Genomic DNA, 72,089 nt, shown 5'->3' on the forward strand with positions numbered 1-72,089 from the left:
CACAATACTAACTATTTGGTATATTTGAGCTTCTGAGAAAAACTTTATGACTCAATGCATGTAATTCGAGACATTTTGGGAATTTTATTTTATCCGTATTTTATTGCTGGTCGCTTAAAAAGTAAAGTATAAATATAATTTGTGCGCTGTATGTTTTGTAATCCTTTGTAAATCTTACAATGGTGAATACATAAATATTACGATAATTTTTTCGAATATTTGTGATTTAGGCAGCGCATAAGGCATCTTAGTTTTGCGTATTTTTAATTAAATCTTTTGTTTTTCGCCAACATCTCGTCTAAACATTGTTGGAATAGGACTCTAACCTTCAGCCCAAACACTGAATAAGTGTACATCAGTGCCTGTAGCTGACCTTTTACTGAAAATATCTGAGTTCTTCATGTTCGATATCCGGAGCATCGAAAAGTTATAGTCCGATTTAGACAAGTTGTCCACAAGATGCCACACTTTTACACAAATGGTTTTTGACCCTTATTTGGCGACGCCTCGCTCATTTGCCATTTTTTAAAGGGTGAATGCAGCTTGCTTCTGTCATTTCTTTTATAAAATTAAGTGTTTCTGCTGTTTCCATTAGTGAGCTAACACAACGTTAGTTAGTAATTTTCAACATAGCCTACTTACTTATGCGTTCCTTTATATCAAATATTACCTTTATAACTTGGCAATGGTTCGATTTCGCCCATTTTTTTATATTTTTAAACTCTCGCAATTTATTTATTTAAGATAACATACAATTCGTCGCGTATATTCGGTATAAAGTCCACTAGAAAACCGCAATTCATTATATATTGTATATGGATTATTTCTGGACCGTTTTCATCCATTTCCGCTACCAAGCTACATTAAATTAAAAATTTTACGTTTACTTAATTTTGCTAATATATCTAACATCTTCTTCTTGACTGGCGTAGATACCGCTTACGCGATTATTGTCGAGTCAGCGCGCCACCCATTTCTCCTTTTAGCAGTTTGGCGCCAATTGGTAATACCAAGCGAAGCCAGGTCTTCTCCACCTGGTCCTTCCTTCGGCTTCCACCAGCGGGTACTGCATCCAACTCGTTCAGAGCTGGACCACTTTCGTCCATTCGAACAACATGACTTAGCCAGCGTAGCCGCTGTATTTTTTTCGCTGGACTACGTCTATGTCGTCGAATAACATATACAGCTTATCGTTCCATCGTCTGCGGTATTTGCCGTTGCCAATGTTTAAGGGACCGTAAATCTTTCGCAAAACCTCTCTCTGGAAAACTCCTAGTGCTAGCCTCATCGGATGTTGACATCGTCCATGCTTCTGCACCATAAAGAAGGACACGAATGATGAGGGACTTGTAGAGTTTAGTTTTTATTCGTCGAGAGAGGACTTTACTTTTCAATTGCCTACTCAGCCCTCAGTCCACCTGTTGGCAAGAGTGATTCTGCGTAGGATTTCAATGCTGACATTATTATCGGTGTTGATGCGGGTGCCTAGGTATACAAAATTATCTACAACTTCAAAGTTATGACTGTCAACAGTGACGTGGGAGCCAAGACGCGAGTGCGCTGCGGCACACTGATAAGGTCCAATCAGTTTGTTGACGGTGGGCTTTAGTTTTCGTCGGGCATGCTTTCTTCTTACCATATTCTACAAAGAAGTTAAAGCATGCGCCTTATCAGTTCTTCGACGCCGTATTTGAATAGCTCGGCCGGTAATCCATCGGTCCCACCGCTTTGTTGTTCTTCAAACGGGTAATTGCTATTCGAATTTCTTCTTCATGGTCGGGTAATGGAATATCTATTCCATCGTCATCGATTGGGGAATCCGGTTCGCCATCTCCTACTTTCACTGCCATTCAGCAGGTCGGAGAAGTGTTTCCTCCATAATCCCAGTATGCTCCGTTACCAGATTACCTCCTCGGTCCCTAAATCGTAAATCGCCTAATATTTTCTTAAAATTTTTTAGCATTACCCATGTCGAGCAGATTGTCAAGGAAATATTGGCCTGATTTTGCCCATTTTTGGCACAGAGGCACACTATTAGTAGCAACACATGTCCTATGAATTTATTTATGTATTTACCGATATTTTCAACAAGAAATTAAACAAAATCTTGAAGTCCTCATGTTCGATACCAGGGACCCCCGAAAGTGCCGCAATGAAAATGTAGTATGTTATGATATCTTATACATACATATTTGAAAGGTCTTGACATTACCTACAAAACGACGCTATACATGATTAGTTTGGATATTGCGTTCAACAGGTATAGACGTGTTAACATGGAGTTTACTAACGCCGAAATAATTCGCACCATTTTAACGTTTTCCTTCGTTAAAGGCAAATCCGCTAGAGAAACGTTCTGTGAGATTAATGGTGTTTTGGGGTATAGTACTCTATCACTTTGAACTGTGGAGGAATGGTTTCGACGATTCAGAGCGGGTGAAAACGACACAACGGTGTAATCGAACATTTTATACTCTCGCAATTTATTGAAGAAATTTTATTAAGATAACGCACAAATTTACCCATAAATTCGTGCATAAAGTTTAATAGAATAACAAAAATCGTCCTATATAGTGTATGAGGGCTGAGGTAATTCCTGAACCGATTTCATTCAATTTCACCAGCAAGGTACACTATATCCAATATTATACGCACACTTAATTTTGCTAAGATATATCACATATTAACCAATAAATATATGCGTAATAAAGCCCAACGAATTTTTGAAAAACCTTTAATTAGGTATATGGGAGCTAGGGGATGATATTTTTGCAAAACCTATAATTATGTATATGGGAGCTAAGAGATGTTGTGACCCGATTTTAATAATTTTTGGAACAGAGACACACTATTGGAAGAAAACAATTTCCAATCAACAATTGAGAGATTTACCCATATTTTCGGTTAAAATTTAACCTTAGGCGCTGAGTTCAACATGTTCGATATCTGGGGCCTTGAAAAGTTATAGTCCGTTTTCGACAATTTTTTCACAAGTGATGCCACAGATCATATACTGTATTTGTGTAAAGTTTTATTTCGGTATCATCATTGGTTCCTAATGTATATGTTATAAAGTGAAGGATTCAGATGGAATTCAAAAGTGAGTTATAAAGAAAGTAGTCGTGGTTGTGAACCGATTTCATCCATTTTCCACACATGTCATCAGGGTGTCAATAAAATATTATATACCGAATTTCATTGAAATCTGTCGAGTAGTTCCTGAGATATGGTTTTTGACCCATAAGTGGGCGATGCCACGCCCATTTCCCATTTTGTAAAAAGATCTGAGTGCAGCTTCCTTCTGCTATCATTTGTGTTTCTGACGTTTCCCGTTAGTGAGTTAACGCACTTTTAGTCATTTTCAACCTAACCTTTGTATGGGAGGTGGGCGTGGTTATTATCCGATTTCTTTCATTTTTGGACTGTATAAGGAAACGGCGAAAAGCAATTACTGCAGAAAGTTTGGTTTATATAGCTTTATTGGTTTGCAAGATATATATAAAAAACCTATTTGGGGGCGGGGTCACGCTTTTTTCCAAAAAAATTACATTCAATATCCTAATGCGATCCTATGTTCCAAATTTTATTTTCATAACTTTATTTATGGCTTAGTTATAGCTCTTTATGTGTTTTTGGTTATCGTCATTTTGTGGGCGTGGCAGTGGTCCGATTCCGCCCATTTTCGAACTTAACCTTCTTATGGTGCCAAGGAACACGTGTTCCAAGTTTCATTAAGATATCTCAATTTTTACTCAAGTTACAGCTTGCACGGACGGACAGACGGACAGACGGACGGACAGACAGACATCCGGATTTGAACTTTACTCGTCACCCTGATCACTTTGGTATATATAACCCTATATCTAACTCGTTTAGTTTTAGGACTTACAAACAACCGTTAGGTGAACAAAACTATAATACTCTCTTAAGCAACTTTTGTTGCGAGAGTATAACAACTGTATCGCTTGAAGCAGCGATCGACCAGAAGCGTCCAACTTGGCCAACTTGAAGAAGGGTGTAGTGTTCCACCAAGAGAACGCTAGACCACTCACATCGTTAATGACTCGTCAGAAGCTACGGGAACTCGGACGGCAGGTTTTATCGCATCCACCACATAGCCTGCACATAGCGCCAAGTGACATACCACCTGTTCCTGTCCATGGCGAACGCCCTTTTTGGTGTAAAGTTGAACTCAAAAGAGGCTTACGAAAAGAGGCTGTCCGAGCTCTTCGCAAATAAGGAAGTTATTACGAAGTTGCCGTCTAGATGGAAACAGATTATCGAACGAAACGAAGGTAAACTAAGCCAGAAATTGCCACTGAAATGTTAATATTGTGAATAATCCTGTGAACAGGCTGAAAATTAGAACTTCGTATTTACATATGTACAATACTCCACCTTTCGATCTCATGTCTTTCAAGATGTTCTAATTACAATAAACAAAGCAATAACAGTAATTTTGTGCCATCAAGAATATAACGTTCGCACACACGCTTTGCAACTAATACTGTTGTCAGCCTTACCTGTCATACCCCCGAACCACCGCTGAGTGCATATTCCTCTAAGAAGACTCACATTAAATGCTTTTCCACTCACAACTGTCCGAAATAATTTGTATGCAACAGCAAAAGCACAATACATTTGACAAAGAGTAGAAATCTGGCTGTTGTTGCGCTGCCAGGTATGCACAATGCTTTAAGAGGTGGGGGGCGTGGCTGTGTGAGCACATAATTATAATTCGAATTGCAAACTCCAGTGTGTGCGTGTGTGTTTTGATATGCAAATATGTGGATTTCAATTGTGTGTGTGTGTGTGTGTGTGTTTAGTATGTCATGGGCATTGCTAAATGAGAAAATGCAGAATTTGCAATGCGAAATTCAAGCCAAAGCAAAAACGCTTCGATAAATATATGCGTGTGTGTGTGCTAGTATGCTGCTATGTGCGGCTTGCTTTGTATGCGTTGCATGCAACATATGCAATATCACACTGACATGCAGCATATGCGGCCTGTTTAAAGCATATGCTATTGCTATTTCTGCTTTTGCTCTGCAGTTATTTGCTTATTTGTTGCACCTGCGGAGGTGCAGCGAGCGGCAACTTGCAACTCGACAGCTCCAGACCGCAAGCGTAGCGCAGCCAACATTTTCAAGTTGTCAAGTTGTTATTGTTCTTTTTGTTGTTATATCTCTGCTGCTGCTGCGCTGGTAATCAACAAGAGCGCACACATCTAGCAACAACAACTCGGGCCTATCTGCTGAGCTATCTACGCACATCCTGTTGGCTGACGCTGGTGAAGGTGAAGTGCTCAGTTAGTATGCGTTGGCAGTGGCACAAAGCTTATGTTGGCATCTTAATCTCGCTGGCATGTAGAACAAGAGCAAGCAACAACAACACACACATGTTGTATGTTTTATATATGCAACGGCAAAAAGGCATACGCATGCCATTGTAGATCCCTGCAAAACGCACGTGCACAGCCGCTCACCTTACATTAGACATGCGTTAGCCAGTATAACAACAACAAACACAACCAACAACGAAGCCAAAAGTCCAGGCGGCTGGGTCACCAGCAACATGCGAGTGAGGGCTGCCGTGGGGGCTACTACGGAAATTTGCAAATTTGTAAAGCATTTTGAAATTTAAATCACAAATGTCCAGACAAATCCCTCCACGCGCTTGTTTGCACTACTCTCGGCGCTTGCTCGGAACTGTTGTTATGCTTACCGTGAGGTGGCAGTGCGTTTGCTGGCACACAAATTGGCTGTCTGGTCGTCGCACTGCCTGCCGCTCGGCCGGACGGCTGGCTGGCTGGCTGGCAGAGAGAGAGATGGACAAGCGGATAAGCAGTTAAGTTACTTGTGCAAACATATCACAAACATTGTAATTACCCACACTTAGTGGCACAGCCAGATATCGGAGTAAATTTATGTCACGTCATATACATTTATATTATATTCGGTATACAAATGTGCAAGTGTGTGCATTGCCGCTGGCGCACACATAAACAAATTGAATTCGTACATGTTGATTAATGCCGAAGACCAGTGAGCAAATTGCTTAGCGCATACAGTATGGAAATTTTCGGAGGTATCAATTACCTTTAAGTTTACCTTTCATAATATAGCGGAGTGGTTAGAGCTTCGTATTTCCACTAAACAGGAAACTATTCGAAAAACCATCACCCATCTTGAGAACCCCGCATTCACGGAGACACGAAGACCGTGCGGAGTCGATTCGTCGACGTTCGCAGCAACTCGGGCTGACGTATGGAACGACTTGGCTCATTTTACGTCGTGATCTAAAATTGAAAGCGTAGAAAATACAGCTTGTACAAGAACAGAAATTTGTTAGAAGCACCGAGGTCCTCATTTTCGATATATAGGGTCTTGAAAACTTATGGACCGATTTCGACGATTTTAGAAGGGCGATGCCACTCTTTAAATGCAGTATGTTTGCAAAGTTCTGTTCCGATATCTTCACTAGTGCTTACTTTATATATTGTAAACGATATACTATAAAGTAAACTATACAGATTGACTTCAAAGTTCTGGTAAGTAGGCGTGGTTGTGATCCGATTTGGACTATTTTCATTGGGAAGCTAGGATAATATTATAAACTGAATTTCATTGAAATTGGTCGAGTAGTTTCGTAGTAGTAAATTTAAGCATTTTTAGTAGTTTTCAACATAACCTTTGTACAGGAGGAGGGCGTGGTTATAATCCGATTTCCTCCATGTTTGAACTGTATAAGGTAGTACCTAAAAGAAACGACTTTAGAAATTTTCCTTGATATAGCTTGAGTAGTTTACAAGATATGTACAAAAACTTAGTAGGGGACGGGACCACGCCCACTTCCCCCCTAGTGCGATCCTTCATACCAAATTTTACTTCAATAGCTTGATTTATGGCTTAGTTATAGCTATTAATATGTTTTCGGTTTTTTTCATTTTGTGGGCGTGGCAATGGTCTTCGATTTCGCCTATTTTCATTACCAACCTCCTCAGAGTGCTAAGGAATATGTGTTCCAAGTTTCATTGAGATATTTAAATTTTTACTCAAGTTATGTATATATATATATAGAATAAGAGATTTGCCTCATATTTAAATTGAAATTGAAACAAGAAAATTTTACCGATGAATATGCGGAAATTTGGATAATTTTTCTATATAATTTCGACAACCATACTACTTCGCAATAGGAAATATTTTGCTGACTGGGCATTCTTATCAGTTTAATTGTGCTCATGAAGGTTTACGTTTATACCAGCGTTCGGCTTTTACACATATAGTTGCGCAAATATGTACGAGTATGTGAGTTTAGACGTTGAAATATGAAAATTTAATCTACACTGCTGTTCCCCCGCCCATTTGCCACGTTGGCCAGAGAGCGTGATGTTGATGCTAATTTTGTTTGCTGAATTTTGAAATTACCTCAGTGATATAGGTATTTAATAGTCGGCCCTATTTTAACAGGTCAAATTTCAATTAATTCACAAGTCGATTATTGTAATTAACTAGATGCGACTCGAGCTTGTTGTAAATAACAGCAAACAACAGCAGCAACAACACTTAAATTTGCTGTGTATATTTATGGTAAAGATTTTTGTGTGTGATTTACGGCATAGAATGTGATTGTTTTGTGAAATAACAACGGTTAGTCCGAAGTTTAGAGGCCATTTCATAGAGCGGGATATTTTATTTCAGTAACACGAAGCTTTGATATATAATTTAGTGAAAGCACATGTTTCTTAGAAGTTTTTAGATTCGTATTTTTAAAGAAAACTCAAGACTCTTACTACTTCTTGCAGTAGAAACTCGGCCTAATATCTGTTAGCGTTGTAGCTTGCTTTTGAACTCTTCCGGCTCATAATCTGCCAGTGTTACACCGGTCACATTATTATTATTATTTTTGTACCCAGGAGATTTGAAAATTTAAATACCTGTATGTCAGTCAATTTGCGTCTGCTCGTTGATGACGTCTGCAGGGTCATTGGTACGCAATCAATTATCGTATGCATGTTAAGGCAATGGAATTCAGGCATTAATTTGTAATTTGTTTCAGCATACGATAAATAATTGCTGGCAAACATGAGCGATTGCTAAATTGTTAGCATCGGCAATACATCAGCGGCATCATCATCATCAGCATCATTTCCGGTGAAATTGGATGTTTGAGCATTTGCAGCGCTTTCGGCTAATTGTTGTGCTAATATGGCTGGGCAAGGGTACACTTTGGGGCATTCAATTGCCGCGGCCATAGCATCGCTTAAAAGCATTTCAATGGCTATTTATGGTCACACACTAAAGCGAAGGTCTCCCATTGCACTGCTACAACTGCATCCGGTCGTCAGCTGGGCATTTGGCTGCGCTTTATACCGTTGGCTATTCACCTGTTCGCCAAATGCCGACTCACTGTACACTTGTTCGTATTAGCCACATCAAATTCCGGAAAATCGCTGCTCAAAGCTCAATTGTGGTCTGTTTCCACTGCGGCCATGGGTTTTGAGTTGTTGAGCGCAAGCTGACGATTTCGAATTAGGCTGAGGTACTAAGGGCTTATGGGAAATATATTTTATACGAACGTAACATGTTACGCAGGGTACAATAGTTTTGTGCAACTTACGGTTGTTTATAAAAACTGAAAAAAAATGTTTTTTTTGGGAACCACATAATGGTTTATTTGTCCGATATTATAAGCAATCTTGAGTTCTCGTTGATTTTCACCTTCCTTAAATTGCTTCTATCACTTCTATCTACTTAATGCCATCGTTTTGAAATATAATTTTCCGGGTCCAAAACCTTCCCCAGCTTTAATATAACACATTGTCTGAACTTCTGTGTTCTGTTCACTTGAAGGTAGGTATCCCAGATATTCTTTTCTCAGCGAATAGTGTTGTTGATAATTAATAATTTGAGGGAATGCTGTTGATTTTACAGTACTTGGGCGGATATACATCCGGTACCGTTCCAATAACGTGACACCGACTTTCGTAGAAACGGTAAAAGTAATAATTCCATTTCGATTACAGCCGAACTTACTTCCTCCTTACTTGCTATTTAGCAGAAAGCAGCCCATAGCGATTTCTGATCTCTTGCCACCGGTGTAGTACATCCTATTAAAGGACCTGATGGCTTTCATTTAGACTGTGTGTAAAACTGAGCAATCAAACGAGCAAAATCTTTTATTAGATTACGTAAACATCCCTGAAATAGGAGTGTGTCTACGATGTTTATGTTCTTGCTACAATGCTCACCTTCTTTAACCCTTCGCCTATTAATCTCTACTTCACCGCCCTTCTCTCTCTACACACACCCACACTAAACGTTCAGCACACTTCGTGATTTAAAGGAAATTGGGCAATTTGCGATGAAACGCCTCCGGGCGTTTTGTAACTGCTAATCAAGTCAGACGAATCCAGAAGCGAAAAATTATAGCTTCTTGCCTGCATACAACAGCAATTTCATACATACAAATGTATTGACTCTCATTTCCACTTCATCATCAAATTTAAACTGTTTTGTCGGCAATTAGCTTGATTGGGCTGACTATTCAACAACTCATAGGTGGGTTTGTATATGTAATTATGTGAATATTTCACGTAAATCAAAATCGATTAGGCATATGCATTTCATATTTATCAAAAAAGTAAGTATGTAAGTATGTAAGAGGGAGGGGATATGTAAGAACAGCAGTAAATATTTAAAGAACCTAAAGAGCATCTCGATGCCTGCTTAATGATAAATTAATCTAGTCCATGATATGGATCTTATTTCGAGCAATACTATCAGAATAAATCAAGTACTTAATTCATAGTTTGAAAACTTCTAAGGATTTTACAACTTTCTTAACTTAAGGATTTTACAACAACAGGACTTTCATAATAAGTCCCCACAATCTGCGCCAACTATTCCACGGTAGTTATCGCATATAAGATTCTATCGAGCGGCTAAAGTCCACCGTCAACATACTCATTGGACCTTATCAGTGTGGTTTTACAACTGGAAAATCTACAACTGATTCGCCATACGTCAAATCTGGGAAAAGACCCGTGAAAAGGGGATCGACACACACCATCTCTTTGTCGTTTGTAAAGCTGCTTTCGATAGCACGAAAAGGAGTTGCCTCTATGCCACTACGGCTGTGTCCGTATCAGGAACCACCTCTCCGAGCCATTCTATACAAAACGAGGTTTTAGTCACTATCGTGTGACTTATTTAACCTGATGCTTGCGAAAATAGTATGAGCTGCAGAGCTAAATAGAGAAGATAATATCTTCTTCTACTGGCGTACGCCGATTATATCGATATCATTTGACACAACAACCGCGCGCCGTTAGTTCTGCGAAACCATGGATGGGCTTGGTAGTGTAAGAGGACAAAACGAAATATTTCATGTCATCAGACAAACAGTCGGCCTTGAAATCCAACGTAGAATCATTAAACAAACAAAAAGTAAAATCCTCTCTCAACGAACAAAAACCGAAACTCTAGAAGCCCCTCATTATTCCCGTCCTGATGTATGGTGCAGAAGCGTGGACGATGTCAACATCCGATGAGATGGCACTAGGAGTTTTCGAGAGTAAAATTTGTTATGGTCGTTTGAAAATTGGCAAGTCCCAATACCGCAGACGAAAGAACGATGGGTTGTATGAGACATTGACATAGTCCGACATCCCGCAAGGAATTATTTAGGGCCCAGTTCTGAAATTCTGAATATAGCTATTAAACCTCTTGATTTGGTTATAAAGCTTGAATAATGTGGCATATAATAGTCTTGTGAACAGAACAATTAAATTCGTTTGAGATTGAGTTTGGGTTTTGATTAAAGTAGACCATATAAACAAATAATTTTATACGAGAAAAATATAAGAAAGTTTTCAAAAATGAAACCATTAAGAAACGTCACGACATATCAAATAAAGAAAAATACTATAGCCAACCTGCAATTATATGAACCACACATGGCAACAGCTAATCTGCTATGATATCCTTTGCAGATCCTTCATAAAATTGTATTTCGCAAAGCTTAAATTTATTCTCACATTTATCATGAGCTTTCACTTTCAACACACTCTTACTTTTCCGGCTTTAAAGCATTTCGTAAAAAAATTCGCCAACTCACCTCATTTAGGGGAATATTTGCGCAGCTAACCAACCATGATACCCACAAGATTACAAAAGCAACAAAGCAGTAAGAACACCATCGTACATCCTAACATCGAGGAGTATCTTGCCAACCTAGAAAGAGCAGAGAGCACGAGGGGCGAAAACAAACGAAAAGGCGCAGCAACAATGAGCGCGACCAACTGCGCCGCACAGTAAGTGGTTGTGCGAGAAGGAAAAATAAATAAATAACTGTTAACATGGGCCATCTTGAAATTATGTCAGTAATGGCGGCAACAGCCTCTGCCTTACAGACGCTGTGCATTAAGAGGTCATAAGTCAAGCGTGTTAAATACCCAATGGGATCTGCGGTGGTCCATAGTTATGCTCGGCTCAATAAGAAGCAACGCGCGCAAAAATAACTAGCGAATTCACGCAAGGAGCGCCGAAAGTGGGGGAGTTGGCGGCGTAGTAAGTTGGGAGAAAGTGGATATCCAGCACCTGATGGCTGGTTGGGCGATTGCACTTGCTAGCTCTCGGCAGTTATAGTATGTGCCGACTTTCGTCGTTTATAATTGCCGTTGAATCTTTTGCAATACGACAACGGTAATGGTCGTATGCCGACAGGCGCTGCCAATTTATATTCATGAGGTACGAGTTGTTGTTGCACAGTCGCAGGGGGGCTTTATACTTTTGCAGCCAATTGCCGGCAAATAGCCGTAACGGTACTTTTATTCGATTTGTAAATCATTTGTGTGTTTATATATGTATTTACTTAGTGGTGAGTGTGTAAAATGAAAGTTCAAACAATTTCAGCTTTTTGTGAAATGTATTACCGATTAACGAATAAAAATATATATTTCCGTTTCATTGTAGAAATTTTTAATTTTTTAACTACATAGTACACGTAGTGCATACATATATTTAATAAGCATAACTACAATATACTTATTTTAGGGTGTCTCGAAAGATACAGATATCTGTTTTAAAATGATTAAAATACCGTTATTATTAAACACAATTCGGTGTCGCCTTAAATTACGTATTTAGTTAATTTAATTTATAATTTGCACTGGATGTAGCTAAGTGCCAAAAAAAATTGTTGAAATCGATCCAGGAATTACCCCAGCTTCCATATACTATGTATAAAGATTTTCGTTATGCTAGTAGACTGTGTGTCTAATACATGGGACAAATTGTGTATTATCTTATTATATATACAGCTACGGCCAACTAATTAGCAACGCTGCTGTTTGAGTCATGTAATCATTCATAAATCGAAAAGTTGACTAGAAAAATTTGAACTTTTTGAGTTTAATTAAGCGATATTTCGTTGCTTTTTAAATAATATGTTGTTTTTTAATTTTATTTTATTCTGCACTACGTTTTTCACTATTTGAAAAAAGATCTACTAAAACCTCTCGGTCACGCAATTAGCAACGTTTGATATTTTGTTATTGAAAAGTTAATATTTTATGGAAAAATCGTTATTTGAATAAAAGGCTTGACATCTGCGAGGCATTGATTCAATTAACTTTTCACATATGCTTCTGGAAATTGCTCTCCATTCTATCTTTACCCTTCCTAATTGTTCGATGAAATTCCCGATTTTGTTTAATCGAAGCTTCGTTTTTAATTGCCCTCTGAGATTCTGAGACAGCCAAGTAAGATGAATATTGTCGTCGAAATATTGAAGCATTACACCGCTCAGTATAGAAATATACTAGTACTGTTCCATATGACCCTCAATTTTTGTTCTAGGCCCAACACCCCTTCATGACACAACATCACATATCATTATAGTACCACTGCCGTACTGCAGCGTGGGGCGGCTGTACTTGGGGTCAAACCCTTTACTTCGTGGACGCCGAACGAAAGTTTTTCCATCTGGTGAAAGTGTATTTATTTTAGTTCCATCCGAAAATATGACTCTTTTCCACTCCTTTAGAGTCCAATGACGGTATTTCCTCGTGAATTGAAGTCGTTGTTTACGATTTCGCTCAGACCGCAGTGGCTTCTTCCGAGAAATCCTCCAAAACAGTAATTTTTCTCTTAAATGATTTTTGACGATTTCTACCGTTGGTGCTCTTTCATTTTCACCAAAAATATCCACGCGAATTTCATTTGCGGTTTTTTTTTTGGGGGGCACTCTACAAAAGTACACCGATAGAGAAAGCAAACGACACCATATTTTGACTTTTCTTTTTAGTAAAGTTTGCCATTTCATCATGGAAGGATATACGATTCAACAACGAGATAAAATTATGAAAATTTAGCTTCAACTTTAATTTAATTATCCTATTTATGGTCGTCATAATCGTAATGTCAGATCAACAATTCAGCGTCTAGTGGAAAAAATTGAATCCATGGACAGAATACAAAATGTTCACCTGTCAGAGAGATAAAGAAGCGCCCGTAGTTTTGAAAATATTGCTGCCGCTAGCGCACAATTGAGGAAGATCCAAATCAGTTTCTCATACGTCGTACTCAAGCTTTGGTTATCTCTGTGACGTCGTTGTGGCTAATTTGGCGAAAAGATGTTCACCCATATCCTTTCAATGTCAAATTGACGCAAGAACTGATCCAGATCCATACGTAATGGCATCGAATGTAATTTGACAGGAATAAAGAATTGTCCACCTGAATCGTCGTATATTCGTGAATTGGGCTGAGCAACAACTTAAAAATTATCCGGATTTTCATCGAAAATTCATCTTCAGCGATGAGACTCAATTCTAGCTGAATAACTCGTCAATAAGGAAAATATGCGTTATTGGTGAGGCAGTAATCCACACGTATTCCATGAGTTACCATTGCATTCCGAAAAATTACGGTTTGGTGCGATTTATGGGCCAGTGGCGTCATCCGTGATGAACAAGACCGGCACGTTATTGTGATTGATTCCCAAATGCATACGGCTCTATAATTGGCCCTTATTGGATGATATGGACTTGGACAATATGTGGTTCCAACAGGACGGCTCCACAAGCCACAAAACAAATCAAAAATCGATTTATTGAAAACTAAGTTTGGTGAACTTGTTATCTCACGAAATGGTCCAGTCAATTGGCCGCCTTATTCGTCGGCTATGACGACGTTAGACTATTGGCAGTGACGATTGATGAACTTCATACGAATATCAAACGTGAATTGTAGCAGTATCGGCCGATTTATGTTTGAAAACCGTCGAAAATTGGGTTCAGCGTCTGGACTTCTGCAAGTGCGCTCGTGGTGGCCATGCAAACGAAATACAGATCCATACATAATGGCATCGAATGTAATTTCACAGGAATAAAGAATTTCATTGATATCCGGTTTTTGTTTTATTTGAAAAAAAAAAACTTTGGTAGCGCTCTTATTAAAAAACACTTTTTCAGTAGTATGATGTAAAATTAGTTAGCTTTTTGGAACACCCTAATGTATATAGATTATATACATAAATCTCACATATAAACCGCTATCTATGCAAACACATACGTACATACATATGTGGGCGTCACATAGCGCAATTTACTGTTATTGTGGCTATTATTATTGCATTAAGCAAGTAACCTAAACATTATTTGCTGACGTAGATGGGTGCTTTAGTGCATATGCTTATCGTGTGTTTACAACTATTTGCATAAATCTGTTTACGCAGACAACTATGCATATGTAATCGCTTGAGTTAAGTAGCTTTTCAAAGCAAGCATTACCTAATTTCTCGGTATGCTGCTACAGGCGACCGAATTAATTCCCACATTCATTGAATTATTAAACCTCTTTGACAGCCTCACGGTAATCCTTTCAAAAGGACAACCTCGTAGCGCATGAGATTCATGTTTCTGCCTTTTAATGATATTTTACTAAAATCATTGTTTAGTTTATTAGGCAGCCCTAATTGTTATATTAAGCATGCGAGCAATCTTATTAAAGGTGAGCTGATTAAGATATTGAAAGTCAATCCAACTCTTTCGTTACTGTCATTACTTTTTGTTATAAGGCCTACATATATTTTTATATATTTTTTTTTAAACAAAAACAATTATAAATGTCTCTAAGTGGAAATTATAGAACACTCTGGAACATCCTCTTAAACGTTGTTCTTGCTTCTGCTAAGAAAAGCCGAAAATTATTGTTTTGATATTCGAAAGAAAAATTAAGGATAAAATAGCGCAAAAACGTAAATAATTAACTGGATAACATTTCTAACCAATTCAAAAAAGTTTAAATAATTAAAATTAAATTAAATTAAATTATTAAATCATTAAATTATCAGCATCAGAAGATGAAGAATTTGTCACAATAAAAATGCGAATTAGTGAAGTCGAAAACCCTTTGCGTAACCTAAAGCCTAATATGAATCTGAATATAGATGATAAGATTTCGTCATCCTCCCTAAAACGATGTTATGATAAAAAATTTAAAAAATTAAAGCAAAAGTATATTTAAACAAGTAAGGAAGGGCTAAGTTCGGGTGTAAGCGAACATTTTATACTCTCGCAATTTATTTATTTAACTTTATTAATATTATATAATAAACAATTTTACCCACATATTCGTCATATATATCTTTATACAATTAAAAGTTGGAAACCATAATATTAGGTCAGAAGCACCGAGGTCCTCGTGTTCGATATATGGGGCCTTAAAAACCTATAGTCCGATTTCGGCGATTTTTTGAATGGGGCTGCCATACTAAAAACATAGTATTTGTGCAAAGTTCTGCACCGATATCTTCACTAGTGCTTACTTTATATATTGTAAAGTAAACGATTCAGATCTTCTTCAAAGTTCTGGTATATAGGAAGTAGGTGCGGTTGTGAAGCGATTTTGCCTTTTTTCACAACATATCATTGGGATGTAAGGAAACTATTACAAACCAAGTTTCATTGAAATCGGTCGAGTAGTTCCTGAGATATGGTTTTTGACCCATAAGTGGGCGACACCACGCCTATTTTCCAATTTGTAAAAAAATCTGAATGCAGCTTCCATCTGCCATTTCTTATGTGAAATTAAGTATTTGTGACGTTTTGCGTTAGTGAGTTAACCCACTTTTAGTAATTTTCAACCTAACCTTTGTATGGGAGGTGGGCGTGGTTATTATCCGATTTCTATCATTTAATTTTTACTCAAGTTACAGCTTGCACAGACGGACGGACGGACAGACATCCGGATTTCAAATCTACTCGTCACCCTGATCACTTTGGTATATATCATCGGACCATGACTACATCTAACTCTTTTAGTTTTAGGTGTTACAAACAACCGTTATGTGAACAAAACTATAATACTCTCTTTAGCAACTTTTGTTGCGAGAGTATAAAAATATACGAAAATATATCAGTGCAACGGATAACTTGAGTAAAAATTGAGATATCGTGACGAAACTTGGTACAAATGTTCCTTGGGACCGTGAGAGGATTACTTTCGAAAATGGGCAAAATCGGACCGCGGCCATGCCCACAAACTGGTGAAAAAAATATGCCATAAATAAAGTTATATAAGTAAAATTTGGAACAAAGGATCGCACTTGTAAGGGGCATATTTGGATGTAATTTTTTTGGGGAAGTGGGCGTGGCGCTGCCCCCAAATAGGTTTTTTGTATATATTTCGCAAACAAATAAAGCTATATTATTTCTTTTAGCCACTAAAATCAAAGAAATCGGATAACAACCATGCCCACCTCCAATACAAATGTTACGTTGACAATGACTAAAAGTGCGTTAACTCACTAACGAAAAACGTCAGAAACACTAAATTACCGTAGAAATAGCAGATCGGAGCTGCACTCAGATTTTTTACAAAATGAAAAATGGGCGTGGCATCGCCCACTTATGGGTCAAAAGCCATATCTTAGGAACTACCCGACCGATTTTACTGAAATTCGGTACATAGCACTTTCCCTGATCACACGGACGATTAGGAACCAATGAAGTTAGCGGAATAAAACTTTACACAAATACTATATTTCAGCCGTGACATTACTTGTGGAAAAATTGTCAAAATCGGACCATGACTTTCAAACCCCTGATATCGAAAGAGAAGAACTCAGTGCCTAAAGGTAATGTTTCACCGAAAATAAATCTCTCAGAAATTTTAATGTAATTCAGAGGAAATTTTTTTCTTATAACTGTTTGTCTCTGTTAAAATTGGGTTATAACTTCCAATAGATCCCAAATACCTAATTATAGGTAATATAAAATTAAGTGAGCGCATAGTCTTCGATTCGATATTGTATCTTGGTGGTCAAAACGAATGAAACCGTTTCAGGAATTACCTCAGTCCCCATATACTATTTATGATGATTTTCGTAATTCTATTGGTCTTCATGCCGAATATATGGGTCGAATTGTGTTATCTTTATAAAATTACATCAATAAATTGCGAGAGTATAAAATGTTCGGTTGCAAACGAATTTAGCCTTCCCTTACTTGTTTTGTAATGTTTTTTTTTCATATTTATTGTTATTAATAAGTATTTTTGTTATTAATATGAAATAAATGTGATATCACTCTAAAATAAAAAATAGTAGTTCGAAAAGTATAAAATGTTCGGTTGCAAACGAAATTAGCCTTTCCTTACTTCTTATTAGTTTATTTTGTTCTGTTTTGCAATTATTAATTACTTAATTAAAACATTTGGTTAGTTAGAGAAATATGTTTTAATACTTTCTAATGACAAATTTAATTTGAAACCAAGTTAATTAAACATGCGATAGAGTCCAATTTGTATAAAATGCAATATAAATGTTGACGTTCACATAGGTACTAGTTCATGTCCAGAGGGCTTTATTAGTTGTATTGGAGTGCGGAAAATAATTATTCGAAAATTTGAAATTTTGCTCAGCAGAAATGAGAACCTTTCTGAGTTTGGCGCTGCTTTCGGTTATTGGTGCAAGTCGAACTCTACCTCCACTAGATCCACCAATGGAAGATCCTGAACTGAATCCCGACTTAACAGTGTCACAACGCAGTGGTATGAGAGATTCAAATCGACCTTGGCTTCTCTACTATGAATTTATAAGTGAATTTGGTAAATGAACTTATGTATGTTTGTGTCTTCAGTTTAACTAATGAAGAGTTTGCATTTAGGGAATGATCGAAAAGCTTTTATAAAAGGTGCAATGAAGATCGTGGAAGACGTTTCATGCCTACGTTTTGTAGAGGTATGCGATCGCCAGCGATCTTTACTCGATATAACGAAAAACAGATGTGAATTAACAGCAGTAACTACGGGTACCAGGACAACATTAATAGTACCGGATAATTTTGGTTGTCATAATACCAGATCTCTAATGAGAACTTTATTTACTGCACTCGACATTGTTCATGAGTCCCTAAGTTTTCGCCCTTTTATTACTAAATATGTCATTGGAAATATTTTGCCGGGTTTTGCATATCCTTTTACAAATTACAGTAAGGATATAGTTGAAGATTTTGGTGTAGAATACGATAACGGTAGTATTATGCATTCTCCGGCTACTTATAACGCGGACAGCGGTGAAGAGACTATAGTGTCGTTGAAAAAAATACCGATCGTTTTAATGGACCAGGTTGGAACTTTAAGCAAGTCCAATATAATCAGTTTGAATAAAAAGTATAATTGCAGTATGGATTAGAAAGCTAAGGTCGGCGGGGAAATGTATATAACGATGTATATACATATGTACTAATATATCTAGTGTAACCCTTTATAAATCATATTATTTTTTCCGATGTTACTAAATTCAATTTCGCAATTAGTAACCATGGGAACTATGAATATATGTACTATTTTTATCAATATTTATAATAAAGTTTAAACTCATAATTTCAACATTTGCAAAAGTCACTTAACTTAATAATTACAATAGTGTATGTAGGTAAGTATAGCCAATGATTAATTAATTAATCAAAATCGGTTTTTATATATCGATCTCAAAGAACTTTTAGAAATGTTGCTATCGCGATTTGCTGTGGTATCCTTTCTCCCTCTCTCTCTCTGAGATTCATTGCGATCTTGGTAACGGATAAGTATTATAGCATTTAACAAGTAAGGAAAGGCTAAGTTCGGGTGCAACGGAACACTTTATACTCTCGCAATTTATTGAAGAAATTTAACCAATACATATATGCGGAATAATGCTCACCGTATTTTTGAAAACCCTATAATTAGGTATATGGGAGCTATACTCTTTGAAAAACCTACAATGAGGTATATGGAAATGTTATGACCCGATTTTAATAATTTTCGGAACAGAGACACACTATTAGAAGAAAACAATTTTCTCTGAATTAAATTGAGATATCTGAGAGATTTACCCATATTTTCGGTTAAAATTTATCCTTAGGCGCTGAGTTCAACATGTTCGATATCTGGGGCCTTGAATAGTTATGGTCCGTTTTCGACAATTTTTTCACAAGTGAAGCCAGAGATGATATGCACTAATTGTGTAAAGTTTTATTCCGTTATCTTCATTGGTTCCTTATGTTTACATTATAAAGTGAAGGAATAAGATGGATTTCAAAATTGAGTTATAAGGAAAGTAGTAGTAGTTGTGAACCGATTTCGATTCGATTTTTCGATTTTTTTCCGTGGTATCAAGGTGCCAAGAAAATATTATATACCGAATTTCATTCGAATCGGTCGAGTAGTTCCTCATATATGGTTTTTGACACATAAGCGATGCAACACCCATTTTCCATTTTGTAAAAAAATCTGAGTACAGATACCTTCTGCTATTTCTTCTGCAAAATTTAGTGTTTCTGACGTTTTTCGTTAGTGAGTTAACTCACCTTTAGTAATTTTCAACCCAACCTTTGTATTGGAGGTGGGCGTGGTTATTATCCGATTTCAACTATTTTCATGGTGTGTGGTGGGGTATGTAAGAGAACTGACTGCAGAAAGTTTGGTTTATATAGCTTTATTAGTTTGCGAGTTAAATACAAATAACCGATTTGTGGGCGGGGCCACGCCCACTTCCCCAAAAAAATTACATGCAAATATGCCCCATCCTAGTGCGATCCTGTATTCCAAATTTTACTTTTATATCTTCATTTATGGCTTAGTTATGACACTTTATGTGTTTTTGGTTTTCACCATTTTGTGGGCGTGGCAATGGTCCGATTCTGCCCATTTTCGAACTTGATCTTCTTATGGTGCCAAGGAATATTTGTGCAAGTTTCGTCAAGATATCTTAATTTTTACTCAAGTTACAGCTTGCACAGACGGACAGACGGACAGACGGACAGACGGACGGACGGACAGACATCCGGATTTCAAATCTACTCGTCACCCTGATCACTTTGGTATATATGACTCTACATCTAACTCTTTTAGTTTTGGGTGTTACAAACAACCGTTATATGAACAAAACTATAATACTCTCTAGCAATTTTGTTGCTATCAAATTTGTTGAGAGAGTATAAATATATACTTTGAATAAGTAAATACTACAAATGCATATAAAAAAGTAAAAAAATAATCAGTTTCCATCCTTATGAAGCGATTTGAAAGATTAAGTTAAGTATCAAGCTCCACTTAGGAAAAATGTGATATCTTCATAATAAATAAAGAGACTCTCGAAATTTATTTACTTAATTTTATTAATATAACACATAATTTGACCCACATATCGGGATAAAGTCCAATGAAAGAGGTAGAAGTTATGACCCGATTTCACTAATTTTTGGCACGGAGACATATTATTAGAACCAAAATATTTCCTCTGAATTTCTTCAAAATATCTCAGAGACTTACTTATATTTTTCGTTAAAAAATTATTAGAAGCACTGTGGTCATCTTGTTCGATATATGAGGCCTTGAAAACTTATGAAGGAGAAGGGCGATGCCACACTACAAAATGCAGTATTTGTGCAAAGTTCTGTTCTGATATCTTCACTTGTGCTTCCTTTATATATTATAAATTAAATGATTCCGACCGAATTCAAAGTTCTGGTAAAAGGGAAGTAGGCGTGGTTGTGACCGATTTTCATAACATATCATTGGGATGCCAAGAAAATTTCGTGAACCGAATTTCACCGCGATTGGTTGAGTAGTTTCGAAGATACGGTTTTTGACCCATGCACAGACGGACGGACAGACAGACATCCAGAGTTAAACTCCATTCGTCACCCTGATCCCTTTGATATATAGAACTCTATATCTAACTCTATTATATTCTCTTTGAAGCTTGTTGCGAGATTATAAAAAGGAGACAGATACCGCTGTGCAAGAAATCGTGTGGTGACCACGCCGTCTAGCCATGTACCAGTATTGCCCAAAACACAGTAATTTCCTAACGAAAAAGCTACTTAAATACTACTACTGTTTTGTAAGAATGTTTGTTGTTTATTATTGTCAAGAGTATTTCATTTCCAATGAACAGATTTTACTACAAAATTAATGGTCAATTAATATCTAAATCGAACTACAGATATGCAAAAAAGGGCTATTGAGGCGCATATATATCTATTATATTATTTTCACGACCAAATAAAGAAAGACAAAAAATCAATTTTTTTTTCTAAAATTAGTTGCCTTTTGAAAAATTAAATTCTACAGTGTCTGAATAAATTTGCTTTTATTAGAAATAAAGCTAGAACATCATAAATTGATATAAATAATAGAAACTATTTGTGGATTTATTTTTTCTTTCAATAAAAAGAGCTTTAAATAAAATATTTGTTATGGCATAAGTCAAAGTGGTTCACGCACAAGGGAAGAAGACACAACTGTTACCGCAATATAGCTGAGAAAAATTGTTTGCTTTATAGTCAACCTTGCTGGCAGCAGCGACAGCAGAAACAACAAGAAAAAAAATCTCTCCATATAAAATGAGACACTTAATGTTATCACGATAGCAAGTGGCATACAGCAAGATTTCCACGGACGCCATATATATATTTTATATGTGTATGTGTGGCTGTGAAAAAAACGTCAGCATCACGCATATATGTATATAAATATATGTGTGTGTGTGTGTATGCAGCAAAGATTAATGCTTATTTGAGTGTTTGTGTTGGGACATTAAGTCAAGGTGCTACAATGAAGTAGTTCAACATTGACTGAATAATGCATCAATTGTTGTTGTAAGCTAATGCTTATGAGCTGCCATCAAGGTCTTCTAGCGGTGACACACACACACATTCTACATGCATACGAGTATGTGTACACACACCGGCGCACAAACAATCAACAGCATGTCACCAACTACTGCCACAACTAATATGTTGCAATAACAACAACAAATGACAGTGAAGCACGCATATAATGTGACAGTCATTATTACGCACATTAGCGGGGACAACGGAAATGTGCTCGGTTGTTGCTAAAGCGAGAAGTTGCCAGCCGGTTAAAGCGTAAAACATCAAGCGCTGCTTACCAACAATGGCAACAACAACAATATTCGCACTTGCGTCACCCCTGCCCTTGTCACGCTTGACATTTCTATTATAGTAATTTTGCTGTCGCCTTTTCCGCACTGCATTACAAATATTATGAACACATTTTGTTGCTTAACACTGAAAACGTGTCCTTAATACAAATTATTATGCGACATGTTGTCGGTTTTCGCCTCACACTCTCACGCTCCCTAACTATTTTTAGTGGGATAAATGAAGCGAGCGAGTTATTGTCGATGCGCGCGGCGAATTGTTGGCATTATACACAGAAAGGGTGCTAGAATTAGTTGTAAACAACGGTATATTAGCTGTGCGGGATTAGCGTATCTATAAACGCACGCATATATTCATATTTGTATGTAAATAAGCATCAGACGCTCATAAAAAAGTTTTTTATTGCAAAATAGTTTCTAAAGTTCGGTTGATTTAATGAGCTGGAAAGGCATTCGCTATAAAGTAGATAAGCCTAAACAAAACAAAGTTCTAAAGTAAAGTAATTTTTATCTTATACGAGGGCTGCTATATATATTTCTGACCTAATAATGAAAATAGGAATATTTATCAACGACAATGGTTTTATTGTTTTTCAAAATATTCTCCATCAAGATTTATACACTTTTGCATGCGCTCAAACTAATTTTCGAATCACTTTTTTTGAGCCTTTTTTTTGAGCAATTGTCAAATTGTGCGGGATCCAACGAGAACAAACCTTTTTTACGGCCAGGTGTTCATGCAATATGGAATGTATGCTGGTGGGAGAAATGCATAGGCATGCCTCTATCTGAAGGTATGTTACATGACGGTCTTGCATTATCAGTTCACGTACGGCATCAATGTTTTTGGACGACCTTCACGGAATTCGTCTTTAAGCGAGCGTCGGACACGATTGAATTCGTTGTACCAGTTTTTCACAGTGCTATAGGATGGTGCTTCATAGCCATACAAAGATTTTAGTTCATCGATGCACTCTTGTCGCGATAATCCACGTCGAAAGTTGTGAAAAATGATCGCAGGAAAATGTTCACAAGTTAATTCCATTTTTTGGCCGAGATGAATTTTTTAATTCCCTGTAAATAAAACAATTCACGATTAAATGACAAAACGTTCTGAGTGATGTTATGCTAAAAAATGTCAAACTTTCCAATGGAAATGTCAGATTGCACCTGGCAACACTTAGTGTTGCCTAGGCCAGAAATATATATAGCAGCCGTCGTATGATAATAATTTTAAACAAAGCAAAAATATATTTGTTACCTGGAGACATTCCTATATCCTGAATATTACTGAAAAAAAATAAATAATTCATTAGAAATTGATTATGTTATATATGTTATATATGTTGAGTAGTTTGATGGTTCACTGTAGGACTAATTCGCAATATTATTTCACAATGATATTGATGCTTTCCTCGGGATCCGGGAGTTGTGTCGCTTATGATAGTTTTCGAAATACATAGTATAGCTAAGGTCTGTGCGTCAGTCCGTGCACGCGAGGTAAAATTGAGATATCTTGATCAAACTAGGTACACATGATTCTTGGATCCATAAGAAGGTTAAATTCGGTGATGTGCGAAATCGGACCATTACCACGCTCACAAAATGGCGAAAACCGAAAACCATAACGTAATCATAAATAAAGTTGTAAAAGTAAAATTTGGTACAAAGGATCGCACTAGGAAGAGGCATATTTGAATATATATTTTTTTGGAAAGTGATCGTGGACCTGCCCCCTACTAAGTTGTACATATCTTGTAAACTAATAAGGATATATCAAGGAAGCTCTCTAGAGCCGTTTCCTTTAGGTACTTCCTTATACAGTCTAAAAATCGAGGAAATCGGATTATAACTACGCTCACCTCCCATACAAACGTTATATTGAAAACTACTATGTAAAAATGCTTTAATTCGTTAAGGAAAAACATTAGAGAACTTAAATTCATGGTAAAGATGGTACAGAGGGCTGCACTCAAATTGGTATACAAAATTTTAAATGGGCGTGGCTCTGCCCACTTATGGGTCAAAAACCATATCTCCGAAACTAGTCGATCAATCTCAATGAGATTCGGTTTATAATATCTTCCTAGCTTCCCAATAATATAATAAGATAATATGCCAATTCGGTTTACATCCACACCTACTTATACTCCAGAACTTTGAGTTCGATCTGAATAGTTTACATAACAATATACACTTTGTACAAATACTGGATTTATAGTGTGGCATCGCCCTTCTAAAAATCATTGAAATTGACAATGGACTTTATACCATATATATGACGAATGTGTGGGTCAAAGTGTGTGTTATATTAATAAAATTAAATAATTAAATGCGAGAGCATAAAATGTTCAGTTACGCCCGAACTTAGTCCTTCCTTACTTGTGTTAAATATTTCCTTATGTACGATGACAGATGACATTTATGAAAATTTCTCGTTGAGGTTGTTTTCTTTATTAAATAGTCACAGAAGTGCCCACCTCGGAATACCAAAGTCATCCCAATGGCGACATTACGTACTCGGAAACTTTGAGGACAGTCGATTCAATGAAACTCTTTGCATTCACATAGTCGAATTTCAACGCATCTTGGCTTACATAAACGGTCTCTCTAACAGAAAGGCAACTAAAAATCTATTTGTGATTTAGATTGGGGTCTTCGGTGATGGATTATCGTAAGGTTGGTTCACTTTTTGGCGTGGACGTTGGAAACACTATACTAAATGTAACCAGGTAGGTATTTTAGTTAAAATTGAGACTTAAAGAATTATTATTATTTTTCTACGCAATCTAAAACATTGAATCTTACTACATATGTATACTTTCATAACATTAAGCGAATTTTCTAAGGATTACAATGAATAACTCCAAAAGTATCAATAGACGTCTATGAAAAATAGAGATATATTTATTTTAAATTTATTTTTCAAATAACTCATAACTGAATTGCTTAAAAATATGCTACACATATTTCATAATTACAGTTTCCACTAAAACTGTTTGTGCACTTAAATTTCTAAGAAAGATTCTATATTAAATACACTTTCTCTAAAAGCCAAATTAACTTTCAGCACAACAATAAAGCAGAAATCTTTTCTAGTAAGTAAATGCAAATACTTGAATTGAAATTATGGTTTGTTTATTAAGATTTATCGCTGGCACTTAGCAAAAGTTTAAAATTTCTCAAATTTATTTGGATATGCAGATAATATATGTATGCTAATAATTTATGCTTTGAAAACAATTTAATTTCTAAGTATTATACTAATATTAGGACCCAAACATTGGTGATTTTTTATTATATTAAGATATATATTATATTAAATTATGTTAACAGAACAGATGACGCATGTCTGATTAAACATTCACAACTTCCACCGGGATTGCATCGAGAAATTATCTACCCACACCCAGAGGGAGCAAAGAAAGCGACGATGTATCAATGCAGCCATCAACACTGAATGTACTAAGACGTCATCGAAAATCCCACTCAAACGCGCATTGAGGCCAGTACGATTCTTATTATACGAGTAATATACTGGAAACCAGGAATACATTAATCTCACAAAGAAATGGTGACAGTATGTATTCTGTCATCTCAGTTGGTAAGAGTAAAATCTTGAGTGCTGCACTCATTTCAATCTCAATAAATACTAGCAGGTCTGCAAGTATATTCATTACATGGTGCTATAAATTCGGTAGTACAGGTTGAGTTGCGACGAGCTCCTGATTTATGCCCGAACGTGGCTCGAAACGTAAGGCCTTCACCTCATATAAGCCATTCGCTTGGCTTCTTCATTTGCATAGATAACCACGGGATTCATATAGGGAAGCTATAAATCTGAATACACCACAAAAACCCCAAAAGAAAAAACAGTACGAAAAACACACAAAAAACAAAGAACGCCAAGAAGAGGAATACGATCCGGTTTCCTGTAGGACCAGCAGTATACCCAATACTAGCTTTCACATATAATATTACTGTGCTCGTTCTCTCTATCTATCCCTGAGATGCATTCTGATTATGTATTGAGGCTCTTCTGGAAACGAATAAGGATTATCTGAATTCTTCACATATTCAGTTCTCCCATATAGTATTAAGCAATTACGAACTCCACACGTGAAACAATTTCGTGGCGCTCCTTTCAAAGGTACACAATGGTTACAAATTATGTTAACTATGTTGAGAACACCGAAGATAAGACAATTAAGAGAAAAATTCTCATTCGCTGACCGTAGGAAGCTGATTAAGTTGTCCGCGTAAGCTCATTAAGTATATGAAATGAAAGTGAAGACACACTACGTCCGTGGATTGAATTGAAATGAACAAGTGAGAGCAATTAAAAATCCATTAATTTAAGCCGACCCATAAGGCTTGACTAACATACTTACATGATGATGTATACGATTGGAAGCGCGCCGGGAGATACTTTTCCTTCCAAAAGTGTGTGCAAACTCTTGAATACACGAACACAGGAAACCGTTTCGACTCGCACACACACGCAAAGTTTCGCAAAGTTCATGAGCAAACGGAAACGAAATGAATTTAACAAAGTATTAATGGCAGCTCGTCCTTGCATTCTGATCGCATATTTAAAAGACACGACAATTCTCTATGTAGTTTTCATGAAATTGGTTATTAATTCATATTAAAGTGAAATAATCTATATATATAAAATTAAGTGGAAAAACTTCCTGTTCGCATACTCCTGCTAGACGGCTTACCCGATTTCAATGAAATTTTCAGGGGTGATTGGGGTCTGTGTGGAGGGTATGTATGTGATTGGCGTTGCAACCGTTTAGCCGGTTATAGCCGAATCGACAGTACGCCACCTCTCTCTCTCCTTCGCAGTTCGGCGCCAGTTGGAGATCCCAAGTGTAACCAGGTCGCTCTCCACCTGGTCCCTCCAACGGAGTGGAGGCCTTCCCCTTCCTCGGCTTCCTCCGGCGGGTACTGCATCGAACACTTTCAGGGCTGGAGTGTTTTCGTCCATTCGGACAACATGACCTAGCCAGCGTAGCCGCTGTCTTTTTATTCGCTGAACTATGTCAATGTCGTCGTATAACTCGTACAGCTCATCGTTCCATCGTCTGCGGTATTCGCCGTTGCCAATGTTCTGAGGACCATAAATCTTGCGCAAAATCTTCCTCTCGAAAACTCCTAGTGTCGTCTCATCTGATGTTGACATCGTCCAAGCTTCTGCACCGTAAAGCAGGACGGGAATGATAAGCGACTTGTAGAGCTTGATTTTGGTTCGTCGAGAGAGGACTTTACTGTTCAATTGCCTACTCAGTCCAAAGTAGCACTTGTTGGCAAGAGTTATTCTGCGCTGGATTTCGAGGCTGACATTGTTCGTGTTGTTGATGCTGGTTCCCAGGTATACGAAATTATCTACGACCTCGAAGTTATGACTGTCAACAGTGACGTGGGAGCCAAGACGCGAATGCGCCGACTGTTTGTTTGATGACAGGAGATATTTCGTCTTGTCCTCATTCACCTCCAGACCCATTCGCTTCGCCTCCTTATCCATGCGGGAAAAAGCAGAACAAACGGCGCGGTTATTGCTTCCGATGATATCAATATCATCGGCGTACGCCAGGAGCTGTACACTCTTGTAGAAGATTGTACCTTCTCGGTTTAGCTCTGCAGCTCTTATAATTTTTTCCAGCATCAGGTTAAAGAAGTCGCACGATAGTGAGTCACCTTGTCTGAAACCTCGTTTGGTATCGAACGGCTCGGAGAGGTCCTTCCCAATCATGACGGAGCTTTTGGTGTTGCTCAACGTCAATTTACACAGCCGTATTAGTTTTGCGGGGATACCAAATTCAGACATCGCGGCGTAAAGGCAACTCCTTTTCGTGCTGTCGAAAGCAGCTTTAAAATCGACAAAAAGGTGGTGTGTGTCGATCCTCTTTTCACGGGTCTTCTCCAAGATTTGGCGCATGGTGAATATCTGGTCAGTTGTCGATTTTCCAGGTCTAAAGCTTCGGCCCTTTCTTTTTTTGTCTGCAGATGCGTCTCGCTTCCCTCTTCAGCTCTCGGTATCTATCCCATCCCGCACGTGTTGTGGTCGTTTGCAACGTTGCGAGGTAGGCAGTCTGTTTTCTCTCCGCTGCGAGACGGCACTCCTCATCGTACCAGCTTGTTTTTTGTCGTTGCCGAAAACCAATTGTTTCGGCTGCAGCGGTACGCAGTGAGTTTGAGATGCCGTTCCACAGTTCCCTTATACCGAGATGCTGATGAGTGCTCTCAGAGAGCAGGAGTGCAAGTCGAGTAGAGTATTTCGTGGCTGTCTGTTGCGATTGCAGCTTTTCGACGTCGAACCTTCCTTGTGTTTGTTGACGGGCATTCTTTGCTGCACAGAGGCGGGTGCGTATCTTCGCTGCGCTGTGTGGAGGGTGCACATAAGAAATTTCATGTGTGTATCATTGCACGTTTTGCAAAAAAAAAAAAAAAAAAAAAAAAACCTTGATACTTCCCGACCAAACAAATTTTCATAAAATAATGTTTTGCCGCCAATTTCAAATGCCTTTTACTAATAAACAGAAACAACTGGCGGATGTTTACAATTAATAAAAAAAAAACATTGACATCGCATGTTGTATCAAAAAAAAATTTAAACGTGATTAACATTCTGCGTACAACACAAAGCAAGTGAGTATTGTTGTTGTTTCGTATGTGATGCCATGCGGTTCGATTGTCGCTTGAAAATGCGCGGTGTGTGTAAAAAAAAAGGATGTCAACATTGTGTGTTTTTTCCAGATTTAATTCCATCGATTTGCTACATTTATTCGAACCAATTTGGTGTTTTTCTGCTGACCGTGCAACACACACAAAGCAAGTGAGTATTGTTATTGTTTCGTAAGTGCTTCCAAGCGGTTTGCAAATGCACTGTTGGTGGGTCTCATTGCATATGAGTGTGTGGGTAAAATAGATAGTTTAAGATGTAGTTTTAGGTTAATTTTTCCATTTTTAGTTATGTACTTCAAATATGAATACTCTAGAAAATGCCTTGACTACGCCAACGTAATACGGTTGGCAGGCATACGAGTCATTCACGTCGAATGTCAATATCAAGAAGAAATCAAAGCAAAGAGCAACGTGCTCAAGTGAATGCCCGAGGTAGAGCGGTGTACAGAGAGCGGCGTGCACAGATTAGAGCTGAATTCGCCGACAATCAACGGCCAAATTACCGTCAAGGCCGAGTTCCGCTCCGCCTTCGCGATCAAATGGAACATGTTGGCTATCACTACGATCCTGACTGCGACTACAGCCTGCATGGTGCCATTGGAGCAATGGATATTATTTGCACGCATTGCAATGCAGCGAAGTTTCGAGGAGAAACAACAGGCATGTGCTGCTCCAGTGGCAAAATGAAACTGCCTGCATTGGAACCGCCACCAGAACCATTACATTCCTTGCTCACTGGAGAATCGCCGACGTCTAAGCATTTCTTGCAGAACATACAAGCATACAATTCATGCTTTCAAATGACTTCTTTTGGTGCCACAAAGATCATTAGAGATCCATTTATGCCGACGTTCAAGGTGACTACTTTGCATGGCATTCCCAGTGAAACATTTGACATTTTTATTCTACACATTCAGGGACAAATATATCATCCAGCAGGCTCGCTCATACCATTTGCCGATGCTGACTATCAATTTTTGCAAATATATTTCATCGGTAATGAAAGTGATCAACTAAATCAACGATGTGAAATTTGCGACCGGCACAAGGCGAGAAATCGTACTAAATTTGCAAAGATTTCTACATGAACACAAAGAATTGATTCGATTGTTCAAAATCGCATTGGACCGCATGCCGTCTGATAACCATCGAATCGTCATCAGAGCAGACAAAATGCCGATGGGGCAGCATGCCAGACGATTCAACGCACCAAAAATCGATGAGGTGGCAATCGTCATTGTTGGCGAACAGTTTGAATCGCGAGATATTGTACTGCACCGTAGAAACGAACAACTTCAGCGTGTTTCCGAGCTACACCGTAGTTATGATGCATTACAGTATCCGATATTATTCTGGAGAGGATATGACGGCTATCACATCAATATGCGATTGATAAATCCAACTACTGGTAAAAAAGTACAATTTCTGAGAAGAAATGTTACTTATGATTCAATATTTTGTGTATTGGTCATTTATAGGCCAAGAAACACCGAAAAAACTCAAAACTTGCGTTCTGAAGAATACATCCATTTGAGAGATGCCGTAATGAATGATGCAAATGTGAATAGCATTGGACGTCTGACAATATTGCCAGCCACATACATCGGCAGTCCGCGCCATATGCACGAGTATGCGCAAGATGCGATGTCGTATGTGCGACATTACGGCAGACCGGATCTGTTCATAACGTTCACGTGCAATCCCAAGTGGAATGACATCAAATGCCATTTGTTCCCCGGTCAATCAACAACTGATCGTCACGACTTAACAGCACGTGTATTCAGGGAAAAGCAAAAAGCAATAATGGATTTAATTGTGAAACTTCGTGTTTTTGGAGAAGTTCGATGCTGGATGTACTCGATCGAATGGCAGAAAAGAGGATTACCGCATGCACACATCTTGATTTGGTTAATTAGCAAAATCCGACCAGATCAGATTGATGGCTAACAAAAAGTCATTAGAAGCTTTCAATAGAACAATGCAAGATTTACGCCAAAAGCAATAACTTTTTAGCGGAGCATTAGTCTTATTATCTGGCGATTTTCGGCAAACTTTGCCAGTCATTCCCCGATCAACTCCTGCCGACGAAATAAACGCATGTTTAAAATCGTCAGTTTTGTGGAGACGTGTTCAAAGGCTGACTCTTACCATCAACATGCGAGTCCAATTGCAAAACGATCGATCCGCAGCGGCGTTTTCGAAGCAGTTGTTGGACATTGGCGAAGGCAAAATACCAATCGATGATACCGGTTTGAACACATTGCCGAACAACTTTTGTACACTTTTACAATCGAAAGAAGAATTGATTGAAAGTGTATTTCCGAATATTGTTCAACAATATTTAAGTGAACGCAATATTGGCACCGAAAAATGTACACGTCAACGAAATCAATTTTGCCATTCAAGAAAAACTGCCAGGAGAACCTAAAACATATACATCGACTGATAGCGTTTTGAATCAAGATGAAATAGTCAGTTATCCAACTGAATTCTTGAATTCTTTGGATCCGCCCGGTCTTCCACCGCATAGTTTGGTCCTGAAAGTCGGTTCACCCATTATACTTCTACGAAATCTGAAGCCACCGACTTTTATGTAATGGCACAATACTTTCAGTCAAAAAAATCTGGCCAAATTTGATTGAAGCAACAATACGAAATGGCAAGGCAGCAGGTGAAGTTGTACTCTTACCATGCATTCCATTATTCCAACGGACATGCCGTTTGAATTTAAGCGCTTGCAGTTCCCAGTACGTCTTGCCTTTGCGATGACCATCAACAAATCGCAAGGGCAAACGTTTCAAGTGTGCGGCGTCACTTTGGAAGAACCGTGCTTCTCCCACGGCCAATTATTCGTCGCATGCTCGAGAGTGGGAACACCAAGGTGCTTATTCATTTACACGCCAGGTGGAAAAACCAAAAATGTTTTATACCAATATGTTTTATAAATGTTTTATAAATAAGTAACAGTTTTACAACAATAAAGAAAACACAAAGTAAAAACCCTTAAGAGTTTTAATCGATTTAGGTGTAGCGAAGCGCACAGGGTAACAGCTAGTGTATTTATAAAATTTGGAAACATGCATAAATGAATTCAGTTATGATCAAAATTACGCAGTCTATGTGATGGAGTTTATGTTGGTACTCGTATTTGATCGCGATTAAGACTGTTGTTTTGCGAGAGATTTTATGTAAAAAGCAAACAGTACTACACTTTGTGGACGTTGCAGTAGTTTTAATTCGTCCGCGCCATGTGTTCCAAATTTCATTAATATATCTCAATTTTTATCCAAGTTATCGCTTGCACTTACGGTACTTTTATTATTGAGAATTTTCCCAGTGCTTAAAATGAGTCGCTTGGTAACATTGTGTTTTCCAAATGAGAACTTTCTTCTTACCGTATTAATTTATGAACACTTGGTCATAAAAGCCATTGAAAAAATATTAGAGGCAATAACGTTTTATAAAAAATCAAACTCAGCACCCAAACCAATCATAACAGCTGTTTGATGATATTTCACCAATCAACTCGAAAAAGGGTCCATGTGAAATTTTCAAAAATATGTAGGTCGTCATCGTATATGAGGTGAGGTAATCTAACTTCTCCACTGTAAAAAATGGTTTTGATATCCAGAAAGTGTTCGAATATGAACGTGAAATGCTACTTTTATCGTTTTCAAAATTATTATTTATATCGATTTAAGCCGATAATTATATTTTATATAAAAATATTGACTTAGCCACTTTTAAAACTGAATCAAAAATAATAAGTTCATTTGGTATAAAAGGCAAACTAAAAGTGGTCATTCACTGCAGTACTTTAAGTCAACAACTAGTAAACATTAGATTACGGAGAATATTAGTTCGAAATATTCATCAGGAGAAATGATGATATTTTTGGGTTTCTTACTGCTTTTTGTGATTGCTAGAAGTCGGACTCTACCAGGAGATCCACGCTTGGAAGACGATCCTGAACTAACTCCTGGCTTCTTCGAAGGCGATATTGCATTAGACGTGTCCCAGCGTAATGGCGTAAGAAAGAAAAGCCGTCATTGGCCCAACGGTACAGTCTATTATAAAATCTGCAAAGGATTTTTCAGTAAATATATACATTCCACATTTCTTTATTTGATTTCTTTACCTAATATTTTAAATACTTTACCACTTTATGAAGACAAAGAGCAAGTACTTTTAATTAAATGTGCCATGAAATACATACAAGATGTTTCTTGCATTCGCTTCATAAAGGCCGCCGATAACCAACCATATTTTCTCAACATAACAGGCACCCAGCGGGGCTGTCACTCCAAGGTTGGCTTTACTGGGCGCGTTCAAAGATTTAATTTAAAACCGTATCCCTTAGAAAAGGGCTGCTTTCGTTTCGGCAGCATAGTACACGAAATGATGCACGCACTCGGTTTCTATCATATGCAGAACACTTATAACCGCGACGAATATGTTTATATTGCCAAGGAAAATATTAAAGAAGGCCATTTTCATAATTTTAAAAGATATGATAAGAAACATATTGAGGATTTTGAATCAGAATACGATTACGCTAGTATTATGCATTATAAGAAGTATGCTTTCACGAAGAACGGCAAAGATACAATAGTGCCACTGAAGAAGGAAGCGAAGGGTGTTATGGGTCAGCGTGTGGGATTAACTAAATGTGATATTGGCAAATTGAATAAAATGTATAAATGTGGGAAGAATTAATCAGCATTAACAAACTGTGTTGCTATGGGTGTCGAATTGATATGAATATGCGTGTGTACATATATGATGTGAACCTATGTTTATTATATATCATATATTATACTATATCTGTTAATTTTACTATTTTTTGATGCAACTAATCTGCTAATTTACAATTACTATAAATATTTAGAATAAAGTTTAAACTATTACGATGAATGTATTTTGAAACCTTTTAATGACATTCTTTTGTGAGGACAGCTATCGCCCTGGTACCATAATGCATGAATTGATGTACACACTCGGAGTTTGCCCCATATGAACATGTTTTATAACAACTATCATTTTGAAAGCAAACGTAGAAGTACTACGAAACTCATTATTTCTAATTCCCTCTTTCAAGTGAAACAAATTTATGATATTGACAAAAAAATCTTTAAATGACAAAACTTATCAAGTTTCAGAAGCAAATTAAAATCACTTACCTTACTAAGTTTGTTGATGGATTAAAAAATGACTTCGGCAATCTCATCTATTTCACAAAATTCATACCATAACATTCCGTATATCATGTTCCCTTTATTCTTCTTTTCATCTTGAAAATTCAAAATTAAGACCTCATGGTTTCTTCGCTTCGCTAGTTGAGAAAAATTTTAAAGATAAAGTAAAGCATGGTCTTTCATCATTCTGACGCAGCAACACTCAACAATGACGGTTGAACTCATACGAGTACATTAAATTTATTTTATTTTCTATCCAATTAAGAACTAGAATATTGATGCCAATGCTTTCTTACTTTCTATAGTTTTGTTCACATAACGGTTGTTTGTAAGTCACAAAACTAAACGAATTAGATATAGGTTTGTATACATATATCAAAATGATTAGGGTGGCGAGACGAGTAAAAATCCGAATGTCTGTCTGTCCGTCCGTCCGTCTGTCAGTGCAACGGATAACTTGAGTAAAAATTGAGATATCGTGACGAAACTTGGTACAAATGTTCCTTGGGACCGTGAGAGGATTACTTTCGAAAATGGGCAAAATCGGACCGCGGCCATGCCCACAAACTGGTGAAAAAAATATGCCATAAATAAAGTTATATAAGTAAAATTTGGAACAAAGGATCGCACTTGTAAGGGGCATATTTGGATGTAATTTTTTTGGGGAAGTGGGCGTGGCGCTGCCCCCAAATAGGTTTTTTGTATATATTTCGCAAACAAATAAAGCTATATTATTTCTTTTAGCCACTAAAATCAAAGAAATCGGATAACAACCATGCCCACCTCCAATACAAATGTTACGTTGACAATGACTAAAAGTGCGTTAACTCACTAACGAAAAACGTCAGAAACTCTAAATTACCGTAGAAATAGCAGATCGGAGCTGCACTCAGTTTTTTTACAAAATGAAAAATGGGCGTGGCATCGCCCACTTATGGCTCAAAAGCCATATCTTAGGAACTACTCGACCGATTTTACTGAAATTCGGTACATAGCACTTTCCCTGATCACACGGACGAAATATGGGCGAAATCGGTTCACAAGCACGCCGACTTCCCAAATAATACAATTTTGAATTCCATCTGATTCGTTCACTTTATAATATACATATTAGGAACCAATGAAGTTAGCGGAATAAAACTTTACACAAATACTATATTTCAGCCGTGACATTACTTGTGGAAAAATTGTCAAAATCGGACCATGACTTTCAAACCCCTGATATCGAAAGAGAAGAACTCAGTGCCTAAAGGTAATGTTTCACCGAAAATAAATCTCTCAGAAATTTTAATGTAATTCAGAGGAAATTTTTTTCTTATAACTGTTTGTCTCTGTTAAAATTGGGTTATAACTTCCAATAGATCCCAAATACCTAATTATAGGTAATATAAAATTAAGTGAGCGCATAGTCTTCGATTCGATATTGTATCTTGGTGGTCAAAACGAATGAAACCGTTTCAGGAATTACCTCAGTCCCCATATACTATTTATGATGTTTTTCGTAATTCTATTGGTCTTCATGCCGAATATATGGGTCGAATTGTGTTATCTTTATAAAATTACATCAATAAATTGCGAGAGTATAAAATGTTCGGTTGCAAACGAATTTAGCCTTCCCTTACTTGTTTTGTAATGTTTTTTTTTCATATTTATTGTTATTAATAAGTATTTTTGTTATTAATATGAAATAAATGTGATATCACTCTAAAATAAAAAATAGTAGTTCGAAAAGTATAAAATGTTCGGTTGCAAACGAAATTAGCCTTTCCTTACTTCTTATTAGTTTATTTTGTTCTGTTTTGCAATTATTAATTACTTAATTAAAACATTTGGTTAGTTAGAGAAATATGTTTTAATACTTTCTAATGACAAATTTAATTTGAAACCAAGTTAATTAAACATGCGATAGAGTCCAATTTGTATAAAATGCAATATAAATGTTGACGTTCACATAGGTACTAGTTCATGTCCAGAGGGCTTTATTAGTTGTATTGGAGTGCGGAAAATAATTATTCGAAAATTTGAAATTTTGCTCAGCAGAAATGAGAACCTTTCTGAGTTTGGCGCTGCTTTCGGTTATTGGTGCAAGTCGAACTCTACCTCCACTAGATCCACCAATGGAAGATCCTGAACTGAATCCCGACTTAACAGTGTCACAACGCAGTGGTATGAGAGATTCAAATCGACCTTGGCTTCTCTACTATGAATTTATAAGTGAATTTGGTAAATGAACTTATGTATGTTTGTGTCTTCAGTTTAACTAATGAAGAGTTTGCATTTAGGGAATGATCGAAAAGCTTTTATAAAAGGTGCAATGAAGATCGTGGAAGACGTTTCATGCCTACGTTTTGTAGAGGTATGCGGTCGCCAGCGATCTTTACTCGATATAACGAAAAACAGATGTGAATTAACAGCAGTAACTACGGGTACCAGGACAACATTAATAGTACCGGATAATTTTGGTTGTCATAATACCAGATCTCTAATGAGAACTTTATTTACTGCACTCGACTTTGTTCATAAGTCCCTAAGTTTTCGCCCTTTTATTACTAAATATGTCATTGGAAATATTTTGCCGGGTTTTGCATATCCTTTTACAAATTACAGTAAGGATATAGTTGAAGATTTTGGTGTAGAATACGATAACGGTAGTATTATGCATTCTCCGGCTACTTATAACGCGGACAGCGGTGAAGAGACTATAGTGTCGTTGAAAAAAATACCGATCGTTTTAATGGACCAGGTTGGAACTTTAAGCAAGTCCAATATAATCAGTATGAATAAAAAGTATAATTGCAGTATGGATTAGAAAGCTAAGGTCGGCGGGGAAATGTATATAACGATATATATACATATGTACTAATATATCTAGTGTAACCCTTTATAAATCATATTATTTTTTCCGATGTTACTAAATTCAATTTCGCAATTAGTAACCATGGGAACTATGAATATATGTACTATTTTTATCAATATTTATAATAAAGTTTAAACTCATAATTTCAACATTTGCAAAAGTCACTTAACTTAATAATTACAATAGTGTATGTAGGTAAGTATAGCCAATGATTAATTAATTAATCAAAATCGGTTTTTATATATCGATCTCAAAGAACTTTTAGAAATGTTGCTATCGCGATTTGCTGTGGTATCCTTTCTCCCCCTCTCTCTCTCTGAGATTCATTGCGATCTTGGTAACGGATAAGTATTATAGCATTTAACAAGTAAGGAAAGGCTAAGTTCGGGTGCAACCGAACATTTTATACTCTCGCAATTTATTGAAGAAATTTAACCAATACATATATGCGGAATAATGCTCACCGTATTTTTGAAAACCCTATAATTAGGTATATGGGAGCTAGGAGAAGATACTTTTGAAAAACCTACAATGAGGTATATGGAAATGTTATGACCCGATTTTAATAATTTTCGGAACAGAGACACACTATTAGAAGAAAACAATTTTCTCTGAATTAAATTGAGATATCTGAGAGATTTACCCATATTTTCGGTTAAAATTTATCCTTAGGCGCTGAGTTCAACATGTTCGATATCTGGGGCCTTGAATAGTTATGGTCCGTTTTCGACAATTTTTTCACAAGTGAAGCCAGAGATGATATGCACTAATTGTGTAAAGTTTTATTCCGTTATCTTCATTGGTTCCTTATGTTTACATTATAAAGTGAAGGAATAAGATGGATTTCAAAATTGAGTTATAAGGAAAGTAGTAGTAGTTGTGAACCGATTTCGATTCGATTTTTCGATTTTTTTCCGTGGTATCAGGGTGTCAAGAAAATATTATATACCGAATTTCATTCGAATCGGTCGAGTAGTTCCTCATATATGGTTTTTGACACATAAGTGGGCGATGCAACACCCATTTTCCATTTTGTAAAAAAATCTGAGTACAGATCCCTTCTGCTATTTCTTCTGCAAAATTTAGTGTTTCTGACGTTTTTCGTTAGTGAGTTAACTCACCTTTAGTAATTTTCAACCTAACCTTTGTATTGGAGGTGGGCGTGGTTATTATCCGATTTCAACTATTTTCATGGTGTGTGGTGGGGTATGTAAGAGAACTGACTGCAGAAAGTTTGGTTTATATAGCTTTATTAGTTTGCGAGTTAAATACAAATAACCGATTTGTGGGCGGGGCCACGCCCACTTCCCCAAAAAAATTACATGCAAATATGCCCCATCCTAGTGCGATCCTGTATTCCAAATTTTACTTTTATATCTTCATTTATGGCTTAGTTATGACACTTTATGTGTTTTTGGTTTTCACTATTTTGTGGGCGTGGCAATGGTCCGATTCTGCCCATTTTCGAACTTGATCTTCTTATGGTGCCAAGGAATATTTGTGCCAAGTTTCGTCAAGATATCTTAATTTTTACTCAAGTTACAGCTTGCACAGACGGACAGACGGACAGACGGACAGACGGACAGACGGACAGACATCCGGATTTCAAATCTACTCGTCACCCTGATCACTTTGGTATATATGACTCTACATCTAACTCTTTTAGTTTTAGGTGTTACAAACAACCGTTATGTGAACAAAACTATAATACTCTCTTTAGCAACTTTTGTTGCGAGAGTATAAAAATATACGAGAAACTCGTGGTGACATACAAATAGCTGTTGTGTGCCTGAGTGCTCAAGATGCAAAGGCGGCTCTTAAGTTACGTAAAACAATGATCGTCGTCGATCTGTCGCCACATGGCACGAAATTGTTGCAACCCGATTGACACTTATTTACGCCCACGGTGTGGATGAGAGGGACACGTAGCAAATGTATGTTCTAACGCTCCTATTTGCATACTCTGTAAAGGGGAACATTCAGCCTTGAGCACGACTGGCCCCAAGTATCAGGAGATGATGAAGTCACTTCAAAAACAAGCAAGGAAGGGCTTCAGGTGTAACCGAACATTTTATACTCTCGCAAGTTATTTATTTACTATAAAGTAAACGACTCGACTTCAAACTTCTGGTATAGGGGAGTAGTTGTGGTTGTGAACCGATTTAGCTAATTTTCATAACATAACATTAGGATGCCAGGGAAATATTATGAACCGAATTTCATTGAAGTGGTCGATAAGTTTCGGAGATATGGGTTTTGACCCATAAGTGGGCGGAGCCACGCCCATTTTAAATTTTGTATACCACTTTGAGTGCAGCCGTCTGTACCATCTTTGTACTGAAATTTAAGGTTTCTGGTTATTTTCCTTACTGAAATAAATCATTTTTAATAGTTTTGAACATAGCATTTGTAGAGAGGTAGGCGTGGGTATAATCCAATTATATCTATGTTTGGACTGTATAAGAAAATGTCTATAAAAAACGACTCTGGAGTTTTATTTATATAGCTTTATTCGTTTAAGAGATATGAACAAAAAACTTAGAAGAGGGCGGAGCCAAGCCCATTTTCCCCAAAATGCTTCGAAATATGCACCTTCCTGGTGGGATCCTTTGTACCAAATTCTACTTTCATAAATAAATAGTTTGACACTTCACCCGTTATCATCGTCAGATATAGCAACAACTTGTCCAACTTGCAATGGGTACCCCTGCCAGATACGCTGCTGGTACGCCAGCTACGGTGCCAATGGTGGCGTCTAAGGTATTTCCTCGGCAAAAATGACCAAACGGCGAGGTCCAGTAATTTCTCACACAGAGTGACCGTTATCTTAGTAATAGCAAGAGTGCTTCTCGTTGACTCTAAGGGTAATTTGCAAGAATGTCTCGCTCTCTGCGACATGGGTTCAGAGATTTTTGTAAATACGGTTTCGAGACATCCACATGGTCGTTACATTGTACAGATTACATTTCGAGATGACGTACCTCAACTTGGGAACTTGCATCCTGCAGCACTTTTTGAAACTTGAACGGATATTGGAGAAAAACATTAATGATTCCAGCACGACGATATTGAAACTTGAACGGATATTGGAGAAAAACATTAACGATTCCAGCACAACGATATTGAGCCTAGACTGTATGATCCATTGGGTACCAGTTGTCGTGAACGACAATATCTTTGTTCAAAATCTATGCCCAGCGAAACTGATTTGGGATACCCCCTACTATTTGAACTTTACGAAGCTTGCATGAAATACAGGAACAGTCTACAGGCTCTCGAGAGAATCAAAATATCTCGATGCTTAGGAATCAGAGAAAATTATATAACGACGCTGCATGGATTTCGTGATGCGCGTACTAAAGTTTACGCAGCAGTTATATATCCCTTTCGACTCCGACGTTACCTGTGAGCAATTACACCAGTTTGATGACTTAAAGCAAAAATTGTATTCAATGTTCGAAATTTATTGAACAATATTTGTTGTAAAACATATTTGTTTATAAATCGTTTATGTACTAAGTGACGATTTTTTGAATCTCAAAAGTTGCCTGTGGGCAAAGTTCGGTCATAGTAGTTCTTGTTTTCAGTTATGCGTTCAAAAGATAAATATGTTTCTTAAAGTGAAATGAACAATATTTTGCAGTTTGATGGGAATGTTTCGAGTAATGAAGATAGTGGAGATGTTTCAGCAATGTTAGGGACATTGTTGAAAGCGCAGAGAGCATTGAAATAGGTTAGGTTAAGGGATAGAGCTCCGCAAATGCTGATAATCTCACTGAGACAGATTCGACTGTCCATTGTGACACCCGGAAAAACTCCTAACGGATCAAGAAGACTCTTATATTGGACTCAATAATAAGTTCTTAAGTCGGCTAATATCGATTCAAATCACGTCGCTGGGTCCGCAGAAAATATGCCCACCGAGGGGCTTTAACCTAAGTCTGGCGAATGCTGGACATTGAAGGAGGAAGTGCTTGGACGATTCCTCTTCGCCTTCCTCCAAACAGTTTTGGAAACTAGTGTCTGACATGATCTCTAGCTTCACTGCGTGTGTGCCTATTGGGCAATGTACAGCAAGCACTCCAATGATCGCGGAGAGATGAACCTTACTGAGCAACAATAACTGAAAAGACCGTTTTCGATCCACTGTGTGGTGTCGCTACTGCGCAGGTGCTGGTTGTTCTCAAGTGCTTGGCGAGCTCACTCAAAGACGGTGTGTCCAGCGATCTGGAGCAAGTGGACCACGGACTGCCCACACGTTTCCACTCCGTCGCCAATATTGCTTGGGTACCCTCTCTTGCAAGCTGATCCGCTTTGCAGTTTCCAGCGATTCCGTGGTGACCGGGCAACAAGAAGTTGGATTTTAAAGTAGTTCGAATCTACTGATTGACATATACGTTGACATATTGAAATAGGACTTTTGGAAGAAATTTGTAAATAGATATAATTCGTCACACAATTAAAGGACAGAAATCACATAATAGCATTGAAGAAATGTATCTTAATTCTCTAATATAATGATAATCAAAGGCATTTGAATTAAAAATTGTTTTGTCCGCAAATCATACTGTAATTTCAAAATTTGTGTCCAGAAATAGATTTGAAAAGCTAAATGTTCCTTCTGAATTGAAAAAAAAATGTGAAATCAATCACAATTTAATATGTATGTGTGCGTTGCTTATCGTCTTATATGGGAGATGAACCAATTGCAGACGTTGGAGCACACAGGTGTAGATCTTTAGAAAATTTTGATGGAATCGTATAATGTAGTTTACTTTCAAATTTTAGTCGCAATTTCCATTAGCCATTTGGTCAAGCAATAACTTGATCGGGATATCCTAATATAACTTGACACACATAACCCTTGGCACTATGAGAAGTTTTGTATTGTAGATGGACAAAATCGGACTACTGCAAAGACTAAAAAAATGGAATTAAATAAAAACCAAAAACGGTACGGAAGGACATCTGTGGTTAAAAAAATAAGTTTGTAGCATACTAACTCTAAAATCGCTTGCTATTGCAGTTGGGAAATTCTTTATATAGGCATTTGATATCTTGATATTTCTGCTGCTGCTGAAGCGCATGTTCGATCTCTTGAACCATTTAAAAATTTTAACAGCATGAAAACAGTGCAGGATTGTTATTTATTCTAACTACTTTATTTTTGCAAAAATATTTTATCATATTATATGATTATTACGGAATACAGTAATCAATACAATTGATTTATTTGATGGTTCTAATTTCAGTAAAAAATATTTACTCGTATGTTCATATGTAACATTCGTTCGGTATTTGCACGAAAAGTACATTCATTGGTTGTGTTCTAGGGCAATATTGTCACCCAGGAACGATAGTATCAACGAAATAAACAATCTACAAAAATAAACAAAAACAAAAATCAAAGTAAAAACAAGTAAGGAAAGGCTAAGTTCGGGTGCAACAGAACATTTTATACTCTCGCAATTTATTGATATATTTTTATTAAGGTAACACACAATTTGAAATAATTAATAAAAATTAGGTATATGAGAGCTAGAGGAAGTTATGACCCGATTTTAACCATTTCTGGTACAGAGACACACTATTAGTAGAAAAATATTTCCTCTGAATTGAATTAAGATATGTAAGAGATTTACCGAAATTTTCGGTGAAAAATTACCATGTGACACTGGGTTCTTCATATTCGATATTCGGGGCTTTGAAAAGTTATTGTCCGATTTCGACAATTTTCGACATATACAGTATTTGTGTAAAGTTTTATTTCGCTATCTTCATTGGTTCCTTATGTACTTGAGTTACATGGGAAGTTGTCGTGATTGTGAATCAGGGTGTCAAGAAAATATTATATACCAAATTTTGTTTCAAACGGTCGAATAGTTCCTGAGATATGGTTTTTGACCCATAAGTGGGCGATGCCACGCCTGAGTGCCACGATCTGAGTGCAGCTTCCTTATGCAATTTCTTCTGTAAAATTTAGTGTTTCTGACGTTTTTCGTTAGAGAGTTAACCCACTTTTAGTAATTTTCAACCTAACCTTTGTATGGGAGGTAGGCGTGGTTATTAACCGATTTCAACTATTTTCATGTTGTGTGGTGGTGTAAGAGAACCGACTGCGGAAAGTTTGGTTTATATCGCTTAATTGGTTTGCGAGATATATACAAATAACCGATTTGGGGGCGGGGCCACGCCCACATCCCCAAAAAAATTACATCCAAATATGCCCCTTCCTAGTGCGATCCTTTGCTCCACTTTTATTTTACTTTTAAAACTTTATTTATGGCTTAGTTATGACACTTAATGTGTTTTCGGTTTTCGCCATTTTGTGGGCATGGCAGTGGACCGATTTTGAAAGCAACCCTCTCACGGTCCCAAGGGATTGCTCTCTAGATGGGTCCCTAGATTGCCAGGAATTTGACTTTACACCAGGACAATGATTAGAACCATATTTCGGACATAGCAAAGATTTGGTTTATTCACAACTGCCCAAAACTACTTGAAACACCTACACAAAGCCCCGACCTCAATTTAATTGTTTATCTCTGGGAGCGTTGGCCAAGAGACTCTACAAAACCAAATATAATAATATAAATCAGCTGAATCATGTTTTACTAGAAACTTCGTTAGATCATTCCGAAAGCGTTTGCAAGCTGTTTTGGCAAGCAAAAGATTGCAACTTAATATTAATATTAATAATTAATCTCAAAAGTCTTGCTTGTTAAGAGGGGACACTTAAGCGAGGATTACTGTATATGCTTTTAGATGTTCATCCACCATTTTTTAACAATTATAAATCCTCTATTGAAGTATTTTAACAGCGCAGGAGTGTCAACATTTTTTTTTTTTTTAATTCGTATATTCACTTACCTTACTAAACATGCGATAGAGTCCAATTTGTATACAAAGCAATATAAATGTTGACGTTTACATAAGTACTAGTTCATATCTTGTGGGTTTTATTAGTTGTATTGTAGTGCGGAAAATGATAACTCGAAAATTTGAAATTTTGCTCAGCAGAAATGAGGACCTTTCTAAGTTTGACGCTGCTTTCGGTTATTGGTGTGAGTGGAGTTCTACCTGTCGATCTACCAATGGTAGATCCTGAACTGAATACCCTCTTGAGAGTGTCGCAACGCAATGGTGTTAGGGATTCAGATCGACGTTGGCCCAATGCTATTGTCTACTATAAATATTGGAAAGGATTTGGTAATAGAATGAAATGAAATATATTTGTGCCTTCGGTTTAACTAATCAACATTTTGTATTTAGGGAATGATCAAAAGACTTTAATAAAAGGTGCGATGAAGTCCGTGGAAGACGTTTCATGCGTTCGTTTTTTGGAAGCGGGCGTTGACCAACCGTATTTTGTCAATATAACCAGCATTGATGTCGGTTGTAATGGAACTATAGGCTTTCAGAAAGGCATTACATCATTAAATCTACCGGGTGCAGTAAGTTCATACTGCTGTACTCTTGGAAAAATTCTACATGAATTGTATCATGTGCTCGGCTTTCATAATATGAACCAAAATTACAATCGGAACGATTATGTACGTATAATTTACGAAAATATTACTCCAGGCCGCGAGCATCTTTTTACAAAATTCAGTAAGGATTTAGTTAATGATTTTGGTTTAGAATACGATTACGGTAGTATTATGCATTCTCCGGCGAATATGTTTAGAGGACTATAAATCTTGCGCAAAACCTTTCTCTCGAAAACCCCAAGTGTCGTCTCATCGGATATTGTCATCGTCCATGCTTCAGCGCCATACATCAGGACGGGAATAATGAGCGACTTATAGAGTTTGTTGTTTGTTCGCTGACTATTTGTTTGATGACAGGAGATATTTCGTCTTGTCCTCATTCACCATCAGACCCATACGCTTCGCTTCTTTATCTAGTGTGGAAAACGCAGAACAGCGCGGTTGTTGCTTCCGATGATATCAATATCATCGGCATACGCCAGGAGCTGTACACTCTTGTAGAAGATTGTACCCTCTCTATTTAGTTCTGCAGCTCGTATTATTTTTTCCAGCAATAGATTGAAGAAGTCGCACGATAGTGAGTCACCCTGTCTGAAGCCTCGTTTGGTATCGAACGGCTCGGAGAGGTCCTTCCCGATCCTGACGGAGCTTTTGGTGTTGCTCAACGTCAGCTTACATAGCCGTATTAGTTTTGCAGGGATACCAAATTCAGACATCGCGGCATAAAGGCAGCTCCTTTTCGTGCTATCGAAGGCAGCTTTAAAATCGATAAAAAGATGGTGAGTATCGATTCTTCTCTCTCGGGCCTTTTCCAAAATTTGGCGCATGGTGAATATCTGGTCCATTGTAGATTTTCCAGGTCTAAAGCCACACTGATAAGGTCCAATCAGTTCGTTGACGGTGGGCTTTAGTCTTTCACACATTACGCTCGATAAAACCTTATATGCGATATTGAGGAGACTTATACCACGGTAGTTAGCGCAGATTGTGGGGTCTCCCTTCTTATGGATTGGGCAGAGCACACTAAGATTCCAATCGTCAGGCATGCTTCCTTTCAACCATATTCTACAAAGAAGCTGATGCATGCACCTTATCAGTTCTTCGCCGCCGTATTTGAATAGCTCGGCCGGTAATCCATCGGCCCCCGCCGCTTTGTTGTTCTTCAAGCGGGTAATTGCTATTCGAATTTCTGGGTCGGGTAATGGAACATCTATTCCATCGTCATCGATTGGGGAATCGGGTTCGCCATCTCCTGGTGTTGTATTTTCACTGCCATTGAGCAGGTCGGAGAAGTGTTCCCTCCATAACCCCAGTATGCTCTGGACATCCGTTACCAGATTACCTCCTCGGTCCCTACATGATAATGCTCCGGTCTTGAAACCTTCTGTAAATCGCCTCATCTTTTCATAAAATTTTCGAGCATTACCCATGTCGGCCAGCTTTTCAAGCTTTACATACTCACGCATTTCGGTCTCTTTCTTTTTACGTCTGCAAATGCGTCTCGCTTCCCTCTTCAGTTTTCGATATCTATCCCACCCCGAACGTGTTGTGGTCGATCGCAACGTTGCGAGATAGGCAGTCTGTTTTCTCTCCACTGCGGAACGACAATTCTCATCGTACCAACTGATTTTTTGGTGTTGCCGGAGACCAATTGTTTCGGCTGCAGCGGTATGCAATGAGTTTGAGATGCCGTTCCACAGCTCCCTTATATCGAGATGCTGATGAGTGCTCTCAGAGAGCAGGAGTGCAAGTCGAGTAGAAAATCGTTCGGCTGTCGGTTGTGATTGCAGCTTTTCGACGTCGAACCTTACTTGTGTTTGTTGACGGGCGTTCTTTGCTGCTACTAGATAATGGTCCGAGTCAATGTTTGGTCCTCGGAGCGTACGCACGTCTAAAACACTGGAGACATGTCTTCCGTCTATCACAACGTGATCGATTTGATTGCGCGTGTTTCGATCAGGGGACAGCCACGTTGCTTGATGAATTTTTTTATGCTGGAATCTGGTACTACAAACAACCATATTTCGGGCCCCAGCGAAGTCGATCAGCCTCAGGCCGTTTGGCGATGTTTCGTCATGGAGGCTGAATTTTCCGACAGTTGTGCCAAAGACACCTTCTTTACCCACCCTGGCGTTAAAATCGCCAAGCACGATTTTGACATCGTGGCGGGGGCAGCGCTCATAGGTGCGTTCTAGGCGCTCATAGAAAGCATCTTTGGTCACATCGTCCTTCTCTTCCGTTGGGGCGTGGGCGCAAATCAGCGATATGTTGAAGAACCTCGCTTTGATGCGGATTGTGGCAAGACGTTCATCCACCGGGGTGAATGTCAGGACTCGGCGTCGTAGTCTCTCTCCCACCACAAATCCAACACCAAATTTGCGCCCTTTTATATGGCCGCTGTAGTAGATGTCACAAGGACCCACCTTCTTCCGTCCTTGTCCCGTCCATCGCATTTCTTGGATTGCGGTTATGTCAGCCTTTACTCTTACGAGGACATCAACCAGCTGGGCAGAGGCACCTTCCTAATTAAGGGTCCTGACATTCCAGGTGCATGCCCTAATATCATTATCCTTAAAACGTTTGCAGGGGGCGTCTCATCCGAGGCTTTATTTTTCGATTTTTCATTGGTACTCCGTTTTTATGTGGTGGGTCCCAAGCCCTACGCACAACCGCAGAAGCGGGTTCTCCTTCTCACTTTAGCTCGCCTTCAAACGGATGTTTGTTAGCTACCCAGAGGATACTTGGTCTAAAACCGGAAGTCGTGAGCTGCTTGAATCATGTGGAGAAGAATCGTTTCTGGACACTCCCAAGTGAATGACAATCAAAAACTTTCCTTACTTACGTGAACTTCTACATATGACCCCATCCCTATTGCAAAAAATACCGAAAGGTTTAATGGGCCAGCGTAAGACTTTAAGCCAGTCCGATATAATCAAGTTGAATCGAATGTATGAATGTACAATTTGCGAGGACTAAAAAGATACGATTGGAAGGTTGGCGGGTGAATCTTATGTATATATGTAGAGCTCTTTTGAATTTAAAAACTTTTATTTATTTATAATATCAGTTTTATTTAAATATATAATATTGTAATTATGTTTCACAAAATCTTCTTAAATGTAGTTTTATTTAATTATATAAAATTCACAAATGTTCTCAACTTTAGAGAGCGCGGCACGTCCGCTCGTAACAGAAATCAAGAAGGCTCTGTCCTATAACATGCGCTGACGATGGAACGATGAGCTGTACGATGTATACGACGACATTGACATAGTTCAGCGAATAAAAAGACAGCGGCTACGCTGACTAGGTCATGTTGTTCGAATTACTGAAAGTGTAATTTTTTTGGGGAAGTGGGCGTGGCCCCCAAATCTGTTATTTGTTTGTAACTCGCAAACCAATAAAGCTATATAAACCAAACTTTCTGCAGTCGGTTCCCGTAGGTACCCCTCCACAGACCATGAAAATAGTTGAAATCGGATAATAACCACGCCTACATCCTATACAAAGGTTAGGTTGAAAATTACTAAAAGTGGGTTAACTCACTAACGAAAAACGTCAGAAACACTAAATTTCAAAGAAATAATAGCAGAAGGAAGCTGCACTCAGATTTTTTTACAAAATGGAAAATGGGCGTGACATCGCGAGGCCCGGGCCTAGGGCGGCACAATTTAGGGGCGGCAAATTTTTCAGAATGTCAAAATTTTAAATCTGATATAATGTAACGACAATACATTTTAAGGATTTATTCTGATTTTTTTTAATATAAATTTATAAATAAATTTGTCTGAAATAGAATGTAATTCATTTTCTGATTAACTTTTTTATTCGTGAGTGCAATACTGAAATAATTGAATATTGATAAGCTTTTTCTGACGAATTTTCAAAGCTCTGTTGACTTGTTGTATCTTTAGTAAAGTGAATGTTACAAGTGAGACTTAAAAGCCTTTCTCAAACTCGTTGGTCGGCTCAACATGATGCATGCTACACATTAGAAAAAGAGTGGCCTGGAATAAATGTTGCACTAAACTTTATTGGTGAAAACAAAGATGAAAAACCTACTACGTGAGCTGAAGCTAAGGGACTGCAGCATAAATTACATCTAGAAACAGCAATTCTAGTCATTGTTTTGCAATGCAATTTTGGATCGCTTTAATGCTGCGAGGATTCTCAAGCTGATTTATCATCTGTGATAAGAATATATAGTTCTTTGGCATTATTTCTCCAAGATATGAGAGATAAACAATTTTCTGATTATGAAAAAAAGCCAAAGCACTATCTGGAGCTCAAAATTATTACCACTATAACCCGTCGTAAAAAAACACGAGAACTACAGGCTGACGAGTCACGGGAAAATGAAAAAACAGCTTTATCTGGAGAAGAAAATTTTCGAACCAACGTTTACTATCTAATTTTAGATACTTTAAGTGTACAATTGACAGGACGTAAAAGTGCTTATCATAATCTTTACGGAAAATTTAATTTTTTTGACAATTTATATGAAATAGATACCAATGAATTAAAAATTCGCGTAGATGAATTAGTTACTAAGTATTCTGATGATTTGGAAGATACTTTCGCGAATGAATGTATTCATTTGCACTGTCAACTCAAAGATTCTCTAATGAACATGATATTCGTTCCGCGCAAGGAATTATCCATTTTTTTGCATTCTCAAAATCTTCAAGATGTTTATCCAACTGTAGACATTGCTCTACGTATTTTTTTGAGTATTCCGGCTACGAACTGTTCAGGAGAAAGATCTTTTCCACCTTGAAAAGAGTCAAAACGTATTTACGCGAAAGTATGGGCCAAGAGAGACTCAATGCTTTAGCACTACTGTCAATTGAAGCCAACTAGTTCAAGAAATTGATTACAACGACATAATTGATGATTTTGCTCAGATGAAAGCCAGAAAGAAGATATTTAAAAATTAAGTTATACAGTTTAAGAAAACTGACTGTTATTTATGTTGTTAATATTTTTTTGTATTGTTTAACAAATATACTTTTTTGAAATAAATATTATATCTTAATAATATGAACGGACTCAAAGAAATAAAATTTCATCCTTTAAAAAGGGCGGCTAATCAGACATGGCCTAGGGCGTCAAATTACTTAATCCGCCACTGGTTGCGTGGACGTACAGACAAAGGGAATTCGGAATTCAATTTGTCTTACCGAACTGATCATTTAGGTATAAATATATATATAAATGTATGTATGTCTAACCTTTTCGCAAATGTTTTTGGATTTCATATTAAGTGCTACATGGTTGTACGAAAACGTCGTACCCCACTATACAGCTCATAAAACTATTATTGCGGCGAAGTTTTTTGACCGAATCTTATCAAAAAATCGGTATATCACATAATTACTTAGGTCATACGATTTGATTATATTATGTGAGGGTTCACCAAGTCAGTAATCAGGTGCGAATGTTTAGTTAGAAATTAACAAATATGAATTATTGGTGAGATAAAAAACCGAAAGTACTGTTTTCATAAGCTACAGTTGCATTGGAATGAATATTATGACCAAATTTTTGTTTATATACTAAACGCCACTAAATTTGTGAACCAATACCGCAATTTGATATCTAAACTATTTATACCGATATAGGAGAGTTACTTAAGCTTTAATAATCAAACAGCAGTTGATTGGATTATATTATGGATGAGAATATGTTATGTATGACGCTTTTTTAACCCAATAAATTATTAGTATGTGACCTAACAAAATAATAATTTAAAAACTTATACTTCTGAACTTTATAATTATATTTCGAAAATAATCACGATTTACTGCTGTCCTGATATATATGAACTGAGTAATTATTGCTATGAATATTATTATTAAGATTATTTATTTATTTTCAGTTATATAATAATATAATTACTACTAAAACTATAACTTAAAATTATATACATAAATAACCAGTGATATCACAAATAAATTAAATATTTACATATATGTTTAGTTCCACAACTTTACACAAGTTCTACGTTAATATGGGACACTTATACATGATATTAATTTTGTTTATATCCATTTTACTCAAATGATCTCGTTGGCCGATACGTGCGGTTTTATCAAGTGGCACTATGGTATCTTGACCATTCTTCGAAAATGCACCAGCTCTATAATGTAGACAGCTATCATAATCGTAACCCATATCGAAATCGGTCACATACGAGGCATTGTACTTTTCAAAGTTTAACTCTTTGCCCGCCACAATATTGTCATAGACAACTTGTATGAATTCATCGCGTTCACTATCGCTTTGCTGATGATAAAAGCCGAGCGCGTGCATGAACTCGTGCAATATGGTGCCCGGTCGGAAGCAACCCTCGCCAATCGGATAATTCTCCAGGTTCATTGTCTGCACTTTGGCCTGATAGCCAACGGCGGTGAAGCAGCCACCCGCCTTGGATGAAATTGCCACATATTGCTTAGAGGATGTACTGGCCTCGCGAAATTTCAAACATGTGCGTGTTTCCAACACTTCTATGGCGTCCAGAATGGCTTGGCGATGAATGGCATCTGAAATGTGAGCGTAATATTAATTAATCATTATTAAAATTCTTGGAAAATTATTCTCTCTAAGGCTATATGCTTCTTGCTGAAGTAATAGGAATATAATCTCTAAGTAATTTGGTGTACATTTTTTATATATTGATTAAAAGTTGTCCCGTACACCTCCTTCCTAGGTGCGATCAAGATCTAACTACAGTAGAACTTCCATAACTCGAACTTCTATAACTCGAAGTACTCCATAACTCGATCTCTTGAATTGCCAATAGAAGTCAAATTTTATTCAAATTACCTTCCGTAACTCGAAAGTCTCTCTAACTCGAAGTTTTTTATGGATTATGGTGACTCGAGTTAGGGAAGTTCCACTATATTTCCAGTCAAACCCAAAATATTCAAATTATACATTTATACGTTAGATGGCGCGGATAATACAGTTCTAGAGCACTTAAGAGTTACAAATAAGTATGCGCTATTCATTATGTCAAATTTAATGGCATCAAAAAAAATGAAATGGACGTTGATTGTAGTACAACTATAATTGAATTTGACAAAAGTACTCATTAATTAATTCAATAACAACTTTTAATATCACTAAGATTCAACCACAGACTTGTATTACTTATGTATGCTTCTGTTATCGAGTGTTTGATTAAATTTGAGAATACTTTTCACGAGTATAATCCCACATTAATTGCGATACACTTCAAAATTAGATATTTTTCCACTTATCTTGACGGAAGTACTACTGCAATGAAGATAGGAAGGATTGGCTTAACATGTGGAACGTAGACTTGTTCACACTTCATAAATGTACAATATATATCAATATATATGTGGCACTTCACTTATTAGTATTATTAAGCACTTGAATACGAGTACAATATATTTGTATTTTTTTGGAACATACCGAAATCGCCGACAATCTTGTAGTACACAACACGATTTGGCCACCGTTTGGTCTCGTCAACCAAACCATTTCTGCCTTGTTGCGTACTCCGTAGCAGGCGTTCTTGAGCCTCAGTTAAAATCATATCGCCTTCAAACATGCCCGCCGACTCTTCGGCATCCTGCAATGTCGAGACGGGTTTACCCAAAGCGAAGTTTACGCCGAGCAATGCAACCAAAATTGGCCAAAGCAGTATTCTTAAAAGTCCCACCGTCATGACTTTAAATTAATTTTTAATTTTTTCCGAAATTTTAACACTTACAATGTGTCTGTTTGAAGCGCGAGAAAGTAACTGTTATTGTTATGCGTTAGCTGGTCTATTCTTATTTGCGAATTCGTTTAATTTTTTAGTCAAATCGGCTAGATAAGATAACCGCACAGAATTCTTCAGCGGTCACTTTACAGCAAGCGGTTAAGTTTGTTTGTGTCGACACTTTTATTAGTTATGAGATAATGATTTTCAAAATTTACGAGTGTAATCACATTTTAATTTCATATTGCCCACATTACATGAGCAATATGAGCAATACATGCATCACGCAATTATTTATAGCCCCCTGATATGACGGCACTTGTGCGTTCAATTTATTGATTAGATGGCGCTTGGTTTAAAGTTTAAAGTTTGATAAGCTGTCGATTGTACGGGAAGCACTTATTGTATACTTATAGCCATCGATATAGAAAGACGTCACTTTTATGCGAACAAAATAAAAATACGGTGGATAAAAGCGGATCACAAGTGTAGACAAATGTCAATAAAACTAATTTTGGTATGGGCATAATTAAATTGTATAACATTTTATCTGAAATGTAGCCTAATATTTAAGTAAACAGAGTGTAAAAATATTTTCAGGTTACAAGGCTATTTGCACTATTTGTTATATACATATATTGAATTATAGTGTATGAAAGAGAACTAATGAGTTTAACATATATATTCTATCCATATTAATCCATATTAATATTATAAATGCGAAAGTAACTCTGTGTGTCTGTTACTCTTTCACGCGGCTGAACGGATTTTGATGAAATTTGGAATGGTGATAGATGATAACCTAGAAATGGTCATAGGCTATATCGTTCCAGGAGAATTAACATAGCTACAAACCAATATGACGTAGTCAATTCTCCCACAGACTATTTAAAATTGCCTGAACTATCAACACTCACTTTGCAATTAGAATTAGTGTGAGTTGTCATCATGCTTCGTAACATAAATTAACCTCGACTTTGCAATAGAACAAGACTGACTGTGATTAACGTAGTCAATATCGTCATCGAAGCCAAGATTGAGCCAACTATGAAATTTTCTAATTTGTTACATACTCATTTCAATATACGATTAAAAAAAATTTAAGTTTAACAAACTATGATGATTTACGCTTAATACAGATGTATTTATGTCGATACAGATCCGCTTATGTTAATGTATATCAATCAATATACCGACTATAACGTTTACTTCTTTATGCGTAAGATTTGTTTTATTATATTGAAAAATTTACTAATTTAATGTATACCTTAGCCACAACAACGTGTGGTCGGGTCTGCTAGTATATATATATATACCAAAGTGATCAGTGTGACGAGTTGAGTTGACAGACATCGTCCGTCCATCCGTTCGTCTGTGCAAGCTGTAACTTGAGTAAAAATGGAGATATGGTGATGAAACTTAGCACCATAAGAAGGCTGTTTTCGTAGATGCGCGAAATCGAACCGTTGCCCCCGAATTTGTATACAAAATTTTAGGTAGGCGTGACTCCGTCCACTTATAGGTTAAAAACCATATCTCAACAAGTAAGGAAGGGCTAAGTTCGGGTTTAACCGAACATTTTATACTCTCGCAATTTATTGATGTAATTTTATAAAGACAACACAATTCGACCCATATATTCGGCATAAAGTTCAATAGAATAACGAAAATCATCATAAATAGTATATGGGGACTGAGGTAATTCCTAAACCGATTTCACTCGTTTTCACCACCAAGATACAATGTATCGAAGACTATACGATCACTTAATTTAATATTACTTATAATTAGGTATATAGGATCTGGGGGAAGTTATGACCCGATTTTTACCATTTCAGGTACAGAGAGAAACTGTTATAAGAAAAAAATTCAGAGGGAATGAATTACATTAAAATATCTGAGGGATTTACCTATATTTTCGGTGAAAAATTAACCTTAGGCACTGAGTTCTTCATGTTTGATATCAGGGGCCTTGAAAAGTCATGGTCCGATTTTGACAATTTTTCCACAAGTGATGTCACAGCTCAAATACAGTATTTGTGTAAAGTTTTATTCCGCTAGCTTCATTGGTTCCTTATGAATACATTATAAAGTGAACGAATCAGATGGAATTCAAAATTGGGTTATATGGGAAGTAGACGTAGTTGTGAACCGATTTCGCCCACATTCCACCCGTCATCAGGGTGTCAAGAAAGTGTTATATACCGAATTTCATTGAAATCGGTCGAATAGTTCTTGAGATATGGTTTTTGACCCATAAGTGGGCGACGCCACGCCCATTTTCCATTTTGTAAAAAAATCTCAGTGCAGCTTTCTTCTGCCATTTCTTATGTAAAATTTGGTGTTTCTGGCGTTTTTCGTTAGGGAGTTAACCCACTTTTCGTAATTTTCAACCTAACTTTTGTATGGGAGGTGGGCGTGGTTATTATCCGATTTCTTTCATTTTTGGACTGTATAAGGAAATGGCTAAAAGAAACGACTGCAGAAAGTTTGGCTTATATAGCTTTATTGGTTTGCGAGTTATATACAAAAAAACTTATTTGAGGGCGGGGTCACGCTCACTTTTCCAAAAAAATTACATCCAAATGTGCCCCTCCCTAATGGGATCCTATGTTCCAAATTTCATTTTCATAACTTTATTTATGGCTTAGTTATGACACTGTATAGGTTTTCGGTTTCCTCCATTTTGTGGGCGTGGCAGTGGACCGATTTTGCCCATTTTCGAAAGCAACCTCCTCAGGGTGCCAAGGAACATGTGTTCCCTGTTTCATTAAGATATCTTAATTTTTACTCAAGTTATCGCTTGCACGGACAGACGGACAGACGGACAGAGGGACGGACGGACAGACATGCGGATTTCAAATCTACTCGTCATCCTGATCATTTATGTATATATAACCCCATATCTAACTCTTATATTTCTTGGTGACACAAACAACCGTTATGTGAACAAAACTATGATACTCTGTGCAACAGGTTGCGAGAGTATAAAAACTAATCGGCCAATTTCAACAAAGTTCTGTTCGTGGCATTCCCTTGGCATCCCAATAGTATAGTTTGAAAATGAGGGAAATCGGTTTACAACCACGCCTTCTTTCTATATACCACTATTTTTAAGTCCAACTGGTTCGTTCCGTTTACAATGTATAAGTTAATCATCAGTGAAGATAACGCTGCAAAACTTTGCACACATATTACGTTTCTAGTTTGACATCACCCATTTTAAAATCACCGAAATCGGAGTACAGTGCACTCGCGAAAACTCGAATTAATGAAAACCACACCTGTTCGAGTTAACAAATTATTCCAGTTTTCGAGTGCTATATTTTTCTTGCATAATCCAAAATATTAGAATGTGGTTTGCTGTTTAGTGATTTATGACCAGTTTATTAGAACATTGTATTTTTGTTTTCTTAAATAATACAAGGAACATGTGTATGTAAGAGGTAGGTTGTTTTCTAATTATTAGAAAAAAAAACAGTGAGTTCTCTCTTTGCCGTTTTTTATTTTCGACCGAATTCAATACCCATTTGCCCATTGTATAGCTTTGCTAAAAATTGATACCACTTTGTATGAACTTATGCGTTCTGGTTCATTTTCACTTGCCGCCTCAAATTCATCTTAAGAATTGATTTCTTCAATGGGCTCCCTTCAATCAGGTCTTTATTCCAGTTATTTATTTCTTCTTTTGTAAAAGTAACCTAATAAAAAAGTGTTGTTGTTAAACATGAGTTTTTTATTTTGAATCACCACCATACCTTAGGAGCCTTCGAGAATATTTTCAGCTTCTTTTTCCAAATTTATAGCTTATGCTTCCAGTTGGTTTTTCATAACATCATTGCAAATAAAATATAATTTCATGTTCGAATTTTCCTCATTTTACATTTTTAAAATGAACCCGTGCAAGAAACGCGAAAGTTCATACATACATATGCATGGGAGAGTGTGTATAAGTGTGTAGAAACCTATAACTTTTGAAATGTTTGTTTAAACCCGTGCGAAGCTGGAGCGATCTGCTAGTACCTAATATACTTATTGCCAAACTTTCGGTGGACTTTTTACCGCATATATCGGTTAGTATGTGAGATACCTTAGCAATCCTTAGCGAACAAATAACCGCTTTTGAGACTTTGAAAAATAAATGTTTTTAATTATTATATTAAAATTATTTTTGGTTTATTGTTTATGCTAAATTCTGTATGATTTACAATTAACTGGTAAATGCGGTCATTTGAAAGCCTTGGGTAGAAATAGGTATATATTATATGTCGGTAGTTTTAGTGTTAAAGTGAATAATTAAGTGAGTGTATAATTTTAGATATTATTAGGGTATTCACAAGGTGTCATGGTGTGTCATATCGTCATATTGTCATATTTGTTTATGACTGTCATACCAACACTGTTGTTGTTTCACATGCAAAATTAAAATATGACTGATACAACACTGCGTGCTATGTTTCTTGAGTTCGCTATTCTATACCCCTACCCACTTGCTGCCGAATTTTTTCGGTTTTTTGCGGCATATGCTTAGTACTGCAGTAACCGGTTACTTTTTGGAACCGGTTTTTTTTTGTGACACACTCGTGGCAGTGTGGGCGGTCGGTGGGTGGGACTTTGAGGCGTTTTGGGGCAAAACTTCGACGAGTGGGTAGTCGGTTTTCTGTGAAGAACCGGTTTTTATGGGTCGGTCAGTGGTCGGTTTTGCTCGTGCCCTTCTGCCCGAACACTTCTCAACCGATTTATACCGCACAATGTATATATCTGGAAAATACGGACATATATCTGGTTTTGGTCTCAGCAAAAATCGCTATGATTAAGTGTATAAATATGACAAAATATGACATACAACAATTAAAGCTCCAGTTACCGATGCTTGACTTGACTCAGCTTCGAAAAATTTGGCTTGGAAAACTTAGATGCAGTTATACTTCACACAACTTCAACTTCAGCTGTTATTATTATAGTTTCTGGGTAGAGTTGCCAGATGTTCAGATTTAGCTTTAAAACTAAGTTTTTTAAATTAAAATATCACCAAGATTGAAGATTTTAAAACTATTATACAAAAAAACTTCACTATTAGGAAATCTGTGAACACGTTAAGATATTCTGTTTGAAAGAAAACTCTTTAATAAATACATTTATGAATATAGCTTTGAGCAGAATAGCACAAAAGAAACGTGCACGCGTAGTTCAGTTTTTCGATATTTAGAATTGTTAGAAGATGTAATAAATTGGAGCCAGCCAAGCGTATAAATGATAGGTGAATAAATAATTTATTCAAATTGTATTTGAACATTTACAATCAATTTTTCATTACATAAATTCGCAAAATATTTTTTTCTGAGCAGATCACCACAAATTCTTGGAGAGATTCGCAATAGTTATGTATCTGTTGCAAAAATTATCCTCATATCGAACCTATTTGATTTGATTTGTTTATTGCACTTAAAGTTAAACAAGTATTTGCGTTATAAATAAAATAAAAGATTTTTTTATTAAACACATTAAAAAATAATTGTTGTGAAAAAGGTATTTTCCTCCGAATTATCTAATTTTTTCTTTATTTGAAGATTTATAAATATTAAAGATTAGAATTTTAACATATTTAATTTTAAACGAAAACATTCAGGCAACACTAGAATTGTGTCATAATGAGAATGAAAAGAGAAGCAGTGAGAGACGGAGAGCAGTACAAATGTCAACGTAACTTAGAGTTCTAAATTCAACAGACTTTCAAGTCAAGTCATGCGTTCGGTAATCAAATACATGCAAGGCCCATTAAACGGATCTTTTATGTGACAGTTCTCAAGTCTCTCTAGGTCAAGTCAAGCATCGGTAACTGGAGCTTAAGGGTGCTCACAAGTGTCGTATTTTTTAAGAATATTAAAATATGGCATAAGACATACAACAAAGCTTGTGAATTGCCTATATATATACTGATTTTCGTTCTTCTAGTGGACTTTATGTCGAATATATGGCTCGCATTGTAGCTTTAATATTTTAATAACATTAAATAAATTAATTGTGAGAGTATATAATGTTCGATTATATCCGAATTTTGCCTTTCCTTACTCGTTTATTACTGACCTTATTTCTTACAAGCTTAGAGATACTTCGTTAAAATTTTTTAATATAAACAAAAAAGTATTTTAAACAATTTCTCTTTGAGAAAATTATTTTCAGGTGTTGAAATCACATTCACTTCATTGTGATCAGTTTGTACATGACAGTTAGAATATATATAAGAAAAATGTCATCCAATATCAACCACTATTGGTGGCACAAACCTGTCGTAGAACATACCGATTAAATGATAAGCGCCAAATATTGCGAAAGTTTATAGTAAAGTTGTTTACAGCTATCAATTAACAGCAACATTGAAATGCCACCCAACTCTTTGCATCGTAAACGAATAATAACAATAAATAATTTGGCCAATTTGCACTGTTTGGATGCATTTGTTTTACGAATTTGCAGAAGAACTCTTGTGCGTTGAACTTTAAAAGGTTCGTGAACACCACTTTGAACTTCATATTAGTTCAAATGTTACCATGTGTTGAAATCGCAGCAGATAAAAAGTTCTCATAGGCCCATACACTAAAGTTTCACCTAAACATATTCTAAAGAGGTATTTAACAAACTAAAATAATTTATAAATACACTAATTCTAATATTATGCAAAATATTACATATACAAATTAGTGTTTTAAGATTGACCTAGTTTTCAAATTTTCGAATCTTCGAATTATTTTGAACACCTGTGTATGTCTCAGCTTACCACTTAATGGTTTTATTATATAATATTTTAACGTCATAATTTCAGACTATAAATCACTGAAAACAGTTTTAATGATTCAATAGGGTTATGATGACACATCACAGACAGCCATTGTTTTAGCAGTAAAAATATACCATTCAATCCGTACAGGGTGTAAAAATTATGTTTATGGTTTAGGAAGTCTTATATAGATTGTTCTAGAATAAAAATATGCGTGCCGTAAATTCATCTGATAGATTGTACTGGAATCAAAATATATCTCTGGTTTATTAGAATTATTTATTGCATGAGAATAACAAATATATTGTGAGGCTATATAGTATACATATATATTTAATGAAACCAAGATGAAATAGGAACTGGTTGTCCATTTCAAAATTGATGAGCAATCATAACGATTTCATTCATAATCAGTGTTGGATCGACAAGTTAAAATTTCTTGTCACAAATTGCAAGAAAAATTCTTTTCTTTGATTTGATAAAAAACATAATTGTATTATATGCAATTAAATCAGGACTTTATACGAGCACTGCACTAACGGCCGGAACATTTTTATTGAACATACATATGTAGATCTTATTCCTCGTGTTAATTATTTAATTTTTATTTTTACATTATTTTCGTTTGTTAATTACCTCTTTAGAATATGTTTAGGTGAAACTTTAGTGTATGGGCCTGTGGGAACTTTTTATCTGCTGCAATTTCAACACATGGTAATATTTGAGCTAATATGAAGTTCAAATTGGTGTTCACGAACCTTTTAAAGTTCAACGCACAAGAGTTCTTCTGCAAATTCGTAAAAACAAATGCATCCAAACAGTTCAAATTGGCCAAATTATTTATTGTTATTATTCGTTTACGATGCAAAGCATTGGGAGGCATTTAAATGTTGCTGTTAATTGATAGCTGTAAACAACTCTACTATAAACTTTCGCAATATTTATCGCTTATCATTTAATCGGACAGCATGTTTATATCGATGCAGAACATACACACATACAATGAATACATTTTATGATGTCATATAATCAGTAGTATATATGTATGTATTTACATACGTTGCAAGCGTGCAGAAAGGTCATATTTTCTTACAAAGGGTACCTATGACATTATTGCATACCTAGCATAAATTTAGGATTTTAAATATATATTGCTCCGAACGACACTTAATTAACGTATCTCATAAATTACACAGGTCTGCAACAAAAATAATGTCTGGATGATTTTTATGTAATTAACTGTTCTGAAAACTAAAAAATGTCAGGTCGTTAGGTTGCAAAACGAAAGATTTTATAAAAAACCGGGGGTTTTTGGACTAACTTGAAATCATAAATTAATAGGAACAATTTTATTTAAAAATGTATACAGGCCAGAATTTTCACTACTTTATGAATAAAGAACGTTAACAAACTTAACTTGTTGTGCCCTGAAACTATATTTTCCGTATTTTGTTTAAATTTTGGAGATCAGAATAAAATTCTGACCAAGTTGGTGCTGTCTCTTAACCTGATGACACGTAAAATTTTGAATTTAAAAATGGCAGTAGTCCGAAATTGTTTTAACAGGACGAGCTAAATAATTTGATATGAGAATTGAAAATTCCAAAAAACGCAGCAGAGTTGCTTGGATCAAGATATCGTGAGAAGTAGTTCACTTCCTACTTTGTCCAAGAGGTCTCGTACGTCTCAGCTCAGTGGCGGATTTTCATAGATTCTTCAAAAAGAAGCCTTAGAGCTGTTTCCATGCTTTTATTTCCGTCAGTTATTCCATACTCTTCAAAGTTGCTAAGAGAGTATAAACATCGCTTACCATGAAACTAAGTGAAATCGGATAATAACCATGCCCACCTCCCATACAAAGGTTATGTTGAAAAATTACTGAAAGTGCGTTAACTCACTAACGGAAAACACCAGAAACACTAAATTTTACATGAGAAATAGAAAGCTGCACTTAGATTTTTTTTAAATGGAAAATAAGGAAGGGCTAAGTTCGGATTCAACCGAACATTTTATACTGTCGCAATTTATTGATGTAATTTTATAAAGATAACACAATTCGACCCATATATTCGGCATTAAGTCCAATAGAATAACGAAAATCATCATAAATAATATATGGGGACTGAGGTAATTCCTAAATAGATTTCACTCGTTTTCACCACCAAGATACAATATATCAAAGACTATACGGTCACTTAATTTTACATTACTTATAATTAGATATATGGGATCTGGCAGAAGTTATGACTCGATTTTAACCATTTTTTGTACAGAGGTAAACTGTTATAAGAAAAAAATTCAGAGAGAATGAATTACATTAAATATATGAGAGACTTACCTATATTTTCGGTGAAAAATTAGCCCTAGGCACTGAGTTCTTTATGTTCTATATCAAGTCATGGTCCGATTTTGACAATTTTTCCACAACTGATGCCACAGCTCAAATACAATATTTTTTATAAAGTTTTATTCCGCTATCTTCATTTGTTCCTAATGTATATATTATAAAGTGAACGAATCTGAAGAATTCAAAATTGAGTTACATGGAAAGTAGGCGTAGTTGTGAACCGATTTCTCCCATATTACACCCGTGTCATGAGGGTGTCAAGAAAGTGTTATATACCGAATTTCATTGAAATCAAACGTGCAGTTCTTGAGGTATGGTTTTTGACCCATAAGTGGGCGACGCCATGCCCATTTTCCATTTTGTAAAAAAATCTCAGTGCAGATTCCTTCTGCCATTTCTTATGTAAAATTTGGTGTTTCTGACGTTTCTCCTTAGTTAGTTAACTCACTTTTAGTTAATTTCAACTTAACCATTGTATGGCAGGTGGGCGTGGTTACTATCCGATTTCTATCATTTTTGGACTATATAAGGAAACGACTGAAAGAAACGACTGCAGAAAGTTTGGTTTATATAGCTTTATAGGTTTGCAAAATATATACAAAAAAACCTATTTGGGGTCACGCCCACTTTTCCAAAAAAATTACATTCAAATGTGTCCCTCCCTAATGCGATCCTATGTTCCAAATTTCATTTTCATAACTTTATTTATGGCTTAGTTATGATACTGTATAGGTTTTCGGTTATCGCCATTTTGTGGGCGTGGCAGTGGTCCGAAAGCAACCTCATCAGGGTGCCAAGAAATATGTGTGCCAAGTTTCATTAAGATATCTTAATTTTTACTCAAGTTATCGATTGCACGGACAAACGGACTGACGGACGGACAGACATCCGGATTTCAACTCCACTCGTCATCCTGATAATTTATATATAAAGAACCTGATATCTAACTCTTTTATTTTTTGATGACACAAACAGCCGTTATGTGAACAAAACTATAATACTCTGTGCAACATGTTGCGAGAGTATAAAAATGAGCGTGGCTCATATGGCTTAAGGGTCAAAAACCATATCTCAGAAACTACTCGATCTAATTTAATGAAACGAGGTATATAATATTTTCTTCACATCCTGATATTACCAGTAAAAAGTGGGCGAAATCGGTTCACATATAACACAATTTCGATTCCCATCTGATTCGTTCACTTTACATTTATATACATCAAGAATTAAGATAGCGGAATAAAACTTTATACAAATACTGTATATGATCTGTGACATCACTTGTGGAAAAATTGTCGAGATCGGACTATAACTTTTCAAGCTCCCCGATTTCGAACATGTAGAACTCAGTGCTTGAGTGTAATTCTTCACTCAAAATATCGTTAAATCTCTCACATATGAAAAGTGCTTGGATGTTTTTGAAACCAAATCAGAAGGTGTATACCTCAAAGTGATCTATGTAGCGAGTAGTCGAAGTTCTGAAAATAACGTAGAGGAATATAATTACATGATAGTTCCACCAGCGTTTCCTATGACATATAGAATGTTATATTTACATACATTGAAAATATTTACAAGAAAAGAGCATTAAACTTGCAACTCTATGCCAAAACAAAATCCTTTCTTCCAAGTACATTAAAAATAGCTTTCATTGTTGTTGTTCGCATAAACACTAGTCAGCTATTTAAATTACACCACGAAATTCTACTGCATAAATTAATTTTGTTGCAACTTGTTTACATGCACTCCAAATTAATTATATACTATGCGAAAGTTGTTTTTGTTGTCATTCGGAAGGCAAAAACGGAAAAAACAAAAACAAAAAAGGATACTTGTTAACATGTTTTTCCCGCAAAGAGCATTTCCTCGTTAAAACGACGACTGGAGCTGGCCTAATTGCAGCCACTTACCCATACATATACATATATGTACATATGTATGTATAGTCACCTGTTAACGGTAAGTGGAAAGTGAAAAGAGTCAAAAGCCAACAAGACACCGCAGTCACCACAGGTAGACAGCCATTATTGTGGATAATAAAAGGCACAAACAAAGCGAAGCGACGACAAAAAACTGAATGTCCATACATATGTATGTATATACATATATGAAGTATATAAATATGTCGAAATATATGTATAATATATATAATACATTTAAGACAAAAAATACTTAATGTGACTATGTGGGGATTAAGCAACCGAAAGACCAACCAACCGAAATACACTTATAAGACAAAAATAACAAACAATAGTATTAAAGCAAAGAATAATATGATACAACAATGCGCCGTTAAAGGTATGAAAATGATATTTTTGTGCTGGGGAAGCGGAGGCAGAGTGCTACTGTGGCAAGTGTTCATAATAAAGTAATAATAGACACGCAAAAAATCCATACAAATACCACGCCTTCATTGCAGTAATTGCATTTAAATGTGCTATTGCAAGACACCGAAATGAGGTGAGGCAGTTTACTGGTAGACTCTATGACCGCTTCATTGTTCTGGGCTTTTTGATTTCTCGTAGGACTGCGAGTGTTTTCTTCATCGCCCTTGGATTACTGCAAACATTTTTATTGGGATAATTATGAGTAGAAAGTACTTAAGAGTCGATCTCTTTATGTAACATGAATTTGTATGTTTTTCGGAGAGTGGTGCTATGTGTGCTACCATTAACTGGTGCGAGGTTTCACAGTAATTCGGTTTAAACTCATGTCTCATAGGTGTTGAAAAAGCATCAAATAAGTGATGCTGGTCTTGTTTTGATTGCGTCCATACAATGGAAGGAAGTGAAAGTGGTAAGATGGATGTTTTTAATAAGGTCATGTCAGTGGGTTATTGTTAATTAGGGCATGTTCCATACAACGGACATATGTCGGGTGTGGAGTTGTAATATTACAACTTTCAATTTGCATTTGTTTCAGTATTAATTGGAGATTATTATATTTCCTAGTTCAACCTTATTGCCTGAATCCCTCCCTATTATGACCGTGGAATCTGGTCTCATCAAACGTTGTTGCGCTTTTCTTGATGTTTGAAACTAAGCAATTAGCGGCCTGATACCCGTTTGAAGTGTTCTGCTCGTTTTCTTTGATATCTTTTGTAAAAAATATTACATGTAAAAGCCGTAACAAAGTTGAATTCGATTCAGAAATATAATAAAATATGCAGATACCTTATAAAAGAAATATAACCACAAGACCCTGCCTTAAATTACTGTCAAAAATTAAAATACAAAGATTTTCTTACCGATTTAGTAAATATACTTGTTTATAGACTATATAAGGAGTCCCCTCGAAATTAAGAGATTACTAAAATAAAACTTTTGGGAAGTATTTATTCATAAAAAAAAAACAAAATATTGGGTCATATCTTCTTCTACCGAACTCTGAACCATCCAGTGGTCTGATAAAGTTGTTCAATTCAACAAGTTTTATAAAGGGAATTTCGGAGACATCGTCAATAAAATCGATACCGATCAGTGTCTTTCATTTTCCTGCACCCACATAGAAGATGTTCTACTGTATCCTCCTTTATCGAGTAAATAGGAGTTGAGCGGGCTATACAACGGTGAGTCTTGATATGTAGAAAGATAATTAACGATACCTTATATGCATTTAGGCAATTGCTCGGCACTGCTACGCTATAGCAGTTCACGGTAGTCACTATAGCGTGATGGACCGGATATATACTTATCGAAAGCCAATGGAAAGGGTTCAGTGCCTCACGGTGCTTTTCATAATGGACACATTAAGAACCAACCCAACGTCGGCGATTGGGTACTAAACCTGCCGCCGATAGATCTCTTTGCCCTTCCTCTGGTGGGAGGGGAATTTACATATACAATCTTTAGACGTAGTTCGGTGGGTAAGAACAATCTCGCAGATACCAACTACTTTAACCCAATTTTCAACTGGAAAAGAAGATTCCAAGGAAAGGTAACTTGTCTAAATTAAGCAAGGACCTCTAGGTTCACTCAGTGCAGAATGTAGATAACCATTACAAATTAAAAAATTTGGTTTAATAAAATTAACTCAAAAATATCACACGTATTTGGACCACACACTTTCCAGCTGAAATAGGTGTCAAAGAATTTATTTCAAAGCTTTACATATGCATACAACAACATTCTATGCCAGTCAATGCCATAGCGCAAATGCACTTTGAAGCTCACCAATGCAACAAGCCGAGTATGTCATTTGGCTGTGACCTATTTGTGAGCTTGTATAAATGGGTCTATTAACTACTCAACTAGCGCCATCTGCATCAACAATGCAAATACACGTACGTAAACATAGGAGGCCTCACAACATACTCAGGTGTGTGCGCAGAACACCATTAAAAATGAATTCATCGCCTGTCGCGCTTTGTGACGCAAACGAACTTCGCCTAAAAACCTAGTGAAACAACGCGGCTGAGCCGTAACACATCTCCAACCGCCAGTGAATATTAACCAACTCTTTGACAAACGCTGAGTCTTACTGCTGTGCTGGATGTTATCAACGTTAGCGGGGAAAATAGTGTTTACCCGGAAGTGATAGGCTACGGATGCTGCTGCTGATGGCGCTGCACGCGTTGTTGTTGCCACTGCATATGCTTGTTGTATTAAAAGCGAAGCAGGATTGCGTCAGCTCATGTCATGCGCGATCTGTGTTGAAGCATTAAGGTTGCCTATACTCAGCGTAATACCCACAGAAAGTGGCAAAGGGCAGGTGGACGCGTGCTGTGTTAGGAACCTATTATCAAATGTGCTTAGTCCTATTTGCATGCCCTGCAGCTGAACAGTCTGTTCTCAAAAAAATGTCTGCTTTGTGTAGAGAGTTAAAGAGATAAAACTGGGCATGCATTCCAAGCAATTCAACTTCTTGACTGGCGTAGACACCGCTTACACGGTTTTAGCCCATAACAGTCCCCAACAACAACAATAACAGTGCGCCACGCATCTCCCCTTTTGGCAGCTTGGCGCCAATTGGTAATACCAAGCAAAGACAGGTCCTTCCATAGGAGTGGAGGCCTCCCTCTTCCTCGGCTTCCACCAGCGGGTACTGGGCCACTTTCGTCCAATCGAACAACATGACCTAGCCAGCGTAGCCGCAGTCTTTTTATACGCTGGACTATGTCTATGTCGTCGAATAACACATACAGTTCATCATTCCATCTTCTGTGGTATTCGCCGTTGCCAATGTTTAAGGTACCATAAATCTTCCGCAAAACCTTTATCTCGAAAACTCCTAGTGCCGTCTCATCGGATGTTGACATCATCCACGCTTCTGCACCATAAAATAGGACAGGAATAATGAGAGACTTGTAGAGTTTAGTTTTTGTTCGTCGAGAGAGGACTTTACTTTTCAATTGCCTACTCAGTCCATAGTAGGACCTGTTGGCAAGAGTGATTCTGCGTTGGATTTCAAGGCTGACATTATTATCGGTGTTTATGCTGGTGCCTAGGTGTACGAAATTATCTACAACTTCAAAGTTATGACTGTCAACAGTAACGTGGGAGCCAAGACGCGAATGCGCTGACTGTTTGTTTGACGACAGGAGATATTTCGTCTTGTCCTCGTTCACCACCAGACACATACGCTTCGCTTCCTTATCCAATCTGGAAAAAGCAGAACTAACGGCGCGGGTGTTGTTTCCAATGATATCGATATCATCGGCGTCCGCCAGATCTATTTAGCTCTGCAGCTATTATTATTTTCTCCAGCATCAGGTTAAAGAAGTCACGCGATAGTGAGTCACCTTGTGTGAAATCTCGTTTGTTATCGAACGTCTCGGAGAGGTCCTTCCCGATCCTGACAGAGCTTCTAACCAATTACCCTCTTTATGTTATTGTGATACATTGAGGTTTTTAAAAAGTCCATATATTGAACTTCTTAAAACATAGAACGATTCCGGACCACTTTCCATTTTGCACTTGCAGTAGTTTGGAATTATGCCCCATAAAAGCTATGAAATTGTGTCCTAAATAGTAGCGTACGAATATATGTAGATATTTACAAACCTGTTGCTATTTCGAGCAATCGCACATTAAGGGTTAAGTATGTGGGCAACATCTGCTCTCATTAGTTTATTTACCTACCGTAATATTAAACGCTCACAGCTGCTTTCGCTGCGTATATGTTAAAGCATTTACTTGTGTGTATTTTGATGATGAAGTAATGAGCGCAATAAGCTCGACACCCAAATTGCCTGTTCAAATTTACATAATGATGCCAGTAACCGACCAGCAACGACTCCACCGCAACTGCCTCCACATGTGTTGCATGTTGTTTGGGGAAAAAGGAAAAAGGAAAAAATCACAAAATAATATAAATACATACAAACACCTTTCACACGTGTGCAAAGCACGCAAACATATGGTTTCATATAGGTATTTAAAATGCAATTTGCAATCAACGTTGGAAAAATTCTACTATGCAGTGCAGTGGCATTAAAATTTTCGCAAATGACAGCAGCCCTGGTGGAAATTTTATTTTCAGTTTTAAAATGTCTTATAAGCTCATTGAAAGAAAACTTTAATGACTTTGTTCTGTAATGATGATAATCGATTTGGTCTGTTACACATACATACATACTTTCAATCTCTTTATAATATATTTCGGGTTTTGGTAAAACTGCCACTTAGTATTTGAGTTTAGAAACAAAAAGTGGCAAGGTAAATAACCGTTCACCCAATTTATTTTTTAATTTTTTGTGATGTTAATACCGTACATCCTAATTCTATTGCGAGAACACATACAGCTGTGGCTTCGAAATCAGCAAAAAGATCTGTTATTTGTGTTTAATACACTGTTTCGTTGTCTGCCAGTCGGAATGATTACCTTTGTTACTGCAAATTAAATTCGCATTTGCAGACAAAAAATATACATAATTAGTACATAACATCAAATTTAATTTCCATTTGTGTGAGCGCAGGTGCTTTGACACATTGTCTCAACGTTTAAGGAGTGGTACAAATCATTTGATGATGTCTGGGGAAAAATTAGTGGAGTTCATCTGAATAAACAGCCGGATTAATGTACATATCGCTCATTTACTTGAATAGTGTCACAACTCAAAAAAGTCGATTTTTCAGGAGAGCGATTTAAAGTTTTCAATTGTCTCTTATTTAGCAAATGTGGAAAAATTCCATAATTTTAATAACAAATCTAGTGGCGTGTAATATATTAAATCCAATGTTGAGCATAAATGGACCAAATAGAGTGTACTAATGCTTTTTCTTAGACATGAATGTGACCCATTTTGAATTATGTCGTTATTTGTGAAAAAAATAATTAAATTCCGCCGTCATAAGTCAAATGTGTCGTTTTTGTTGAAAAAAAATCAATATGAAAAATTTAATTACTTTTCACCAATATCGTTGTAATACAAAATATGTCGTTCTTTCTGAAAAGAAAACCAAATTCACTCTATGACAATATGTGTTGTAACCCAAAATATGTCTCTCTTTCAGCAAAAAATCCATGCCTAATTCTGGCACAACTGAGAAGTGTCGTTATTGTGGTTAAAAAATAATGCAACATAACAAGTTTAATAACGGCACATTCTTATTTCACGGTTTATTTTTCTACGCATCAGACTGAAATTTTTATACAATATGGACGCTGAAATTGCGCACATTTCTGCATACTCAACTCAAAAAACACGATTTTTGAGTTGTGACACTATTCAAGTAAATGAGCGATATATTGTTTAACAATTATAAATTATTACTAAGAGAACTCATTTTTACGTCTTTGAGAGTTAACTCAAGTTTAAGTCATGAAACATTAACTTTCAGTGTAAGGATAAACTTATATAACACATTAAATGCAATCATGTTATAATATTTAATTGTATTATACATTCTTTGGTTATGTCATGTCATGTCCTGTTATGTTATGTTATGTTATGGTATGTTATGTTATGCTATGAGCGAGCACAAATTCACATGGGCATACATACATATAATAAGTTAAATCAAACCCACAAAACTAAGTCAGATGAAATAAATGAATTTCATAACTTTATAGCTGTATTGCCTTCTAGAGTATACTTTAAGGCGAGTAAACAATCTGAACCCTACCAGTTACAGGCTATAGAGAGATTGTAAATATCTGATAAATAAATTCTTCTCCAAAAAATCCTAATGTCATAAAATTTGTAATAGAATGCGGTAAATTGCTAAACTATTCACTTCATCACTTAAGTGGTAATCAAGGAGCTTATCAAATTTGCATGCAACTCCACAAGGGAAACAACATTTCAAGTCAACACTTTTTATAGCATTTAAAATCGTATTTTTTATGAAGCGGCTTAAAGTTTATAGTTTGAGTTGTTATGATTGTGCTAAACTATCTCCCGGTGCCACTTTCCTAGAAAGGATTCTATATTAAAGTCGAATATAAGAAGAAGCTTTAAGCTTTTCAATTACGGAACAAACGGTTTTCAGGCAGCGTTTTCCGTATCAACGAATTACAAATTATTTGTCAGTTTCACATAATTGTATATATATATTTTCGCTTGCATGTATTCCCCAACCGGTTGTTTGCTGTTTTTTTTCGGTAATTGTTGTTTTGCATTTTAGGATAATCCAGTCGGTAAGCCTAAAAGGCCAAGCGATCCACCCGACAGCGCACATAACATATTCAAATTGAATGCAAATAAGTTGTTACTGATCCGCTTGTCGCCATTTCAATAAAGCGCTTGCGACGAAAATCGAAAAAATGTTAAAGGATAAAAACGGAGCTTGTGGAGAGAGGCCCGTACGCACACACCTAAAAGCAAGGATATTTATTCCATTCCACACACACACATACACACATGCGAGTACAGATAATTCGTATACAATTTTATGTATTTGTATGTGTGTTTGAGTATATTGCGGCGCATACATATTATGGGTAGCTATTTTTCGGCTTGTTTATGCTATTTACGCTTTTTCCATGTTGTTGTTATGATTTTGCGAAGCGTGTAACCGGTGATATAACAACGTCAACACGAACATCAATGACAACGCCAATGACAAAATGACAGTCCACGAGCAGCAAAACTTGCTACACATAAACCTGCTGACAAACAGCCACAAAAATAGCTACATAATAATAAATACATACATACATATATATATGAGTACATATGTACTTGCATATATATATTCGAAAGATACCAGTAAGTCTATATGAGTTTAATATGAATTCTTTCAGCTTTAACGCAAGGGTTCATGTAAACCAGCTGACATTTGAGTACATCTATTCACACACAAACCGGATGTGAAAGGGCATCAAAAAATGTACATACTATTTTATGGCTCAACTTTTTGCGAGCACAAATTTCCAGTTAATAGATTTCGTACAATACATTGGCTAGGTATTTGCCTATTTTGGCGTAAAAGCACACACACACACTTGGCAAATTTATACGTTACATATTACGAGTATTATTATTGTTTTTGTTATTGCAAATGTGTTGTTGTTGTTGTTGTTCACTATAGCGGATTAAGCAAAATGAAGACATTGATTTTGCTTGTCGATTTAACGTGAGCTCAACCATGCACGCCTACACACTCACAGCTTACTTTTGCAGTCATACAAACACATACACCCTATATGTACATATATACATACATATGTACAAATAAATGCACATAAGAAGCTACAGGAAATCTGTTAAGCTTCAATGTTTAGCACGAAATTTGTTTATATTTTGTCTATCATGGCAATCTACATACTAAGTACTTATGTATATACATATATAAATATGTGTGTCTAAGAGTGGAAATTCGTTATCCTCGAAACAAGCTAACTTAAATTTTAAGAAAGCTTTTACTTGAATTTATTGCATGTTTTATTTGTATTATTAGGTCTACAACTTTGCTTCCGCCGTTTTCCAATAGATGTCACTAGGGTCAAGCACTGATCGATTAAATCGATTAAGTCGTTTTATATCGATCTTGGACATTTGTGTCAACATTAACCCAACAAAATATTTGTAGAGATCTGTTTGCATCCCAAACTTATTCTCAACTGAAAATATCACTTTTTGAGCCGAATTCTCGACCTTTGCGGGAAATTTTGCTTTTCTTTTTTAATTCCAATAAAAGTGCGGCTGAGGCTCATGGAATGCTTTCGGATACGTACGGTGAAAAAAGTCTTAAATTTACAAAAAAAAAACGGCGAAAGTAAAGTTGTAGACATAATACATACCTGGTAGCCACATATGAATATTTATCGATTATTCTAAAACCTTTTTAGATAAACCCGGAAAGTTTTTCATACAACTTCGTCTCATTGCTACAACATTGTACTGATTTGACCTTTTTTAAAAACCAAAGTGTTCTCAAGTTTGATAAAGATATTTCAATTTTACTCCAGTTCTTAATATTAAGTCGTGTTCAACGGATATGTAAATCGGATCCTTAGTCAACTGTTTACATATAATCAAAATCCGTAAAATTGTCGAGTTAGCAATTTGTAGACTAACAGTGATGGATTCAAAGTAATTCAGTTATAGTAGTATCCTAGCGAATCATCACCAGCTGATCAGATATATACCTTTGAATT

General features: G+C 36.6%; 5 protein-coding genes across 8 annotated transcripts; 4 read left to right on the forward strand and 1 right to left on the reverse strand.

Moving 5' to 3' along the window:
• The first annotated feature begins 17,826 nt into the window (after window positions 1-17,826).
• LOC105214737 (high choriolytic enzyme 1) lies at window positions 17,827-18,872 on the forward strand. Its single transcript, XM_011188320.3, has 2 exons — window positions 17,827-18,116; window positions 18,176-18,872. The coding sequence occupies exons 1-2, from the start codon at window positions 17,936-17,938 to the stop codon at window positions 18,700-18,702; spliced, it is 708 nt and encodes a 235-aa protein (XP_011186622.2). The 5' UTR covers window positions 17,827-17,935; the 3' UTR covers window positions 18,703-18,872.
• A 14,085-nt stretch (window positions 18,873-32,957) lies between these two features.
• LOC105214738 (seminal metalloprotease 1-like) lies at window positions 32,958-34,062 on the forward strand. Of its 4 annotated transcripts, none has more exons than XM_029041973.2 (2): window positions 32,958-33,244; window positions 33,320-34,062. In XM_029041973.2, exons 1-2 carry the CDS (start codon window positions 33,031-33,033, stop codon window positions 33,862-33,864), a joined length of 759 nt encoding a protein of 252 aa, XP_028897806.1. In that variant the 5' UTR covers window positions 32,958-33,030; the 3' UTR covers window positions 33,865-34,062. The 4 variants fall into 4 exon arrangements, with proteins under 4 accessions (XP_028897806.1, XP_054082993.1, XP_054082992.1 ...); XM_054227018.1 differs by having other exon boundaries at window positions 33,431-34,062; XM_054227017.1 differs by having other exon boundaries at window positions 32,958-33,208.
• Window positions 34,063-36,271: 2,209 nt separating this feature from the next.
• On the forward strand, window positions 36,272-37,360 carry LOC128920456 (high choriolytic enzyme 2-like). Its single transcript, XM_054227722.1, has 2 exons — window positions 36,272-36,566; window positions 36,626-37,360. The coding sequence occupies exons 1-2, from the start codon at window positions 36,386-36,388 to the stop codon at window positions 37,150-37,152; spliced, it is 708 nt and encodes a 235-aa protein (XP_054083697.1). The 5' UTR covers window positions 36,272-36,385; the 3' UTR covers window positions 37,153-37,360.
• Window positions 37,361-44,130: 6,770 nt separating this feature from the next.
• LOC128920520 (zinc metalloproteinase nas-7-like) lies at window positions 44,131-47,842 on the forward strand. The gene is made up of 2 exons (XM_054227953.1): window positions 44,131-44,409; window positions 44,473-47,842. Exons 1-2 carry the CDS (start codon window positions 44,223-44,225, stop codon window positions 44,895-44,897), a joined length of 612 nt encoding a protein of 203 aa, XP_054083928.1. The 5' UTR covers window positions 44,131-44,222; the 3' UTR covers window positions 44,898-47,842.
• Window positions 47,843-50,534: 2,692 nt separating this feature from the next.
• On the reverse strand, window positions 50,535-52,662 carry LOC105219460 (seminal metalloprotease 1). The gene is made up of 2 exons (XM_054227603.1): window positions 52,131-52,662; window positions 50,535-51,232 (listed from the first exon to the last, which is right to left on the reverse strand). Exons 1-2 carry the CDS (start codon window positions 52,384-52,386, stop codon window positions 50,691-50,693), a joined length of 798 nt encoding a protein of 265 aa, XP_054083578.1. The 5' UTR covers window positions 52,387-52,662; the 3' UTR covers window positions 50,535-50,690.
• Between the last annotated feature and the right edge of the window lie 19,427 nt (window positions 52,663-72,089).

This window comes from Zeugodacus cucurbitae, chromosome 3 (assembly GCF_028554725.1).
Source record: "Zeugodacus cucurbitae isolate PBARC_wt_2022May chromosome 3, idZeuCucr1.2, whole genome shotgun sequence".
NCBI lineage: Eukaryota > Metazoa > Arthropoda > Insecta > Diptera > Tephritidae > Zeugodacus > Zeugodacus cucurbitae.

What these genes read in the sequence shown, in the direction of transcription:
- LOC105214737 (XM_011188320.3), top strand. Translation starts at nt 17,936, where the DNA reads ATGAGAACCTTTCTGAGTTTGGCGCTGCTTTCGGTTATTGGTGCAAGT. An exon ending in TGAATTTATAAGTGAATTTG is followed by an intron (nt 18,117 to 18,175) that starts GTAAATGAACTT and finishes GTTTGCATTTAG; the next exon opens with GGAATGATCGAAAAGCTTTT.
- LOC105214738 (XM_029041973.2), top strand. Translation starts at nt 33,031, where the DNA reads ATGATGATATTTTTGGGTTTCTTACTGCTTTTTGTGATTGCTAGAAGT. An exon ending in AATCTGCAAAGGATTTTTCA is followed by an intron (nt 33,245 to 33,319) that starts GTAAATATATAC and finishes CACTTTATGAAG; the next exon opens with ACAAAGAGCAAGTACTTTTA.
- LOC128920456 (XM_054227722.1), top strand. Translation starts at nt 36,386, where the DNA reads ATGAGAACCTTTCTGAGTTTGGCGCTGCTTTCGGTTATTGGTGCAAGT. An exon ending in TGAATTTATAAGTGAATTTG is followed by an intron (nt 36,567 to 36,625) that starts GTAAATGAACTT and finishes GTTTGCATTTAG; the next exon opens with GGAATGATCGAAAAGCTTTT.
- LOC128920520 (XM_054227953.1), top strand. Translation starts at nt 44,223, where the DNA reads ATGAGGACCTTTCTAAGTTTGACGCTGCTTTCGGTTATTGGTGTGAGT. An exon ending in TAAATATTGGAAAGGATTTG is followed by an intron (nt 44,410 to 44,472) that starts GTAATAGAATGA and finishes TTTTGTATTTAG; the next exon opens with GGAATGATCAAAAGACTTTA.
- LOC105219460 (XM_054227603.1), bottom strand. Translation starts at nt 52,386, where the DNA reads ATGACGGTGGGACTTTTAAGAATACTGCTTTGGCCAATTTTGGTTGCA. An exon ending in CAAGATTGTCGGCGATTTCG is followed by an intron (nt 51,233 to 52,130) that starts GTATGTTCCAAA and finishes CTCACATTTCAG; the next exon opens with ATGCCATTCATCGCCAAGCC.